The sequence below is a fragment of the Chenopodium album genome, chromosome 3 (genome assembly GCF_948465745.1).
Source record: "Chenopodium album chromosome 3, dcCheAlbu1.1, whole genome shotgun sequence".
Classification (NCBI taxonomy): Eukaryota; Viridiplantae; Streptophyta; class Magnoliopsida; order Caryophyllales; family Amaranthaceae; genus Chenopodium; species Chenopodium album.
The window spans coordinates 16578186-16650274 of record NC_137836.1 but is presented as its reverse complement, the minus strand read 5'-3'; the positions used below and the strand labels follow the sequence as shown (position 1 = coordinate 16650274).

The window sequence follows — 72089 nt, the reverse complement described above, 5'->3', positions numbered from 1 at the left end:
AATGGCTTTATTATGATGAATTGGACCCAAAAACTTAGAACTTGGAGATTTTTATGTAATTTCAAATGACAAAAACTTATAAATATGTGATTATGAGTTGTTTTGAGATGAAAGGAGTTTATAAGTTGAGAAATGAAGAAAATAGGCAAGTAAGTAGCCATTTCGGCTCGAATTGGCTTTATTTTGATGAAATGCGCCAAAAAAATTAGAACTTTGCTTCTTTTATGCAATTTCAACTCACAATCACTTAAAAATATGTAATTATGATATGTTTTGAGAATGTATAAGTTTATTAGTTGAGAAATGAAGAAAATAGGCAAGTGAGTAGCCATTTCGGCTCAAAATGGCTTTATTTTGATGAATTGGACCCAAAAACTTAGAACTTGGCGATTTTTATGTAATTTCAAATGACAAACACTTATAAATATGTGATTATGAGTTTTTTTTGAGATTCAAGGAGTTTATAAGTTGAGAAATGAAGAAAATAGGCAAGTAAGTAGCCATTTCGGCTCGAATTGGCTTTATTTTGATGAAATGCGCCAAAAAAATTAGAACTTTGCTTCTTTTATGCAATTTCAACTCACAATAACTTATACATATGTAATTATGATATGGTTTGAGAATGTATAAGTTTATTAGTTGAGAAATGAATAAAATAGGCAAGTGAGTAGCCATTTCGGCTCGAATGACCTTGATTTTGATGAAATAATGAAAATTGCTTAAATTTTTTTTTTTAAATATGCAACTTCCGCCGCACCGGGACACCCGAGGGAGCCGCCCCCGCTGCCGGAACAGCGAAGGCAGCTCGCGCCGAGGCCACAGCAGCCCCGACAGGTGGCTGCCAAGGATGTAGCAGCCACGACAGGTGGCTGCCAAGGATGTAGCAGCCACGACAGGTGGCTGCCAGACTGCTGCAGCCTTGGCAGCAGCCTGCCTGGGCTGCTGCTACCTCGACAGGTGGCTGTCATGGCTGTAGCAGAACAGGCAGGTGCTGCCGAGGCTGCAACAGCCATGGCAGCCGCCTGTCGAGGCTGCAGCAGCCCAGGCAGGCTGCTGCCGAGGCTGCAGCAGTCTGGCAGCCACCTGCCGTGGCTGCTACAGCCTTGGCAGCCACCTGTCGGGGCTGTTGTCGCCTCGGCGCGGGCTGCCTTCGCTGTTCCGGCAGCGGGGACGGCTCCTTCGGGTGTCCCGGGGCGGCGGAACTTGCATATTTTTTTTAAAAAAAAAAAAAAAAAAAATATATATTTGGCGGTTTTATTTTAAGAGTGTCTAACGGTTTAACACTGACAAAAATTGAGAACAAAATAATTTACCTCCTTATTAATCAACTTCACCCATGCACGTGGCCAATCAACGAAGCTACCTACAGCTTGCCAAAGCGTTGTTATCTCAACCTCCTCTATCGGTACGGGTAGTGGGATGTCTTCGAACCCCTCAACCACTGAATCGATCCCAACCGAGTAATGATGTGGCCCCGCCGTAGCACCCGTCGTCGGTTGGGCACTACCATACGCCACCAAACTCAACGCCGTACTATTTGCATGCCCCGGGGCTAGAAGTGCACACCGGGTGTCTTCCTACACAAGTATATATATAAAAAGAAGATAGTTAAATAGGACTTTTACAACAGCATAGATAATATAACAAAATTCATTAAGGTAGAGGGTTACAAATCACCTGTAACTCTAGAAATTCATGCGGTGTTGGATTTTCAAGCTCCCTCGAGTCCGCATGTGTAGGAGTAGGAACCTGCAACAGTACATCAATCATTGCACCTCAAATCTCAATTAACTCAGTATTTTAAAACTTTTAATAACCCAATTGATTTTACCTCAGGTGGCACATCTTCACCACGTATCTCATCTCCTCCATGTCTATCACCTTCTCCTTGTCCTTTTGGTTCAGAACATGAGTCGACCGGGGTACTCGTGAGGAACGGCAAAGTCGATAAGTTCATCAGCTTCGCCCAAGCATTCAATTCACCAACTAACTCGTTGCGTACTTGTTCCTTAATTGATGCCACCTTGGCATCCAACTCCCCCGGTGAGTTAAAACTGGCTCGAGATCTACCCGATTTTGTGTATTCAGGACCCATCACCTTATTCCATGTCTTCATACTCATCATCGTCAATGTCCTCTACCAAAGGAGGATCATGATCGTCCGCCATGAGATATAAGCACCTGTCAAAGAAATCATAAAACAATATTAGTGTATAGTAAAGTATATGCATGATAGTTATTATGGTTATGTAGAAGCTATTTAAGCCATTTTCACCTACTTATTATGGTCCTATAACCTTGTATATGCATGATAATGAGTAAAAAATGCCAATTTCAATCTACATATGGAAAATAGGTTGTTAGAATGAATAAATGTTAGTTCATACACAAAACAAAGGAGTTTGGTTAAGTAGAAGCTATTTATGCCAGTTTCACCTACTTATGGTCCTATAACCTTGTATATGCATGATAATGAGTACACTTAGGCAATTTCAAACTACAAACATGTTAAATATATTGAATGTAGGTTGTTAGAATGAATAAATGTTAGTTCATACACAAAACAAAAGAATTGGGTTAAGTAGAAGCTATTTAAGCCAATTTCACCTACTTATGGTCCTATAACCTTGTATATGCATGATAATGAGTACACTTAGGCAATTTCAAACTACAAATACATCATTTTCGCCTACTTATGATCCTATATACATGATAACTAAACTATATTTGCAATGAAACCATTACTAACTTTTAATCAAACTACCTCATTCTGAAATTCCTTCGTTGTGGTCTGATCGCATATAACCTGCTTCGTTGTCTATGTCATTTAGTACAACAGGTCTAGGAACAGTGAAAGGTGCTGAATCATCAAAAGCATCATATTCTTCCTCATCCTCAACATCTCCAATGCCTAGGATTCTTCTTTTGCCAGCTAGCACTATAGACCATTTTGAATCCATTGGGTCAGTTACGTAGAACACTTTCTTAGCTTGAGATGCAAGGATAAATGGTTCCGCACTATCATTCAAGTGGCCAAGATCTACAAGAGTAAAGTCCTCATGTTTGACGTTACGCCTGATATTATCAACCCACTTACACTTGAAAAGAGCAACCGTGAAGTCACAATAATCAAGCTCCCATATTTCTTGAATTCGACATAGTATGACAACTCTGCATCGACAGGTGATTTATCCTTAGAACTTGCAAACTCCCTTGACGATGCCACAAGAGTTACACCACTGTTTTGGGTGGAGGAAGATTTCAAATCACGAGCCTCGGTCCAAAAAGTGTACTCATTGATGTCATATCACTCAAATTAACGGACATCATCCCTAGGACCGTACGCAAGCCACCGTACTGTATCGGTCACATTAGTATCATTCAATCTACTCATTACTCGATCACGAAACCAATCAACAAATTTCTTATTATGCAACTGCATAAGTGCCCTTTCACCTTTGGATGGAAATTCGGCACGCAAAATAGCCATGTGCTCGTCTAAATATGGGTGCACATCTGAAACATGGTGCAACACATAAAGGTGTGCTTGTAAGAACTGATCTCGGTCTGGTGACATTCGTTTCGACCCAATTGTGCCATGACCATCAAGTCTACCTTCATGTCGAGAAGTAGGAAGACCAATAGGTTGAGCAAGGGCTATGTAGTCCGCCACAAACTTACCTATCTCCTCACCCACTGTCCCTTGCATTATACTTCCTTCAGGGTGAGCTCGGTTCCGTACTTTATCTTGTAATGTACCCATGTGTCTTTCAAAAGGGCAGAACCACCTCATGAACACTGGACCGCACAACTTAATCTCACGCACCAAATGAAGAACCAGATGAACCATTATGTCAAAAAATGAGGGTGGGAAATACATCTCAAATTTGCACAAAGTCACAACCACATCTGCTTGCAAAGCATCTAGTGTACAAGGATCAAGAACTTTGCTACAAATTGTATTGAAAAACGAACAAAGGCTTGTAATCGCTTCCCTCACGTGTTTCGGTAGAATACCACGGATTGCAATCGGTAGGAATACTTGCATCATAATGTGACAATCATGGGATTTCATACTTGTCAGCTTCAATTCTCCATTTAAGGTTACAAATCTTTTCATGTTAGATGAGTACCCTAATGGAACCTTAATGTCGTACAAACATGCACAAAACATACGTTTCTCTACCCTTGACAATGTATAGCAAGCCGGGGGTAAATAATTCTTTTCATCCTTCCCTTTACCCTTAACTTTCTTCTTTGACGCATCTTTGGACTTTCCCTTTCCCTTGCTCTTCTCCTTCCCTTTTTTCGAAACATTTTCATCTTCTATTCTCGGCTCCTTCCCCTTTCTAACCTTTTCTTGAGGCCACAATTCTGGACAAATCCCCATCTCTTTAAATATAACCGTGCACCCTTTCCGTCCTTTGTTTTGCCTGGGATATTCATAAGCGTCCCCAAAAGAGCATCACACACATTCTTCTCTATATGCATCACATCAAGACAATGCCTAACGTCATGTTCTCTCCAGTACGTCAGCTTTCAAAAGATTGATTCTTTCTTAAACAGAGCAGCTGAGACCACAGTTTTTTCTGATTTTCCAAACACCGTTCGTATCCCTTTCACCCGAGCACTAATCTCAGCACCAGTCAATGGTCTAGGCGCAGTATCCTCTTCCATGGTTCCATCGAAAGCCTTTTTCTGCCTACGATACGGGTGATCACGCCTAAGGAACCTTCGAGTCCGTAGGTAGACATCTTTGTGAGAATGAGTCAGGTATACGCTTGATGTGTCATCAATACATATGGGGCATGCTTTTTTCCCTTTGACCTTGTACCCACACAAGTTGACATATGCAGGGAAGTCATTCATGGTCCACATAAGGGCTGCACGCAATGTGAACATCTCGTTCTGATGAGCATTGAAAACGGAAACCCCTTCGTCCCACATCTTTCTCAAGTCGTCAATAAGCGGCGCAAGGTAAACATCTATGTCGTTTCCAGGTTGCTTAGGACCATTTATTAGCAATGAAAGAATTACATACTTACGTTTCATGCACAGCCAAGGAGGCAAATTATAAATCACTAAAAGTACCGGCCATGTGTTGTGTTGGGTACTAAGAGTGCCAAATGGATTCATCCCGTCCGTGCACAACCCAAGCCTTAAATTTCTGACTTCATTACCAAATTCCTCAAACTTCAAATCAATGTTCTTCCACTATGGAGAGTCAGCTGGATGCTTCAGCATTCTGTTTTTCTTTCTTCCCTCTGCATGCCACCTCAAGTTTTTAACGTCTTTTGGTATTGAGAACAGACGCTTAAACCTTGGAATAATGGGAAGATACCACAACACCTTAGTAGGAGGTCCCTCCGTGCCAGGATTGCAACTCATGCGCTTGTACCGCGACCGCTTGCATCGTGGATACTCCTGCAGTTGTTCATACTCATTTCGATACAAAATACAGTCATTAGGACATGCATGTATCTTCTTATACTCCAAACCAAAGGGACACATGAGCTTCTTTGCATAATAGTAAGACTTAGGAATTTCATTCCCATTAGGCAACATATCACTTAATGCGGTCAACAAAGAAGTAAAACTGATGTCCGTCCACCCATGCTTCGACTTAATGTTGAAAAGTGTTAGCACGGCCGATAGTTTGGAGTATTTTTTGCACCCGGGATACAAAGGCTTTTTGGAAGCCTCTGATAATAACTCAAACACTTCACCTTCAACACCATGTAACATCTCATCCTTTGTTCATCCTCGACCTCATCCGCCTGATCATCATCGGCTCCATCCTCACCATTATCAACAATATACTCATCATTCTCGTATTCCTCGTCCATATGAATCTCATTGCTTCTCACACGCACATCATTCCGATCAAGATCCCCACTGTACTCTCCACTTTCTCCGTGCCAAATCCACACATGGTATAATTGCCTAAACCCACGACATAATACATGATCTCTAATGATTTCAACACTATCGACCACATTCACATTATTACAATCAACACAAGGACAATAAAGGCCTTTGCCTCCCAGTTTGCGTTGATAAGCTAAAGCCCTCTCGCAAAACTCTTGAACCCCATTCCAAAATTCCAATGTATCGCATCTACCATACATCCAACCACGATCCTTCTCCATTTAGTAAATTGTCTCTAAACATATACAGCACCATATAATTATAATGTGTAAGTGCTACATATTTTATGTAAATCAAATTCAAGTACAAAACGTGAATATACCATTCATATAGTGAAAAAATGCATGTTTCCAAAGGGTCCTTATCACTCCAACCTAACCCATCCTTGAATGTCTACTCTCACTAGTGAATGTATGTCAACTTTCCAATTTTAAGGAAAATCCGGCAGCATTTCCCCCTAGTTCTCCAAGTACACGATGTAGATAATTAATTACCCACATATGTACCCAGAGAACATAGTGAGGAAATGGTAAGCCAAGATGTTCCTTAAAATCGAAAAGAAAACATACATTCACCACCTAAGTGAGCGTACACATTCAAGAACAGTCCCAACCGGGGACTATTCAAGACTTTCTCCTAATGAGAAAGCCTTGAACGGGTATCTAGGCATATGATGATGCAAGTATTCTATATATTGTTGTATTTATTTATAATTAAACAATACACAAGTTGCAATTTCATGAATAAACTTTTATTAAATGGATAAAATAGAAAGAAATATAGCTAAGTAAAGTTTATAAGTCATACCAATATAGCAACTACCCACTTGAGCTCAATATGTAGTCCTCAAGCTAATTAAACTCGTGCTTCAATTCACATATGAATCTATATATTAAAAAAACAAAAAACAAAAATTAGGTTAAATATTATGTATGTACTTCTCATAACATGTCAATTCACTAATTTATTTCTAAGCTAAAACACATCATTCATCGAACTAACAATTGCTAAACTATGTATTCACTACTTTAATTTGTTCAAAATTCATTTTTTTATTCAAAATTGCTAAACTAAAAAGGTTACTAATCTCTAATTTTTTTCATTTTAATTATTCAAAATTGCTAAACTAAAATGGTTACTAATCTCTAACCATTATACCAAACCAAAATTCAACTAATTAAGTAATAAGGCTAATATTCTCTACTTTATTCAAAATTACACATCAAAACAAATTAAATTAACCATTAAAACATACTAATATCCAACTAAATGAGTAACAAAGTTACTAATTTCTAATATTTTCACAATTTCCCAATAAAAAAAAAAACCAATTATTGAAACAAATTGAAGTAAAATTATATTCTAACCTAAATTTTAATTTGCCTAACAATTCTTCAACATGCAAAACAAATTAATATAAGTTCATAAATGGGAAATTATTGAGAATAAATAAAAAAAATTTATACCTAAAACACTCAAATTGAGATTTTAGTGGTCAGTGGTGCGGTGGTCAGTGGTGCGGCGGCAACCTTCAGCAGGGCGGTGGTGCGGCGGCAACCTTCAGCAGGGCGGTGGTGCGGCGTCGAAGAGATGAGGTCGGCGTGGAAGGGGTTGAGCTTAGGGGAGAAGAGAATGCCAGGGGAGAAAGAGAAGGCCAGGGGTGGCGGCGGTGATGGTGGCCGGCGACTGTTGCGGCAAGAGTGCAGGTGAGGTGAGGGGTTTCGTAGGTGAGGTGAGGGGTTTAGAGAATGGAACAGTGAAGAAGAGAACGAGAATGGAACAGCGAAAATGAAAGAAAGAGAAAGAGAAGGAAGAAGGAAAGACGCGGTTTTTTTATTTTTTGAATTAGGCACCGGTTCAAACCGGTGCCTTTTACAATTTTGGCACCGGTTCAGGCCAAACCGGTGCCTTTTCTCTTGTTATAAAATCCCGCCCAATTCTAGCTCGGTTTTGGTCACCGGTTTGGCCTGAACCGGTGCCATATGGGGGCTGCCTATTGCAATTTTTCTACTAGTGGACTTTTGAGTTACTCGAGACTCTTGATACCCATAAAAATAATTACATACATTGCAATATCATTTATTTAATTATTTTGAAAAGTATGATTATTTATGTAATTCTTAGCATCATTATATATTTTATTAGATTATTTTTTAAGAGAATAAAATTAAGATATTATGTAAATCTTGTATCATTTAAGTTTATATAAAATTGTTTTTGACGGGGAAGTAATTTTTTTTTTGGATAAAATTGTAAGATGATGCTGTTAATTTCAGTATCTGTATTCAACTTTTGTAATTTTTTTTTTCTGAATATGTATTTAAGTTTCTTTGTAACTCATAAAAAGAATTTACAGATCACAACATATTACGATGTAAAAGAATTTACAACTGTGTATTCGTGGAAATGTGACATTTATGACAAGAAAAAATTAAAACAATTATACTGATGCGTATTCCAATACAATGAACTTTTATATACGACCATGGTTAATTGAATTAGATACGTTACAAATTTACCCTTAAAAAAACAATTACAATTTAAATTTAATTATTATCCTTGTCTCTCTTTGTGGTTACTTTAAAACAAATAACCAAAAGAAATAACTTTTGATAAGTCATGAATCCAAGTGGTGAAGAAAAACCCTTTTACCCAGATCATAACAAATTCGGTGGTTGGGAAAGGATTTTGGAAGATGAAATATATCCTAAGATCACAGATATTTTTCATCTTCTAAATATTTTGCAACTTAATTCAAAATGGAACGACAGAGTCGGAGAGAGGATACACACTAACGAAGACATTGATTGGAGACAACTAGAGATTTATTGTTGTAGGAATATTTTTTACAATCCTTGCGGGAGCCATAAAAACCTATTAGTGATGCAAGAGTGCGATGATTGTAATTGGACTGTTCCATGGAGGTTCGACTGTCTCGATGCTGCTGCCGGATTCCTCATGCAAACATACGGTGGCATGAGGAAGACAAGGATTTATGATTCATGGGAAGCAAAACAATAGTTTGCAAAAAAATAATTCCCGTGTTCTCAATAATAGCTTGAACGTATTGTCAATGATTTAATCGTGTGTTCGGTTTTGTCAATGATTTAATGGTGTGTTCGGTTGTATCACAGGTTATAGTTATTGTTAGTTTTTTGTTTTGTTTTTTTTTTTTTTTTTTTTGTAGCCCGGATTAATTTATAAGTGTTTATTTTTAGATATGACGATATAGAAATTATAGCAAAAATGATATTTATAGATATTACGATAATGATCTTAATAAAGTAGCAGCTTATTCGCTCCGATAATAACCACCACATAGGGATTTAACAAAATTAAAGACACTAAAATTAAAAACGCGAATATATTAAACAACTAAGTAGATGCAAAGGTGTGCGGTGCGACCTCTACTCGTCAGAAAGATCCACAAAATCAATCTTTTTAATGTGCTTGTAGCATGTATCATCGTCCTCCAAATCGATTGGTTCAAGCTTCACAATCCGGTCATCGATATCAGCTAGAGTGATTAATCGTTCTCCTTTTCCATTTTTGGGTATATTAGAGAGGTTTCCTTTAGTTTTCATGTAGTTAAAGCGCTCTTCCTCATACATCTCTTCTATGATAGGAGCATTGCCAATAACACTAACCAATTTCTCCGCTTCCAAGGGACCAATGTGGTACATGATGGTGCGCATGAATAGTTGAAAGCAGTGAATATCTTTCATACGTTTTATTTCATACGCCTCTAGTGTTGACGAAACTGTGCATAGAAGAATAGAACAAAATTAGGTTTTAGGGAAAATAAAACATAACAATTGACTAATAATTTAAACCTTAAACTAAAAACGAACAATCAAAACAACAGCTTATACAATTAACTCATTACCGTTTCCTCTTTTGTGTTTAGCCATGTGTGTGTGTTTGTGTAACCTTTAATTTTTGCAACTTAAACTATATTCGAAACAGACGATTTTGGAGAAAGCTGTGGAAATATGTTAAGGGTACGTTTTCTTATATATGGTATATTTTCCCGCCACTATATCATATAATATGATGTTACATTTTGCATTTTGGCGGGAGATATTAGTGTTTCGGGTATTTTAGATATATTTGTTGCATCATATGGGAATATACAGGGGCATACTAATATTAATAAGCAACATATGGAACGTTACTAATTAGAAATAATAATTTAATGCGGTGTATAATATGGACAAGTAGTTTAGGGAGGACTCCAATATTTTTTTAGGTTTACTGTACTGTTAGTGTCAATTAATTTTTTAAATTTTTTTTTTATTTTAATTATCATACATATATTACAATAATAAGTATGAACTTATTAGCTTAAATAATATTCAAAAGACACAAAATAAAATTTATTAGCTTAAATCACAACATAATTTTGTGTACCATTAGACTTCACCTAACACATCCTCTTCTAAACAACAATTATGTTGCTCTAAAACACTAATTTTTTTTTAAAAAAATAGTAGATTACTTAGGTAAGTCTCGACGAAGCAGTACTTTCATCCATGGCCTCCCTTGTTCCTCGCTGTGTCAATTCATAACGCCGTGGTGGGTAATGTAGCATGCTTTAGCCTTGGTGAACATCGCGTTGCGCCATATCCCAAACCACTTACAATGCTCGCAGTCATTTAAATCTTTAATTCTGACATGAATAAAGGGGCATGATTCATCTGACTTACAGAACATCTTTTCGAATTGACTCCAGTCCGCATCTTTATTTTCGTTCACCCTCAAACCAGCCTTGACTAACATTTGTTTGCTGACCATTTGGATTTGAATCAAATCAGAAATATCACACATATATGGGTAAATATGCTCTTCAAATAATATCTCCCAAGCACCAAAATTCTCTACAGCGTGGGATCTTTTAGCAACCTTCAAATTTGTTTCCATTGTTTGATTTGACTAGGATGAAAAATATTTAGAATAAAGCTAACACAAATTTAAGTTATTGAAAGAATTTTAATTGACTTTTATATTTTAATTTAAAATTTAAATTTTCTGTTATTCCCCAAGTTAGCCATTAATACATTTTTATTAGAATGAAAAAATTAAAATACTACATTAAAATTCTACATAGACATGTATTAATGAAAAGATAAAGTTAACCAACTTTAGCATTATAACTAGAGGTGATCAACATTTGCCCGACCGGGTCACCAGACCCGTGTTGCCCGAAATATGTCATGGACAAACCCAAAAAACCCTTTTTGGACCGACAACCCCGCTACTAGTTTATGAGTTTGTATTAAGGCCCCCGCCCGGCTCCATTTTTTATCACCTCTTTTGGCAAAACTGAAACAATAAACTTAATTGAAATTAGCCTTATAACAATATCTTAACTTGATCTTATAACTTTTTTTTATTAGTCCAACCATATAAAGTTACGAAATAATTTCTACTAATTCTTTAAGGATGACCATTACAGAAATGTCATGAGATTGGATTTATAATGAAACATTAATACTTAGTTGAATTGGTGAACCGTTTGTAATAGTATTTTAAATAGCATCATTTTATAATTTTTCATAGCCCTTAAGGACTTTTATGTAACCCTCCAAACCCTCCTAACCATGAAAAATGTAAGATTGGTATATTTGGTGAAAGTTACCAAGTATTTTGCATAATGGCAAATAAATTGTTAGTATAGCATAATCGGGAAAAGGTTATTGGTTAGTAATTTGTGGTTTATCATACACAATAAATTTATTTTAAAAAAGGACCTGTATATTGCCCGGTGTATATGATTGACTAAAATACCATCAATAAAACTCTGTTTTTGGATGTAAATGAGACGAGACAACCAACTAGTAGTTCGACCTTGACGAGTTAAAGATTCACTCCCGGTCGAACTTTTAATTGATCAGCACGTAAAATAATCTCAACTAAGGGCAACTCAAAACCCCAAACTCGAATCATATGCACCCCTAGTTGGTTGACTAAAATGCCATCAACTCAAAACCCTACGGATATAAATTTACAAACATTAGGAAAACAATATAAATTGGACAAAAAAAATATAAAACGGCTTATAATAAGCAACTCGTCTGTGATAATGAAACGAGGACGAGTTGAGCAAGTTTTATCTGCTCGAAAAATTAGCGAGCACCAGTTGACCACTTGTAAAAAAAAAATTTATTTGCTCAGCTCATGATCGAGTCGATTGATAAGTACCCGTAGTTAATAGTATTCTTTGCTTTTGCCTTGTAATTAAATAATTTTTTTAAATTGAATGTTCTAAATTAAAACAAATAAATACCTTTTTTTATTTTTCATAAGTAGCACTTAACTTTTAGTACTTAACTTAACTTACCTGTTGTTAATAATTTTGAAACATAAGTTCTCAAAAATATGTAATTAAAATTATTTTTTATTTTTAAGGTAAATGTACGAAAATATGTGACAAAAAAAATATACACTAAATATACGAAAATATGTGACAAAAAATGGTATGAGTTTATTTTGTGAAAAGTACCTTATACACCGTATTTTAGGTTATTAAAAATTAAAAACCCGCTATATGACATAATATCCGTGTAAGATTTAATTTTGAAAAAGTTACAAAGTAGTTTTAGTGGACTTATTTCTTGAAGAATGCAATAAGTCTTTACGTTTCTTGAACTCATAGTGGAGTGAGAAATCGGAAATTCTTCCATTTTTTATTAAGGTTTTCCTTTAAGCTATTATTAACAACACACACAATTATTCACTACAATTCTTTACTGTAAGAGCCCAAAAAACGAGGAAGAGGAAGCGTTAAGCATTTTCGCATTCGTGGAACCTCCATGGACCAAACGTCAATTCTGTAAGTTAAAACCCTAGTTTTGAATTGATTTGATGAATTCCCCAAATTTTAATTGATTTATTTGAATCTCCGATGTGAATTCTCGGTGTAAATTCTTTAAAAAAATCAATTATGAAATCGGGAATGTTTATTGGTTTATGCAATATTGAGTATTTACATGTACTTAGGTATAATTAAATGTTGAACATGAATTAAATTATAGTATCACCCTAATACTGGTTGTATACGCGAATTGTACTTGGACTTTCTACTATTATTCGACTATAGGTTAGTTGTTAGATAATTTTTTGGGATGAAAATTTAGATTGGGTAACCGAAATTACTTTTACTTTAGTTATGTGACTATTTGTTGATAATGTTAATGTTTGAATAGAAATTCTGAAGAAGACCCTGGGATTTGTAATGATGGTGGAGCAAAAAACTTGGCAGGACAAACAGTTAAAGACCCGGTTGTTAACACTGATCATGAAGACACGGACATGGAAGAACAAAGAGAATCGTACATAGCTACTAAGGGAGAAGGGGTGAGTAAAGTATGATAATTGATTTAAGTTTGGGGATGTGAAATGTTCTTAACACTGTATTATATTTAAATTCAGTTTATTTGTTTTTATCATAATTGATTTGGGTTTGGGGATGTGAAAGTGATTAGTTAATTTGCCTCATTTTACATGCTAACATAATTTGAGATGTCACTCAATTGTTTATTGTTATCTTTTCGTTGAATACTCTCTCAATTTTTTGTTTATTGTTTGCTTAATCTGACTTGTGTCGTTAAATAAATTAGTTTTGAAAAATAAAATAAGATTATGATGCTGATTTGTCACTAAGATAGTTTGCCTTAGTAGTTTATCTAATTCTACAAATTTGTTACTAAAATAGATTGACTCGATTGTGATAATGAATTGTCACTCAATTAGTTTGCCTTAGTTAGTTAATTTATCCTCCAAATTTTAGTGGACCACTGATTTACCCTCACTAAATCGCGTACATCTTATCTGTATGATTTGTAGCCTTACCCATCCTTGGATGAAGGAGTAGGGGTCGCACTTGAGGAGCAGGTAGATGTGAAGTCAGGTACAAATGAGGAACTTCAACAAGGCTATGATACACTGATTGTCTCACAAAAAGAATTAGATGACAAGCAAACAGAGGATGCACAAGCAATATTGGTAGTAAGCTTGTTATAATGTATGTGAAATCTGATGCACAAAATATTTAACATCTCCCTAATTTTTAAAATTATACTGCCATATAGCCTTATGAATCTTCACCAGAACCAACTGGGAATGACATTGTTGAGGAGTTTGATGACAGCCACAATATGCAAACACATGAACATCTTAATGGGAATGACATTGAGATTGAGGTCAGTAGTACCAAGCAATCATTAATGGTTGCATAATAATTTTACTAGTTATTAAAGTATAATGACATTGGTACTGATATAAGTATAATAAAATTAGTACTGATATAAGTTTTCTGCAGCCCCAACAAAACGTGTCCAACTTGACAGTGAAGGAGACTATTGTCACGGAAATTTATTTCCCCCTTAGCACACAAGAAGAAACTATGATTTTAGAGGAACCAACTTCAATTGCCACTGAAATACAATCCTCAACTACGGACTTGCAAAGTAGTAAGACGTTAGATGGACATGAGGTTATTGGGACTGATTTAGGGTTGGCTCAAGAACAAGCACATGCAGCAACTTCAATACCTTCTGAAATGGAAAGAAGTGAGCTGGTAATAGGGCCTAAAGAAACAGAGGCGAGTGGTACAGGTTTAGTTAAAGAAACAGAGGCGAGTGGTACAGGTTTAGTTAAAGAAACAGAGGCGAGTGGTACAGGTTTAGTTGGTGAAGAGGTATATATGAATAAAATGAACATAATTCATTAATGTCTTGGGAACATATAAGTACTTGTTTACCATGTTTTCTTTTCATATCTAAACAACTTCTGTCTTTATAATCATTGCAGCCTCTTCGACAAAGTGCTCGTCATGAAGATGTGTCAATACCCGCTGAAGGACTACCGTGTTCTCCAGAAGTGACCCATGATAATGAAGGGAGTAGGAAAAGAAAAAGGAAGAGAGTAACAAGACCAGGTGTTAAGCTTGGAAGGCCAGCACTGCCACAGTGGAAAAAAGAAAAACATGTGAGTCTACATCCATTGAGTCAAATAAAGTTTAATTTTTAACTAAATGCATTATTCAACTTGTTAACTACGTATGTGGCACTAACAAATTTTTAAAAACCCATCATGCAGTACCCGTCTATGAGAATTTATCCCGACAGAATTGTGGATATAGTAGAAGAAATAGGTGACTCACATAAAGGTTGGATAGCACAAGCAGGATTTCAATCACTACTTGATATAAAGTTCACCCAGGTTGACAGGTATTTTATGTCATGGTTAATGGGTAGGTATGATCCAAAGACCCAAATTCTACGCGTTAGAGATGACTATGAGATCAAGATAACAGATGAAGTGGTTGGGTGGGTATATGGGTTACCATTTGGTAGTATGTGCTTTACTATTGATGAGCCCAATGCTCGAGACAAGGAGTTTAAGAAGTTAAAGACATCGTATAATAACCAAGGTGGGATAGGTTACGGTGTTGTGGAGACTGATATACAAGAACATATGAATGACAGGGATAGGTTCTTAAAATCCTTTATTCTATATGCTTTTGGAAATTTATTTTGCACGACGCTGAACAATTGGATTAGTCCATCACTGTGCTGGCTGTTGAAAGCATGATATCTCAAAGAAGCAAGGAAGTGGAACTTTGCACATTTTGTCTTAGATTGGATGGTCAACATACATGGAGAAGCAGAAGAAGAAAAAGGCGGTGTTAAGGGATCCGCGCATGTATTCATGGTTTGTGCAATAGGAGTGCAATAGGAAAGAAAATTACATATAATATAGTCATATAATATAATCATATGTGTTTTTGTTTTTCACATTTTAATTTAACAAGCTTAACTATTTTCTGTACACAGATTGCATACCTCGACAGGTTGGACATAAATGGTCAGGGCCATAGGTGGGATATAAACTACCCAAGGCTAAGGATGTGGCAGAAGATGGAACATATGGAGTGGCAGAGGTAATGAGGCTTATTTTCATTCACTAATACTCTAATTGTTATGCATGGTTATATAATTATGGTTATATAATTGTAGTTGAAATTGGCGTAGGTGGTTAGGGATGTGGTTTATGGCCAAGAGTACCCAATTGGTAGCGGAGAAGAAATTCCAATGTGGTTGCGATTTCCATTACCTCCACCACCACCAACTGAGGATGCTGATCAGGCTGAAGGAAAAACTACTTTGAAAAGGAAACATTGAAAGAGGTTTAGTTTTGTCAAATTAAAAGGTTACAAAGACATTCATCACCTTAGTTCTTCACTGAGAAGGTATTTGTACATTGAAAGAGGTTTAGTTTTGTCAAATTAAAATGTTTTAACATTCCAAATTATAACCTCTGGTTCTATTTTTAATTTATATTGGAAGGAAAAGAACAACAGAACTGGACAAGGAAGCCGAAGCCTTAAAAAAGGGGGCAAAGCTAAGGAAAAGGAAGATGTTATCTTAATCAACAGTGAAGGGGAAGGCATTCAGAAGGTACACAGCATACTTACATGATCTTTATCCCACAAATTTTTTATTTGACTAACCTCCCCCCCCCCCCCCCCCCCCACAACCACCTATATTTTTAGCAGGTGAGCCCTACAATTATGCCAGCAACAACAAGGGTTACAAGATCTACGTCCAAATTGATTGGTGCTGGTTTGATGACTACAGCCCTTGGTGTAGTGGCTACAAAGGTTAATTTTTTTTCTTGAACCACAGACCTTGGTGTAGTGGCTACATTTAAATTAGGATAATAATATTGGATTAATATCTTTAAATTTAACAGCATCATTTAGGATGAGTAAGATGATTTCTATTATAAATTTATTATTTCAAAATCATTAAATATTTTACAGCATCTACTTAGCATCGATTCTATCTTGTCAAAACAGAAAAGAAAAACCCCAAGAAAGACTACTCACAAAATTATTGCTGAAGAAGATACTGAGGAAGATGATTGTGAGGATGACCAGGAAGAAGATGGCCAAAAAAATGATTACCAGATTGATTATGGCCTAGATGATGATGAGAGGGATGATGATTGTGAGGGAGAAGAAGATGGCAAAGAATTCAATGACATGGAAGAGACTGAGGATAAAAACAAAGAAAAGGAAGATGGGGGATACAATGAAGACCAAGGTGTAAAAAAAAATGGTAATCATATAGGGATGGAGGACAAAGGCTCCCAGAATGAGGATGGTCACAATGAAGGTGGTGGTAACTATGTGTACGAGGACGAATATGTCCTCACTGATTGTGAAGATGATTCCCCCCCACCAAAGATTGAAGCATTTCAAGAGAAGATCATATCTTCAATTTTACACCATAAGTTTAAGAACAATAGGTTAATATGAAACTATTGCCAATTGTGTAATACTTTGTGATGAAGAATAAATTGAATTGATGTAAAAATTTGTACTTTATTTGCAGGTTAAAGGACCAGGTTTTATTCAAGTCAGGAGATCTCACCGTGGATCGTCAAACATTCCACAAGCCTTTTATGAGGAAGGAAAAAACACCAATATCGGTATTAACTACTCTTACTCATTGTGGAAAGATTTTGTAATATTCATATACTGTGTTCATAATTGGTTGTCAACGTTGGAACCAGATAATGGAGGTTGCAGCAACCCTGACCAACTATGATAGTTCTGGTTCATCTGACATAGGTGGTGTCTACGTATTTCGACCGTCATTTGTCGTAAGTTTTTTTTGGTTATTATGCAAATGGAATAAAACTTGAATATAACAACTGTGAAGAGGTTATCAAATATCTTATCAAAGATCATTTTTTAAAGTATATGCTTCTGGAGACAACCGCAAGAGGTGACTCTGTTGAAGAGTTAATAAAGGAGGAAGTCTATGTAATTGATAACTTTTTCTTCAGTGAGCCAAAAAAATTACGTAACAAGAGAAAGGTTTAATTTGCTTATTCACAATTTATACTTTTTTTTTTATTTTTTTATTTTAGACTACACATAATGTACATTGCATAATAACAAAAATAACCAAGTTTGTGTCATGGGTACAAAGCTTGCTTTCCCCGTGTTCAATGAGGGGACCTGGTATGTGTACGTTGTTAATATAGCACGCGAGAAAGTCTTCATTCTGGATTTTGAGGATATGCCTAAAGAAGATGAAGTGAAGGAAGACGACATACACTCAGATAGAATAGAAATATTAGTATGTTCTTTTATGTACACATTACTATTATGCCAATAGTAAATAGGTAATTGATATTGATAGTTACTTTATATGCTCATAACATACAGACGACATACACTATGCGTATACTTGGGCAGACTTTAGACGCGTTTTTGGAAATTCCAAAACTAGAGAACTATACAATAGTGCGGGCTATGGGTTTACCAAAAGAAAAATTTGCAGACACAGGAATACTTTGCATGTTGTTCCTATACAGTCTGAACCACGAGACATCATCTTGGCTAGAGGTTAGATTGTCTTAACAACTGCCAATTTCTCCTAAAGTTTTGTCGAATGTAGATAACAAAATTTAACTTGATTTTTCTTTATGTTGTCATGACACAGCTGTATGGGAAGAATGATGACTTGTTTAGGAAGTACATGATGTGGGCTTCTTTAATCAGTTTGTGCAACGAAAAACAAGAGGATATACATTCTCTCCAATAAGCTGAAGATTGAAACATTTGCTGGTTAATCTAAGGAATGAAACAATATTATATGGTTTTAAGAGAAATCTTAAGTATTTTGTTTTTTGTTTTTAAACGATTGTTATCATGCCAACTATTTGACAAATATATTATAAAAACGATTGTTATCATGCCAACTATTTGACAAATATATTATAATGTGGTCTGTTATAATTTTAATTGACAACTACACATATTATATGTGTAAAGTGCTCTTTATATGACTCAAATATATACTATGATTATTGTTTAAGGAACAACCACTCTTTTATTGTATCTAATAATTTAAACTATTTTATTACATCTAATAAACAGTTCCTACACATAGAATCTATAGGCAGACATTGCAATCAAAATAATACAAGATGTTGTCAAAAAAACACCTAAAAAACTTTTCACTTCCATGATTAGCAATCTTTAGCTTAAGATCCATGTTAGCATTCTCCACCTTTGACAGTTTGTGGTTAAGAATATCTGCATTTGTCTTCAAGTCACATATTTTTTCATTTAGATGCCTATTTTCAACTCTTAACTTTTCTGCCTCACAACTCAACATAATACACTCCACTTTAAGTTGTGCTGCTATCCCCCTTAAGTTATAAGATTCTAGTTGACCCACTTCATCTTCCCAGCAAAAGAATCCACAATCATCAGCCTGAAATAATGAGTCACCGAATGAAACGAGTACATGAACAAAATCTCAATTTTAATTAAAATAAACTTTTATATATTAACATCAGAAACTGAACAAATGGATCCATTTTATATAACTTTATTCCAAATATGTTACCTTCCAAGATGAGCAAGAGTAAAACTTTCGTCCGGCATTTGATGTTTTTTTTGCACACTTGAAGTTTGGCTGGTTCTTTGTGTTTGCATGAAACAAAACCTTGAAGATCAGCGTTAATATGGTAGCTAGAGGAAGAAAAAGATTCAGGCGACGCATATTTATCATCAAACAAAGTCATGGTGAATTGTCGTGAAATATGACCTTCGTTAGCCTATTTATAGATGAGAAAGTTTGCCGTTGTGGTTTGTTAATTTATAGTTACAAATTCTCAAAAAATAAAACAAAAAATAGACCGTTGGATTTATTCACCATAAATGAGGTTACCGTTGAATAATTGCCCAAAATTTCAAAGTGCGTAATATTTTTATTTACAAAATCATATTCAAATTTAAAACTAAAATGACAGCTTTTTAGTGTTATAATTACATTATTTTATAATATGATCACACTCGAATATTAATTAAAATCCTTTTACAACTCCTAACTATGACGTGACAAATTCTGTAGTTTTGTTTCACATAACAGGCTCTTTTGGGTATGGTTTTCCATACACAACACCTTCGACAACCTTGGCTTTCCCATACTGACCGTTGTAGTCTTGGTCGGGTTTAATTTCCAAATCTAGACTATCCTGTTTCCAGTTACAGATCCTGCACCTTTCTATATTCCATTCTACCTCACTTGCATGACTAATTTGGTCCAAGTATATAAGCTGCAAAAAAAAAATAGGTCACCATACTTGATAAGCCAGTCAAAATTACTTTAATAGAAATACAATAATGATATGCTAAATATTGATAAGATAAGGAAACATACCACTAACATTAGTATTGCGCAACCTTGACCCTCCCAATTGTCACCATACTTGATAAGCCAGTCAATCATGTACCTGCCCCAATTATACTCGTATGCCTTGTTTGCATAACGCAATACATACACATGGGCAGAACTAATCCAACTATTTTTCAAAGTTGGACAAAGCAACGCTCCTAATGTATATAGTAGAAAATGTCTCTTGAACATGGCCTTGTTGCGTTTCTCATCACATATTTTTCCAAAAGCTCTAGCCTCTTTAATGGCACCGCGAAGTGAGGAATCCTTGTACTCCAACTTCAACTCTTTGAAGTCTTCAACGTTAGTTTTTTGCGGTTGAAACAAATAGTCACCACTAGGAACACCTAAAACCCATCCCACTATTTCACTATCCACAACCACTGACAAGTTTTCCCTTATTTTTAGACAACAAGTTAAAGGGTCATACCTTGAATTGATCCAACTTATAAAGGTCGAATCAATCCTCGTAATGGATAAATAAAGCAAATTACCAAATCCCATTTCCACAACCCACGTTTTTTTTAGTCTGATTCAATTTTCCCACGAGTTCAACAAACCTACTAAGACTGTTTTTCACACAAGTTACCTGTACAAATAAGTGATGGCAGAATCATAATGCAATGTTATTATAATTAACAGCATCAAATAATAATAACTACAATCACATATCTTTTTATGGTGGAAGAAACATTTTTCATCAGTAATGTTACTATAACTGTAGACACCCATTTGTGTCTCCCCAAAACCAAACCCAGTGATGAGTACCTTTCGCGTCGAATCATAATCGAATGAAGTGAAAGTGTGGAAAGTTTAAAGTTGCGGATAGTTTTAATTTCTTTTCTCTTCTCTCTGTTTTTGAAAACTTATTTTAAGGAAACAGCCAATCCAGTTTGCTTGGTCCATGATATGGGTCCAATAGTAGTGTATTTAGATGGGGCTTGACAAGAGCTTTCCAACGACATATTATAAGCCCGGTTTGAGCCTTATATGCGACCCAATGATCTAGGGGAGGGCCTAATATAGATTTATCATTCCTAATACAATTAGGAATGGTTTTAGTCTTCTAGATTCTTCTAGAAGGTTCTTTTCATTCCTAATTTAATTAGCATTGATAAATTGACTTTTGTTGCCTTTTTAGAGTTTTAATTAAAATCAAAGAGCATTTTTGAGGAAAATACGATTTTATCCTCCTGTACGGCAATTTTTATCTGATTTTAATAAAACGCGTGATTTTCTTAATCAGCGCCAAACGCCAGCTGTAGCGCCTGGCGCCAACAGCCAGCGTTGGCGCTGGTTCTGTTTTTTGTGCGCCAGACTCTGTTTTGATAATTTTATCTTTTTGGCTGATTTTCTTTATAAATAACGTCGTAAAAACTCCGTTTTCATTCACCAGTTTCAACGAATTCATTCATCAATTCTCTCTCATTCTCTCCAATAATCATTCACCAACTCTCATCAAGATTTTCTTGATTACTCTCTCTCTTTTTTTTTTCTAAATTAGCTTTATTACAAACAAAATTTCGCATTCATTAGATCTAGAAACACCTAGCCATATTCGAAGTTGCCTTCGCCCTAGACGTGAAAGGTTTAATTTCTGAGGGTTTGGTCTCAAATCTTTCTTTCCATTATTTAATTTAATTGTTTTGTTTATTATTTTCCTTGAAGTTACTAACGTGTGTATTTTGTTATTAGAAAGAGGTACGAGGCATCAAAGTAAGTACTTTAATGGTTTTTATTGATGTTATGATATGGAGTTCGTGTTTAGATTGTTATTATGATTCCTAGTATCATGTCTAGGGTAAATTTAATATCAAGTATGATTAAAAGTATGATGCTTCCTATGTTCTTCCTAATATTTATGATTGTTAGTATCATGTTAGGGTTAAAGATTTGATTTTTATTGCTTAGTGACATGCTAGGGTTTGTTATTAATCTTGTTAATATCATGCCTAGGATCTTGCTATGCCTTAACATGATTATTATTATTGTTAATATGATTTTTATTATGATGATTATTGTTTTGATTATTATTATGATTATTCTTTATGATTTATGATTATAATTATTATAATTATGATTGTTATAATTATTTTGATTATTATGTTGCTTGGTACATTATTTATTTTTATTGCTTGATCACGCCTTTTATGCATGTTGAAAGAGAATTTGTACTTGTAATCACACTTAATAAGATATTTAATAATCTTGTTAAGGTTAATATGATTATAATTCAAGTGATCGCCAATAATAGATTTATTTGTGCATTAATATTCAACCAACATAGATAAACATGTTTAGGGTTAATCCTATTGATTGCATGTTAGTTAAAAAGCGCACATGAATACGATCAGAATAAAGTAGAGGCCTATTATTAGGGCAGGTTCAATCTCTTTTAGGTTGGATTTGTACCTTCATCCCCAAACCCTTATTTGGTTCAAGACCTTATGGAGTTGACGATCTCTTGGATCGTTAAGGGGTGTAACCTTCACCCCGTGAACGGTTTACAAGTTCCTAAAACTTGTTGGCGACTCTTTTGCTCTATTTTCTTCCCTTTTAGACGCCACCGTACTTTAGTGTATGATCACAGTGGGGTTCAAGCTAGGGGGTTAACGCTTGAATTATTCCCTACAATAACAAAAACAAAAAAAATTAAAAACTTATTATTACTGATACAATAGAAGCTTGCCCCCATGCCAGATTGTAAAAACTGATGTCCCCAAAGCAGCCATTTACAAATTCTAAAATACAAATCAGATTAACACAACAGTTTTTCAATTTGAGAAGGTATGGTTATTATTACTAATATGTCAAACAGAAGAAGTAGTACGATTATATACATTTATCCCCAAATCAAAAAAAAAAACTTGATAAGTATTTGCAAAAAAAAGTCCGACCTGATTACAATTGGCCAACAATTAAGAAGAATTACAACCCCCAAAATAAAAACCATAAACCATTGGCCAACAACTAAGAAAAATTAATTAAAGTTTTCTTTAGTAGGATTCGATCCTAGACAATTGTTCAACAAGAACATAAACCATTGCGCTACAGTTCTCAGCTATTAATCTTCTAAACAAATAACAATAGGACTTGAAAATATTTAGGACGTATTTAATATAAAAATGTTGTCCATTATCAGGATTCGAACACGGGACACATGAACAAAATAACCACATTACTATCCAATTAATTTGGGGGTATCAGCACAACAATTCTGCAATTGTTGTAATACAAATTGTTCTCAACTTTATAGTTATACAGATTGTTACTCTTATAATGTTTAATTAAGATTTTATGTCAATTTTTACATGGAGTCAGGTTTTACAAAGCGCTTTTTGGACGTACCATCGATGAAGCATCGTTTGCCGGACTCACAAATCGCTGAATCATCGTTGCCGGAGACTCACAAAACGGCCAACAATCGTTCCCCACAAATAAAATTCTGGTTAAAAGAATATTATGTTAAGTATTCAATTTGGGAAATTGAAAAGGCATTAATTAGGTATTTGAAAGGTTCAAATTTGTATTTGAATTTCAAATCTTAAATTTTCAGAAATTAGATTCAAATTTTGGATGATATTTTTAAGGACTCCACTTTAAATTAGATGCCTTTTTAGCCAATGGGAGAAGAGTGTACAGATTCTTTTTGTACACCTTTTGTACCCCTACCACCTCCCAGAAGAACCTATGGCGGATTACACACAGAACAGATTACATAGGAAAACACAATTTTGACTTCTTGGAAAGATATGATTTTCTCATTAACTCCATAGTCAAAGAACTAGTCTTTGTCTTTTTTTTTTTCTTTTTTTTTTTCCTTCTTGAAAACAAGTCTTTGTTCTTTATTTGCCCATTACCAATATATGAGTCAAACTTTCTTCAAAAAAACAATATATATCAGTCAAGCTTTAATACGGAGTAATATTGATTGAAAATTCCAGTTTATTCATAAGTGATGGTATAGTTATAATGTTATATGAATATTGTTAAATCTGTCTTATTGTATATTTTATTCGCAATAAGTTATTTATTAAATTTTTTTACGCCTATAGAAATAGAATTACTATGTATATATGTTCATTGTTCAAAATTGTATACTTGTATTAAACTTGTAAAGATAGGGCCAAAAATAATAATAATAATAATAATAATAATGGAAGTACTCGTACTCGTACCAAGTACTTGATATGTATTCTTGTCCAATAGAAAGATAACAGAGGAATATAATACAATATAATATGGTGATATACTGATATTGTATTGTTGTCATAACTTTTGGTAGGCCAAAAAGGGCGTGTGGCGTGTCCACTTCTTCGCCATACTTTCACATTTTCTCGTTCTTTCTTCTCTATCTTATAATATCAATATACACTAACAGACTAACTAGCAATATCATTAGAGTAAAATCAACTTCAATAACAACTAACAATAACCAAAAATGGCAGCAATGCTGAATACCGTTGCAACTTTACCATTAAAAAGTATTGCCAACACTTGTAAATCTCCTCACCCTTTATTCTTTCCTACTACTAGTGGTACTACCTTCACCAATAACCATTGCTCGTCGGATTCAATTTCGTCGAGATTGTCTACTTATACTAGAAGAAGAGATTGCATTGTTTGCTCTGGTGTTAAGAAAAGCAACGATGAAGAAATTACGAGTACTGATGATGTTGAAGTTTATGAATCCGAAGAATTGGATTTGAAGAATGAAACTATGCTTTATTCTATCAATCCTATGTCATTGATGCTATTGGCTGCCCTTCCCGGAGGTATTATGTTGATGATGGACTGATGGTGAAGTTTATTTTTTGTTTTTCAAGTCTTCATTTTCAATAGAATTGCTTATGATAAAAGGGTCATTTTACTTGGTAGGCTGTAGGAGTGAAAGTTCGGTTTGTAGTGTGGTTTGTAGCCCAAATCAAAACCAAAACAAATTAATTCGGTTTTGGAATTTTTCAAACCACACCGTACCGTATTACTGTTGAAACTGAATAAAACCACACCGTTTTTGGCTAAACGTAGGACAGAAATTAATATCGGACTAGGCTATAATTTGAATATGTGCCATAATTTGGTTTGGATTTCGGGTTTTGGTTTTTCAAATCTTATTAAAACCAAAACCAAGCCATATTAATTCAGTTTTGAGATTCCATGAACCGCACCGAATCATACTAGAAAAAAAAAATAATAAATAAATAAAAACCACACCACATATCTAATTCAGTTTGGTTTACGGTTTGATTAGGTTTTGGATCAGACCGCATTAGTTCACCCCTAGTAGGCTTATGTCTCGTCTTATGTCCCACCTCATATCTATCATATCTATATTGATATGTCACCAACTTAAATAAATTATTTAATATTAACTATTTTTAAGAATTTAATGATCAACTATGTTAATTGATTAAAGTATTAAGGGGTGTTTTCAACACTTAAATCAAATCCCGTCTCAAGGCTTAACCATTGTTTACCATGTCAATCTAGATTTATTGTCTATAAATTCCAATTAGCATCGCTTGATATTAAGACTTGGAATTAAATCACATCTACAACAAATTTCTTACCCTTTGTACCTCCCTGTGTATATGAACCGAAAAAAGAGAGTATGTAAACTCAACACATGGGTTGGAGGTCGTTTGCATTAATCTAGTGTCTGATGGTTTTGCAACTTATTGCATGAATCACAGCTGAAACAGTGAGGTCAGCATTTGCACCTTTTGTGGAGATAGTAAAGTCATTGAACCTTCCAGATTGGCTTGTTCATTGGGGTCATCCTGGTAACATGGTAACTAATACTCCCTCTGTTTGATTTTAAGTGCCCCACTTTTCAAAAGCGGCCGTTTTTATTTAAGTGTCTCATTCTCAAATTATATACGAAGTATTATTTATCTCTTTCTTTTGCATTATAATACCTTTATTTGTAACTTCATTGCACATCAATTAATTGTGTGGACTGATGTAATTGCAGGCAGTGGTGCTTTTCGCAATGGGTGGGTATGGTACTTACCTTGGTTTCCGCATACGCTTCTCAGATGATGTGGTATGTCAATCACTATTCATTATGCAAAAAAAAAAAATAAAAATAAATAAATAAATAAAAGAGATGTCATCAGATTCATATTAATTTTTATAATCCGAATGTTGTCTGATATATCATGCTATACTATGTATCAATAATTCAATATGTGATGAGATATAATGTTATAAGCACTACTGCAGGAGGAGAAGGCTAAAGCTAAAGACTTACACCCAAAGCTATTGGCAGGAATGTTTTTCTTCTTTGCTCTTGGGGCTACTGGAGGCGTAACGTCTTTGCTAACCTCAGATAGACCCATCTTTGAGAGGTACATCCATCTTCTTCCATCTTCATTGTCGTCGATCTTACCATTTGTATTTGCTGCAACGTAATCAAAGGTTTGCCAATTTGCCGTTTGTTTTCTCTTGTTGATTAATGATTACTTAATATTGTTCTATGTTTGGTTGCAGTCCTCATGCTGTCACTGGTGTTATAGGCCTAGCGCTTTTGACCTTACAAACTATCTTACCAACACTATTTGAGGTTAGTATGTAGTTTTATTCTGCCACTCAGATAAAAAAATATACATTGGTACTAGTTGCTCATCTTATGTAATATGCACTCGGGTGTACATTTTTCAATGGTATACACCTACTGTTGAACCACGTGATATGCTCCCCTGAAGATGTGAGCTTTATCATGTGAGATAGTACAATGCATCTTATTTACAAATGTATATAAGAAACTTCAGTATCTGATGCCAATCTTGTTGCAATTTCAAAGTTTTGTAAAATGATTTGTGTTTGCCTTAACACCTTCATTTGAATGTTTTGTTAGGGAAATCCTGGGCTGAGGAATGTTCATGGCATCTTAGGAAGTGGGATCATGACACTCTTTGTTGTCCATGCTGCCTTAGGACTCCAACTCGGCTTGAGCTACTAAACAAATATTCTCTATCTAGAGCTTATAGTCACATTATTAGTGTAATTCAAGGTTCAAACTCATGTCACAAAATTTTGAAATTCAAACATCAGAGAAAGTACAGTATATGAAGCATTCATCATGTATTTGTCTTATTTACTTGGGATAATTTTTTTTTAAACAAACTTGGGGCAATTTATGTTAAGAAATACTCTCTCCGTCCCTTTATTTTTACCTCTATTCGTTTTTAATTAATACATTTTTACTTTTAACACTAATCACAAACTCTACTTTAACTAACTTATGTAATAAAAAGAAATGTTAGATTTATGAGAGCCCTTCTTCCCAACCCCAATAATCAACTCACAGTTATTCTCAACTAAATAGGAAATTAGAATCTAATATAAGCCTACATTTACTCAAAATTGTTAAAATTTTAGTTCCTTTGCCTTTTCATTTATCTGTTTGAGTTTTAAAATAGGAAAAATGGAAAAGAAAAATCCAACCTTTCAACTTTTTCTTTACAAAAATCCAACATTTTGATTATTCCTCAAAAATCCAACCTTTATACCCCTCCTTCTCCAACAGATCAATTTTACCTATAACCTGATAAACAGGTTAAAAAAGTTTTTTTTTTATTTTTTATTTTTTTATTTTTTGCATTTTCCCTTTTCACTCCTATTCTTTCTCACTCCTCTCACCTCAACCACCAACCCCACCTCCGTCACTACCAACCCCACCTCTGTCACCACCACTCAACACCGCAGAAATCGCCGATTTCTACCAACCCTCGACGACAACGAAGACAGCGATGAACAGAGGATGGGGTGGACTTGGATAGTGCGATGAGGAGAGCAATTGAGGAAGATGAAAATCGCGAAATGCCCCGTTGTCGCGTCGGAGAATGCAGTGAGAGTGATGGAAGGTGGTGGCTGTGCGTTAGTAGTTGCGGGGCTGATTAGGGCAGATCGAGCGTGGGAGATGGGTTTTTGGTGGTTTTGCGTGGGAGGGATGGTTTTGGGGAAGGGGGTTCGCGCTGGTTGCCGAGGAAGAGGGAAGGGGATGGCGGTGGGGGAGAGGGGTCGGTGCAGCGCTAGGGGAGGGGGATCTGGGCGCGGCCGGCGCCGGGGGTTGGGAGGAAGGTTGCGCTGGTGGTGCTGGTGGCTGGTGGAGGAGATGAGTGAGTTTTTTTTAAAAAAATTTTGGAGTGGCTGGGCGTGTGTGTTGGTGGCTGTGCAGTTGGGTTCCGGTGGCGGTGGGTTGGGGTGGTCAGGGAAGGGAGAGGGTGGGGCTGGTTTTCTTATTTTTTTTTCTTTTTCTTTTAATTATTTTTCTTTTTTAATAATTAAAAAAATAATTAACCTATTAATAGCTGACACGTGGAATATGACTTACAAAAATGGGTCATCAACAGGTAATGGACCTGTTGGAGAAAGAGGGGTATAAAGGTTGGATTTTTGAAGAATAATCAAAATGTTGGATTTTTGTAAAGAAAAAGTTAAAAGGTTGGATTTTTCTTTTCCATTTTTCCTTTAAAATATTCACAATTCTTTGATTTATAGTAATTAGTGTTATGTAATTTAAACAATATTGCAAAAAAAAAAGAAAAAAAAAACACACACACGTCATGTGAGATGTCATTATAATCATCTCACAAAATAATACTACGTACTTTGTATTATAATATCCTTTTTAATGATTTGTACTATTGAGAATTAAAGATATTACATACAAGTATTTGATAAGTAAAATCACTACGCCAAACAAATACTGCAACGATTTCATATAAAAGCCTCCTCTCAGTTGAAAATATGCAAGTAGTTCAGTTTCTGCAATATAGTTGGCATTCTAATCACTGTATAATTAATTTACTTCTCATAATAGCACAATAATCAATCAGATGCTGCTTTCTGGGGTTTTCTGGCTGCCCAAAAAATTTATAATATTGAAAAACTATAAATAAAGGTACATTGTTTTCTATACTTGTAAAGTTGTAATAATGTAATTATAGCCTTTTCACCTTCTTAGCCTTTTCACCTTCTTAGCCCTATTCTTGTCATGAAAGAGGAATCAGCTTTTTCTCAACATTGATTCCGCTACCACGATCACTGTAGTTAGAAGAAGAGAAGCAGCTGATCCGACTGCCAAAATTTGATATTCGGACAGCAAACTAACAATGAAAGAATTCTGACCCCTGAGGAATTTGATGATTCGTGTCCTAACTCTAAATAGTTTCAGAAATTGTCCCTGCGGGAAACTTCTGCACAAGTGCCTTAGTTGCTAACTGCACTTTCCCTTGGTCCTAAACATAAATTAAAAGCATGTCAATAGCAGTCACAACCACTTCGCTTTTATGCTTCATCAGAAGTCTAAAAATCACAAAAGTTCTTATTCAAATTACCTTTCCTTCCAGCGTAATCACAAGAGGTCCACGTCTGGACTTCCGATAACACCCTTTTTACATAATATACAAAAAAATATGTTCAGATAGTGATAGAAAACAATGATTTCCCAATATAGTGTAACAGAATTTTTACCAATAAACAAATCAGGAAACTCAATACGCATTGCTGATAATGGCTGAGCAACTTCTACCTGCATATAATGTTTGGCAAATAGTCAGAATCAAATACTTTCTGAAGATAATAAGATCTAGTTAAGCTCTGAAGAGCTCTTTACTTAAGCTTCTGTCTTAAAAAGTTAACACTGGTGCTGATCATGCTAGTAAAAATTGTTTTGTGAAGTATTTTACTTTGAGAGCTTGGGATGCCAAGCTAATTTAAGAATATAATTATCTGTATTAGCATAAGGCCTCACATAGTCATATATGCACCTTTGCAAGTGTAAAACATAAAGAAATGATTACATTCGCAAACCTACGCAACAATCATTATATGCACCCAGGAGCATGATTCACATCATGCCCCCCCCCCCCAACCTACACTTGGAAGTAATAAAAGCATATAAAATTAGAAGAGAACGCATCTCAGCTTCATTCATATAAATCCATACAGTTTATATAATAAAGAGCATACAGTTCATACCAAAAGAACATACAGTAGTAATAAAAGGATATGCAAGTGTAATAAAAAGAACATAAATCTGGAGCATCTGTTACTCATTTCTCAAACAGTAGAAAAATCAGTCTATGTTTTTTGGGATTGCGCCAACATCCTTTTTTTTTTAAATGAGCACCTAGCAAAAATTATAACAGAGGGGATTGCTCCTTGTAACAGCAAAAAAGATTAAATATAAGCCCAATTCCACCGAATTTCACCCACTAATTTTGAAAAACCCCCGTTACATGAGCCCACAAAGAAGCTTAAGTTATCCCACTCTCTTATAGCGGTTCCAGTGCAGGGCCAATATCACGTGCATTTGCTTCTTATTAGTCAAACAGTGGAACATCAGTCTACACTTCCAATAATACATAAACAATCTCCATAACTTGCAGGACCAACAACATGCACATCAAACCCCCCTTCCCCAACACACACACACACACAGAGAAGCCCCATGCAGAGAGGCCCATAGGGGAGGGGGTAATATTAAGGTAAGCTATGATAATTTCTAGAATGGCAGATGCTGCCAAGCAAGAAGAAAATATGAAGTAGTGAAAGTGTGCGGACAGAAGACGTTAACTACAGAGAGCAAAGAGATTTCTAGCACAGGAAATTACTCCCAAAAAGTAAGAGGAAGTGAGAAATTCTTTACACATACATCTGAAAGAGTAGTTGACAGATACTTTGAAGAAAAAGGCTTTGTCAACATAAGGAGCCCACTAGAGGCTGAAAGCTCAATCAAGCAATCCCATTCTTTGTCCAGCTCTGCTAGATTTGTTGCCATGAGAATTATAACATTCTGACACTTCATCTGCAAATAAAATCCACCAGAAGTTTATTTCACAGTTCACACAATCACACCCCCTTAACCAACCTTTAGCTTGGCAAACAAGAAATACTTAGACAACATAGTTCAACAGGAAACACCAAAAAGGGTATTCACTGGACATAGTGACATATTGCCGACAGACATTACTAGACAGAATTCAGCTAAAAAAGTTGAATTCCATGGATCATTAACTTATCTCTGGTGATTTTAAACTTGCATGTCAATTGGAAAACAAAAGGTATCTTATTAGCAGTGGTTATTACTAATCTTTGGTTGAGTAATAAAAGAATCATATATGGGCAAGAAACTGACTAGCTTATATGCATTGGTTCATGTACTTTCTATTTATATACTGGATAGTATCAAATTTCAGTTCATTGTCAAATATTCCTTCTGTCCCCATGAATGTTTACTTGCAGAACCCAGGTTCGAACTGACAGGGCTCAAAGTGTAGCTTCCACCTTCACAAGGCAGTGCAACTAGATTCTCCGAGTTTTATGCACACTTCAGGTAATATTTAAAAAGCAAATGGCAGCCTTTTTTGAGGGGGCGAAGAGCAATTAGGTAACTAATATTTGTTGTAATTTTGTTGCAGCTGATTTGGGTCAGATGGAAAGCTTATTATGAAAATGCAATTAACATTCACCATCATTTTAGGGTCTGTTCTGATTTACTGAACTGAGCTGAGTTGAGTTGAGTTGAATTGTTTATGAGAGAAGGAAATTAGGAACTGAACTCATTTGAATTAAACTGAACTGAAATTAAGCTGAAGAGAACATCCTTAGTCAGGTTTGGTTCATATCAAGTCAATCTTAAATTGTGAAAAAATCAAGTTACCTATTTCAGACACTTCAGGTTAAATTCAAGTAAGATCTTATTGTCTGGTACATGTCATCCTTACCATCCCTAGACAATTACTAAGTTCAACTACAAACAAAAATGTAAACAGCTAGAAAATCAGTACAGAACTTCACAATATCCAAGTTTGTTTTTGTGGACATGCCAAGAAATTCTTTTCCCTAAACAGTCAAATTTGACAAGAAATGAAAATGGAAGAAAGTCTTTTTTTTTATTTAATATAATATCATTCATTGTTGCAGAATGCAAGATTGGGGATCTTTGTGGGACTGTGTGAGAAAATAAACACAGTGTTTTTAGTCATATACCAATGGCACAGGAAGCTTCTCATGATGCAACAGTTCGGTGATGCCCTCTGGTAGTTGTGCCATCTGAAGAAATAAAATTATGCATGTGAGATGATGCGAAAGCATACAGAACCAGAACATATTAATATGTACTTCCTCTGTTCTGTTAATATTGCAACAAGGAGGAAATTACGCATCCCAAAACGCATTTTATATGCTAAATATCTATAATTGTGTAAGAGTATAAATTATAAAAAGTTGATATTGTGAAAGTATTATATGAGACGAATCCAACAAGATCCCACTTGACTATATTTTGCTTAACATATAACTCATATTATATGGTCAAACAAGAGTGATGAATAGTGCAAAAAGTCCATTGTTGCAACATTAATATAACGGAGGAAGTATCTAATAAGGTAGCACTTACAGAACCGCTGAACACTCTTACATCCTAACTCTGCTATTCAAAAAATGGAAATAGAAACTAGATATACTCCCTCACACATCTCAGGAAATGAAAGCAAAAAGCTCTACATAGACAGCAGTAAAAGACAATTGTAAACAAAGACCTACAGATAATATCTTGTTGAGTAACCTATTTTCAGGCCAACAACAAGAAAGATACCTGACTTAAACTCTTCAACCACCCTCAGACCAGTTATTCTTATTTCTAGAATAGATCTACGCAATACACCTTATTCATTGGATCAACTAACTTCATTCCCAACTTATTTTTAAGATTTCTGCTAATTCATTCAGGCTCTCTCCCTCCAAAATAGCACCACCATTCTCAAGTGCTCTAAGATAAAACCAGAACAAGCTAAGTTGAAAATTAGGGTTTGCAAAAGTCAAAATTAGTCAAACATCGAAGTGCAAATAGCCACTAATAAAAACAGAGCTTTGCAAGAATTTTTACATTTCAAAACTGTTGTTCTCTCTGTAAACCTATATTAAATTGTTTTAACCAGTCGCTTCTTTAAAATTATACATAGTATATGTAAATTAAAGAAGCTACAAAGAATAATGGAGAAACTTGGATATTAGGTACCAACAATAGAGCATCTCATCTAAGCTATCTGATGACTAACATCTACTACCTCCGTTTTTTTTTTTTTTTTTTTTCCAGTTGACACGTTTTGACTTTAGCATTATTCACTCACTCCCCTTTGACCGTGCTTTGTGCTTTATACGTAATGAAAAATCTAGCCATGTGGGGTCTTATTTGGTTCATCACGATATATAATTTCAAAATATCAACTTTTCATAATTTTTGTTTGTCGGTAATTAAAGATATTAATGGTTGAAGTTGTGCATTGGCAAACATGACTAAAGAAACGTGTCAACTAAAAAAACGGAGGAAGTACTAAAGAACAATGATATTGTGCAATATAATAGAGTGCAATAAATTAGAATAACATTGACCCTCGCCCAAACCAGAGCAACCACATCTTGTCACTTCAGTGCCGCCAAAAGTGAAAGCTATCAGGCTTCCATCTTTCCACAGTATCTGACCTTTACCTAAACCATGCCTCTAAATAAGATTCAAATCCCAATATTAGATCTTACTCTTTTAGCTATAGTATAGAAAATAGATGATAACTTCTAAAAAGTATACACCCCTTAAAAGCGTTTGTACACAAACATATGCGTTTGTGTGCAAGAGTAGATAGAGAGAGAGAGGATGTTCATAATTATTAACCTCGTTTTTGTCACCAGTTGACTGATAACCCACTATGCTTGTCAGGTATTCTTCAAATTCTTCATCAGGTGCCTAAATTAAAGACAGATGAATGAGAGTTTGATAAATAGGCTACCAATTAAAAAAAGTAAAACTCAAGTGACACAACTCACCAAACGGACACCAAATGATTTTGCGATGCCGGAAAGAGTAGCATCTGAATGTAACGGACCAATTCCACCATAGATAAATACCTAGAAGAAATTTTCAGTTTCTTTTAGTACACAATATAAGGCTCTAAAAGTAGATGTTAATACCCACAAATAATTGTAGCAGTACTGATCAACACTAGAAAACTCCAAGAACAATAAAATTTACCATATCACTGGTAGATTTTTGTCGTTCAACAGTTTCAGCAACAGAATCTATCTGCGTGTCAATTCAAAAATAAGAATGATTAAAATTAATTACGTAAACATAAAACACAAAAAGAATTAAAGTAAAACCCAGACTAACATTTAAAATTAAGGATTAGCAACCATTGCTTTGTAGCTTATAAACAACATTAGAACTAGATGAAATCTATTAACTATTCAACTATTTTGTGAGGACTTGTAGTCCTCAACAGGAAAACATAACTATGAATGAACCCAATTCCTATCAATTTCCCCAGTCAAACAATTCTTGAATGTCCCGGCCGCTTTAGCCCACAATGGCGCTATTTCTATCCATCAAAAAAGCAAGTGATACGTTCAAATTAACCATATTCATACGTTTATGGTTTACCTTGTATGCCCAGATTAATATGCACCCTCCTTGCTATGTCACTTTTCAAACTTTTAACAATTGACAGCAAAATTTTCATCCAAAAGACCTTTTTTTGAAATGAAAAGTTGAAGTTGATAAGCTTTCATGGTTTTTCGTTCCAGATAACATATTTTAATATGCTTTATTTTTTTATCATCACCATTTCCCACCAAAAAAAAATGTCAACAACCTAGTTTCCTCCCCTTTCCTTTTTTGCAGTCATTTCTTCCACTCCTTCCCACCTTATTCTTCTTATGAAATCCGAAAAAACTGCATTCCATGTACAGAAAAAAAAAAAAAAAAAAAAAAAGGCAGCAGGATATTCATACAAAATGTCAAAGAAATTATCTTATATGACACTTTATGTTGTAAGATGATTTCCAGCATTGATTAGAACATCAACATACAACCTTTTTTTTTTTTTTTTTGGCCTTTTTACCCAAAATTTGCATTCATCATGAAATTCATTCCTTAATTATCTAAGATTCATTTTCACCCAAATGATCTTTCTTCCTTTTCCCCTTGAGTTAAAAAAAATAAATAAAATAAAAATAAAAATAAAAACCTTTCTTCTTTCCTTCTAATAAAACTTACCCTATTTTCTTATCAGCGATAGGTTTTCATAATTTTTTCATATGCTGCCAAAATGCTCCATCTTTATCTAACTTAACCATCAGGTTTTGATCAGGTGGACTTCAGCATGGAAAGACCTTCAATCACTAACTTTTACTGATGTAGGTTTTTTTCATGTTGGCCGGTTGGGTATACAGGGCCAGGGGTTGTTTAAGGGCTAGAGCTAAACACAGAAATTTCTGGAGATTGGGAGGAATTGTTTATTGGTTTTGCTTTAAACTTCATTCTTTGCAAACTATAATGAGGGAAATGCAAATTCAAATCCCAATATTAGAGGCTTGTTTATGAGGGAGAGGAACATTCATTCATATTTGAATAAGGAGTGAGAAAGGAAGGTGGCTTCAGAGAAAAGACAAATTGCTAGGGTGAGCAAATTGGAAATTACAGTTTAATTAAGTAAACATAGCGTTGGACTTCAGCCAAAGGTTTAATCATTTGTTCAAAGCACAAACTTTGTACAAAATAAGAATGGAAATGGAGGAATTGGGCTCACAGGAGAGAGATGAGGAGAAGTCAAATCAAAAGAGGGAAGTGGAAAGGAATATAAAGAAGGGGGAACTAGGCGCCAAAAAGGAAGGAAAATGTTGGGAACATGTTTTCTTAAAACTTATTTCAGTTGTCAATTGAACTTGGATGACCCTCATAAAGACTTATTTTGTTTTCCTTTATTTCAACATATTTTCTTAAATTTATCTAAGCTGAACTTAGAACCTTATTTACACTTATTTTCTCTTTGAACAAGTGGAAATAAGGTGAGCACACAGGGCCTTGATCTCTAAACCCAAAATCAAGAAATCTGTTCTTGCCAATCAAAATAGAAACTAGGGATTGGTTCCTTACATCACTTTGGAGGACATCGAATTGCGTCACTGTCCAACCAATGGAATGAAGTTTTTTGCACAATGATGGTCCCACAAGATCCTCAACCTTGCCAAGCCTGCACTATCAGATAATTGACATTGGAATCTCAAATATTAAAAATTTTGATGCCCGAACATAGAGGTTAATAAGAAATATATTACATAGAGTCACTATTTTATTGACAGCCAAGTCACTTAATAGCAACTTGCTTGAGTCATAAGTTAACTCTCTGCTGCTTACCTGCAATTGGTCAGACACTCATACTGTTTTAATATATTAAAATTAGGCTCATTAAGTAAAACTCAGTTTTAAAAAGTAAAAATATTAGTAACCGCTTACAACAAATTGTATCAGTATAAATCAAAAATTGATCTAACCAGAGAAAATTAGTTTCAATCGACAAATTCTGTTTCAATCAGGAAATATAGGTTTATCAATATAAAATCAGTTATATCAGTAAAAATCAGCTGAGGGGAATGGGGGGATAAGTTTGCTATGAAACATCCGTCACAAACACAAGAACATAGTAAAACTGTAAAACATCCAAAAGTTGAGCTACAGTTTTTTCACTTCGCCTTGACAACTTGCTTTTTTGATTGGGGATGCTTCAAATATACTGTCCTAGATAGGTACCATTACTCTTTGCAATCAATGTATAGCTCAATCAAACATGATAAAACTGATTATTTTAGCATTTCCTAACATGCATGATTTGTCAACAAGAAAAGTCTAGGTAAAATAAAGGAGTACTCAATTTTCGCCAAACAAACAAAATATGATCACATACATACAATTCTCTGGACCCAATAAACAACAAAACAATATGAAAGAACATGAGGAAAAAAAAAAGAAGAAGAAGAAGAAGAAGAAACCAATAATTTATGATAAAACACAGATAGGTCAATTACAAAACTAGATAGTTAAGGTTAACTTACCAATCAAGCCCATATTCCAACTACTTTGGGTTGGCTAAATAGTTTACTGGAGTAAAAGCATTCAGTACTTAAGTAAAATGAAATCCAGTCATTTTTATCTAGTTCAACACTAGATGAATACTTAAGAATGAAAGCTTACCCTGACAGAAGAAAAAAAAAAAAAAAAAAAGCAAGTTTAATATTCAACTTAAGGTGCTAATTCTCTGATCATATGAGATGGAAGGAGATTCCAATAAATATATGAGTGTGTTCATGAAGGAATTTCCAAAAGATATTCTCTGAGTTATTTAAACTTGCCTTGCTAACACAACTGTGAGTAAAACCCATATTGGGCTTATCTTGTTGCCAATTTCATCTGGAAAACTAAGGTTCCCCACTTCCCCTTCGGGAGGGAACTTTTGTGTGGGCGCTAAGCACAATTCATAATAAATAGGATTAAGATAATGTTCCATTGGGAGATACTAGTATTCACAAGGAGACATTAGGGAATCTAGTTCACACGTCCTTCCCTATCAGACATTCAGATGGCTCTTTGAGATTTCCTCCTAATTCTTCTGTATTGCTTGCAAATACGCAATATAGGATGGAGGAGAGGAGGCAAGGAAAACAGGTTTGCTTTGGTGCCACGGATTTATGGTGCTTGGCGTAGTTGGCTAGAACACACTTTGCATATCTGTTTGTGAGCCACCTTAATATGTGATATTTTGTTGGATCTGGTAGCTTGACTGACTTCCTTTAGGGCTAAGGGCCTGGAATATATAACAGTTTTACACAATTTGGGTAATAAGAAGAATTGGATTAATTTATAATAGATGTTTTGGTTGATAACTAGCTTGCCTTCAGGGGTCATATGAAAAAAAATTACATACTGAAAGTTGTGCGCCTCAAGTTAGTCAATTCAAATGCACCTCTCTAGCACTTCACCTCTTGCGCTAAGTGCATCATAGCCTAAGCACATCTTTTCATACATAGCTATTAACACATTCTAATTTGATTAACTTTGGTAATTTATAGTTTAAAAAAATATTAGTCATGCGAGATCTTGCTGGATGCATCTCAGCATATACTTTCAAAAATAGCAACTTTTTATATTATTTTTACGTAATGATATTTAAAGTATTAATGGTAGAAGTAATTTGTTGGCAAGTGGGATGATAGAAATGGTGCAACTAAAAAATTCTACACACACAGGAACTAAATGCTGAAAAATCGCCAGAAAATATTATTATGGAAGAACTTCGTAAAATAGTTCCATTTTAACAATGATATTCTCATCAAATGATTGTGTGTGCGAGCGAGTGTGTGAGAGTGCGTATTCTTTTCTATGTCTAAGCAACCCTATTACAGATAGTAGTTGACCGCAAAGATGGCAGAAAGTAAAAAAGGCACATACAAACACACCAGATATGCAAACAGAAAATAAAGCAAACAATCGACATTTCACAGAAGGAAGTAAACAAAAGGTTATAATAAGTTTTACAAATGTTAAGCTTTAAAACAAATACTAGTAGTAGATAAAATTAAATATGAAGGTGATCTCTCGGTAAGAAGCAATGTAAAATAAGACACTGCCAAAGCATTACCAAGTAAATCAGGATAATAACAAAATAGAAACAAGCAAAATAACAGTCCAGAATCAGCGCACCTACAATTAAATAACGTAAAACAAAGGACTCACAGAATCTCATCCCCGACACCAATAACTGAAGCTGTTGGAATACAAGTTTGCAGTGATTCCACATCGGTTGTTCCATTGCTAAGAGAAATACTACTGTCAGCTACTTTAGATTTCCTTGTCCTCCCAGCTCTTTCCGATCTTCCATCTGCAAGCATGTACGCTGGCCTATATTCCACTTTACCACTAGTGGGATTACTAACAGACAGAAGACTATTTGGAACTGTGTCATATACACTTCCAATGGAAGTATAGCTGCCAGAGGAAATTTATGAAACAGTAAATATGTGCATGTTAGAACCCATACTGAATAAGGCATACGCATAGCAAAAATACGCAGGATGATGCTTATCCTACATTCCCACTACAATAACAATCTAGATATAGATATTTGACAAACAGCATCAACAAAAATGCACAAGGCTCAGTATAAGATGGGAATATTACCCTTGATCATAAAGGCTGCAGTAAGGTACTTTGGATGTTAGTAGGAACGCCCATACATCTCTGTGAAAGGTTTATCAGAAACATTAGATTTAAAGAACTCCAATGAAACAAAAAGACATTGCAAACATGCCAAAGACATTCTTACAAATTGACAACAAGACAATAGCATGTGGAAATTAATTCCCATTAAATTCACAGAAAATCCAAGAAACGATCTTTCGATATAAAGACAACAATAGAGTATTTTCAGACCTATAAGACCAATCTAAGATGGGGTTCACTCTCATAAATGGTGGCCATCCAGGAGAACTAGGAGAGAACTGCTCTTGGCCTACCTGCAACATGATATCGCATAATAAAACATCAATTTATCATCTTAGTGTGACCACCTATTTAGTGGAAATTCTGTATTACATAGCTATGTCAAATGTAGAAGCAATCACTATTATGTCATACCGCGGTAGGATCACCTATACGGACACCGAGAAAAATGGCTCTTATAGGCTTAGTCCTCAACAAACCCTCCAGACCAGATTTAAAATCCTGACGAAGGATGTCCAATTGCAAATTATAGCTGCTCAAACATCAGTAAAACTAATAAGATTTCTCACCAAAACCAAAATATAAATAGAAAGATATAAAAACTGTTGAAACTTTTCTTACATAGAAGCTGTTTCATATGTGAATGAATTTATTTCAGGGAAAGCACAAGGGCTCTCAAAATATATTGTCCTAATTGGAAATTTGGATTGATTACATCCAAGATCTTCATCATGCTTTACTTGCTCCAATTTATGGAGATAATATCCAGCTCTTAGAAGATGCAACAAAACCTGCAATTTATAGCATTGTTAACATCAACAATGGAAAGGTGAGATAATTGTTTTTCTCTGGTTTATAAGACAGAACATACAATTGAATCTTTTCCTCCATTGAAGCTGAAAGCAACCTCTTCAATGCTGTAATGGAGGGAAGTTAAGAATTCATACAACAAGAAAATCATAACAAAATACCATATAAAATTTCATGAAATCAGAAATCAAAAGTCCTAAAATGAAATTAAAAAAAAAAGGACATACTTGTAAAGAGCAAGAGCTCTCTGAATAACATAGACAGCGTTGTTATACTTAGTTTTCAACCTTTGATCATTGCAATCTCCAATTGCTTTATCGATCTCCATTCAATCACTGCAGAAACAAAAACCCAGAAAGATTAGATCATAACAATTGAAATATCAAATGGGGTTTGACTAAAAATTTCAATTTCAATAAAAAAAGTTATTGGGATTGAAAAAGTTTTGGTAAAACTCACAGAACAGAAGAGTCTAATTTCACAGCAGAAGCAGATTCAAAGTCAGATTTTAAGCAGAGATAAACAAAGGGGTGGAAAAAGAATAAGAAAATGTAAGAGAGTATTTTAATAGTTAAGAGAATTTCCAAGAAAAGAGTGCAAAATTGGGTAGAAAAACAGACAAAATGGGTTTAGGGAATGGAAGTATCATTCAGAATCCACAGGTTTTTTATCTTTTGCAATGCATTTGGATTTGGATTTGCATTTTGGGATTCACCTTTGGCCGTTTTCTCTATTTTTTCCCTTTTCTTGCTACTACTAGTTGATGCTACTTTCTCTTTTCTTTTTTTTTTAAAAAATAAAAATTAAAAAATAAAAATAAAAATAAAAATTGCATAGAGAAAGGCAAAACAGGACGTTAATTAGTACTCCGTATTAGATTGGAAATTTCTACGGCATACATTGAGTTGGCTTGAACTTGAATCAAACTGATTGAGTTAATTGCTACCTTTAAGAGCACTCTCACTAATGCTCATGAGGAGAAATACTCTCTAATCGAGAATAGAAGTTAGTCCCTTACTTGTAAGGAGAAAGGATTTTATTAAGAGATAACTCAAATATAAATGTCCACTAGATATGCAAAATGTTTCTTATTGAGTAAAAGTGTTATTGAAATCTCGATGGATTATTTGACTTAGTACATAGGACTAGTTTAGGAAACTGAACAAATAGCTTGTTTACTGAAAATTGATAGCCTCTTGAATAATGTTGAGAGATAAGTCGAATATGAATGTCCAATAGCCCCTCTATCTTATAATGCAATTTTAATCACCTTCGTCATTTAATTCACTAATGACCTCTTATCTTCCCCTACTCTCTAATACAAATACAATATTCATTACATTTTTTTTCACATCACCGAAGTTCTAATAAAAAAAAATAGAGAAATATCTCTCAAAGTTCTATATGAAACTTTGAATATAATAAAGATGATGATTGAAAAGGAAAAAATTGAGGCTGCAAAGAAAAAAGACTTGAATTTGTGTAGAAAATAGAGTTTCACATAATAATATTATGGAAATTTCATGGTCTACATTGCTTGCATGTCATTAGGCTAACAATATTCAAAAGCGTACTTTAAGAGAAATAGATTTGGTTAAGAAGAGCATTATATTTGATGTAAAAATATAAAAATCTAACAAGGGTTTAATATTTTGGTTATAAAATTTTTTTAAGCCAACTTTGTTTAAAATGTCAAAAGACAATTAATGAAATAAAGTTATTCAAATAGTTTGTGAGTTTTAAGTAAAAAATGATAACTTATGCATAACCGTCCATGCATAGAACGGGCTCAAAAGCTAGTTTACTTTGAACTATTAATTTTATTGAAGTTTACTAACATTCTATTCATGATGTGTTTACCAGGTTTCGCAATCATAGTTAGTAGATATAATTAGTTCTATTATATTTATGTCATGCTAGCATCATGTTTAAGGATGATTTTGATTATTTGTATTATGTTAGTATTAATAATTATTTAGTATCATGTTTAGGATGTGTTGATTTGTTTCCTAATATAATCGAGTTACTTCCAATATTATTATATTATATTTGCTTCTTTAGTTGTTATCACCAATTACATGTTTAATCAAGACTTGCAATTAAAATCATGCCTAATAAGATAAATTGGACAATTGGTTTAGGTTTCTAGTAAACATGTTGCTTGATCAAAGTGATCACAATCATTAGATTATGTGTGCATTAAATTTAACCAACTTATATTAATTAGTTTTTGTGCCTCTTGACTTTATGCAAATCTTATTTTGTTGAATTACCCTTTAAAAAAGTTTTTGAACGATATATCATAAGCCCAATTCCGATTTAAAACGAATGAGATATGAGTTAAACACTAATTAAACTTGGCCCAAAATTGACACCCTTGCACTCAAACATCTATATCTAAAAATCACCATCAATCATCAATTAATCAATCAATAACTATATACTAAAAGACACACCAACAATGATATCTGTCATTTTCTGATGTGTCCTTAGTATTTTTTTTAAAAAAAAAATTAATGGAAATTTTTTAAAAAGAAGTTATTTGTAAAATATAATTACTATATAAATAGCGATGATATATATATATATATATATATATATATATATATATATATATATATATATATATAACTCGTTTATCGAATTGATATTGTTTAAATTACTAATATTGTAAAGTATGAACTATATGTATATTATTGTATCGTAATTTAAACTATTGTTTTCATTATTACTATTGTAATTATTATTGAGATATCAATAATATAATATATACATTATCATTTTAAACGTGTTTCATATCACCTTTCGTTACATCCCTTTCCTAGTCTAGTTTCGGGTCAACTAGACTTTGTTTATTTTCGCCTTAACACTTTCATGACTAAATAGATTGAGATAGGCTTGTTTATTAGTTTCCTTATCCCATTCTTAAGCCTCAACTAATTATTCAATCAAGCCCGTTAGTGTAGCTTAACTTAGGGTTTGTATGAGAGCTAATTTAGCCCATTTTCTCCTCACTCTTCACGGTAGCCACAAGGCTTTACTACTGTACATATTCCACCTAAGTAACCCGCCATATTCACCTTCATTAAGCCTAATAAAACCTATTAATTTTCTTCCCAAACCCTTTCACTTCCTCTTCTCATTTCACGTACAAAGAAGGCCAAAATACATCAGTTTTTCCCCACCTAAAGATGCAACAACTCACTCCTCTTCTCTCCATACTTTTCTTGGGATTCAAGGTGGAAATCAAAGCCTAACTTGTTGTTATAATCTTGATATGTTTAGTTTATATAGTGTTTTATCCCCGTCCCGTGGTCGTTATTAGTAGTGTTTTTGGCTCTTTCGGGCCACTTTTATTACTAATTTGTGTGTTCCAGTGTTTTCGTAGTTTTAGTTGTATTTTACAGGAAATTGCACTCTTGGAGCATTTTCCCGGGCCTTATTGGATCGACTACGGAAGCTAGAAGGACACGACCACTTTTGGAGCCCAAGATCGGTGAGAGCCGGTGATTAAGGGCTCGGTAATTGGGATCACGAGGCATTTGAACCATGTATTCGAGACCCGAGAGGAAATATGAATTGGGCCGAGAAATCTAGCCCAATCGAAGTCCAAGCCTCGAAGAAGAAGACCGGGCCCGATCGGGCAAGCATACGCCCGATCGGGCGGATGCGCGCAAGGGCACTCTCAAGGGAGAGGCGCGCCCGATCGGGTGAGCGTAGGCTCGATCGGGCGCGGCACATCAGTTTAGGCGTTGTGAAAAAGGCGGGCCCGATCGGGCGGCCCTTCGCCCGATCGGGCGCGTGTTTTCCTAGAGTCTGATTAGTTTAGTTTTAATTCGTGTTTTAGGAAAGGTTTAAATACGATTTGTACGGAATTATTAGTTACCTCTTTTCTTAGACTTTCTCTCTCTACTTAGTATTTTTCTCTCTCTTAAATTCTCTCTAAACTTTTGTTCTTAATTCCTTCATTAATTCCATATTTACTTTGGTATAATTTCTTCCCTTTTTAATTTCAGCTATTTTAATTGTTGTCTTGTTTATGCTTTTAATTATTTATTTGATTGATTTAGTTATGATGATTAGTGAGTAGTTTAATTCTAGGGTTTATGGGGATCCATAATTAATATGAAGGGATAGTTTGTTATTATTGATTGTTGATATTGTATGATTATTTCCTATTGAATTGTTTTAATTCTTTGCAATTAGATTATGAATCGAGCAGATGTAATTTGATTGTGAATGTTTAGCAATATTGAATTAATAAATCGAGCAGATGTTGATTTAATATTAAAGGCTATTTTTAATAGGAACTTAGGTCTAGTAAATTGCGAGAGCCTGTTAGATCTATGTTGATTAATAAATTACGAGAGCCTGCTAATCATGTTATCTATGCATTGTTAATTATTAATTACTTCGTTCTATCCCGGAATATTAATTATTGGTGAACCTGTGTCCCTAGGTTTCCTTATTATTGATTCTTTTCTCCCTAAACTTATTCTTCGTAGTATAGAATTCTTACCTCAAAATATTGGTTACTTAGATAATTTAGAGTATAATAATTAATTAGAATTAAAAAGACTTGTTTCCCTGTGGAGTTCGACCCTACTTCCCTATCTACTGTAGTTAGTGATTTAGGTAATTATTTTTTATTAGGGGATACGACTTTACCCTGTCAAAATTTGGCGCCGTTGCCGGGGAAACGGTTTTATTTTTATTTTCTGATTATATTTTTGTAGTCTAGATTATCCCCCCTTTTGCCTCAGAGAACATTAGTTCTTTGAGGCAAATCTCATATTTGTCTTTAGTTCTTTGTTTATGCCCAGGTGTTCTAGATCAGGTGACATCCCTTTTGATCCTGAGATCGAGCGTTCTTTTCATAGGCAAAGGAGACTCTATAGACAAATTCTGGCGGGTTCCGAGGAGGACAACGATCGAAGAGATCCTCCCCCTGATTCTAGTGATATAGATATTCCTTCAGAATCAGAGATGACGGCCCAGAAGAAACTAAGTGATTATTCGCAACCGAAGCTCACAGATTTCCTGCACCTTACTCCCACTCCGGCTCTAGATGGAGTTCAATTTGAGATCAAGCCCCAATTTATCACTATGATAGAAAGGAAGCAGTTCAGCGGAGCTAAGGGTGAAGATCCCAATCTTCACATCGCAGATTTCTGCCAATATTGTAACACCATTAGACAAGCCGGGGTCACGCAAGACCAAATCAGGGAGATTCTTTTTCCCTTTTCATTATGTGGCAAAGCAAAATTATGGTTTAATGGTTTGAATAGAATTGCACTTGGTATTACTGACTGGGAAACTCTTGCTTTGAATTTCTATAATAAATATTATCCTGCAGAGAGAACAGCGGTGCTAAGAAGTGCTATTCAGAACTTCGCTCAAGAGGCCGATGAAACATTATATGAGGCTTGGGAGAGGTTCAAGGATCTACAGAGAGAGTGCCCCCACCACAATCTAGCACAATGACAATTGATCCAAGCATTTTATAATGGACTTGGAAATTCTTCTAGATCAGTACTAGATTCGGCAGCTAGTGGGAGGTTTATGAATTTAAATGTGGATGATGCAGGACAGGTTATCGAAGACATGGAAATACACAATTCCCAATATGGGAATCCGAGGGGGTTTGCAAATAAGGGAAAACATAATGTCGATTCCGTATCCTTTTTGCAAGCTCAATTAACATCTATTTGTTAAAAATTAGATAATCTTACTGCTGCTCCTAACTCTGTAGCTAATGTTTCTGTTTTTGCTAACCATGAAGCTTTTTGTGAAAATTGTGGAATTGTAGGTCATTGGGAGCAAGATTGTAGGAGCTCTATGGAACAAGTTAATGCCTTTCAAACCTATAGGAAAAATAACCCCTATTCCAATTCCTACAATGCCGGTTATAAAAATCATCCTTATCTTTCATACCGGAATACCAATGTACAAAACCCTCCACCTCCACAACAACCAACAGCAAACACCACCACAGCAAAAATATTACCATCCTAATGCCGGCCAGAAAAGCCAAGCATCACCCTCATCATCTTCCGACCCTGCCATGACAGAAATTAGAGCAATGCTTGCCAATATGCAAAAGCATATGGAGAGTAGGGATGCGCAAATTGATTCTATTCTAGCCCATAATAAAATCATGGACAATCAAATTGCACAACTTTCATCTACCCTACAATCCCGTCAGTAGGGTGCTCTACCATCACAACCTATCCATCCTACAGATTATGCTAATGCAATCACTCTAAGGAGTGGTTCACATTATGATGGACCTCCTATGCCAAAGGAAGATGGACCAGTTCCTGATCTAGATTCCTCTATACCAAACAGTAATCCTGCTAGCCCTGCAGGGCTACAAATAGATACTAACCCTACTAATGTTTCTGTGCAGGGTAAATTGCAGGATAAGGGAGGAGATGTGCAGAGCCCAGTTATCAAGCTTCCATTCCCTAATAGACAACTGAAGAGTAAGCTTGATAAACAATTCGGTAAGTTTTTAGAGGTTGTGAAAAACCTGCAGGTAACAATCCCTTTCACTGATTTAATCACTCAAGTACCTACCTATGCTAAATTCATTAAAGACATTCTGACTAGGAAAAGGGCCTTTAATGAAGTAGAAACTGTAGCTTTCACAGAGGAGTGTAGCGCTTATTTGCAAAATAAATCCCCTCCTAAATTAAAGGATCCCGGTAGTTTTTCTATCCCTTGTCACATTGGGAATGTTTTTATTGATAAAGCTTTGTGTGATTTGGGTGCTAGTGTCAGTGTCATGCCATCATCTATCTGCGCTAAATTAAATATGGGAGAATTAAAAATTACTAATATAACTTTGCAAATGGCAGATCGTTCGGTAAATATCCCTTAGGTATTTTAGAGGACGTACCTGTCAGAGTTGGTAAATTTTTTATTCCGGTTGATTTTGTTGTTTTAGATATGGCAGAGGACACACAAATACCCATTATATTAGGTAGGCCTTTCCTCCACACTGCAGGAGCGATTATTGATGTGAAAAATGGTAAACTAACCCTTTCTGTAGGTGACGATAATGTTACCTTTAATTTAGGGAAGGTTTTGAAAGGGCCTATGTTAGAGGAAAATTGTTGCTTCATTGATACAATTGATATAATGGACGATATTTGTGTTGACAGCTTGCCACAGGTTCTTGCGAAGGATCCCTTAGAGGAAGTTCTCTACGGGAATTTATCTAGCGACAATGCAAGCATTTGGGGTAATGAGATACAGGATATTGAAAAGGCTCTTTCCTTAGAAGAGTTAAGCCCCAAGGAGACAATGAAGGTAGTGAATTTAGTTCAGGAATCAAAACCTGCAGAGGTCAAGAAACCTGAGCTAAAACCTCTCCCTTCTCATTTGAAATATGTTTTTCTTGATGAACAGGAACTACACCCCGTGATCATCAGTACTGCACTCACTGACCTATAATCTTCCCAACTTCTAGGGGTTCTCAAAACCCATAAGAAGGCTATAGGGTACAGTATTGATGATCTCAAGGGTATTAGCCCTGATTTTTGCATGCACAAGATTCATCTAGAGGAAAATTACAAGCCCTGCATTCAACCCCAACGAAGATTAAATCCCAACATGCAAGAAGTAGTCAAGAAGGAGGTGATGAAATTACTTGATGCAGGTATTATCTATCCTATCTTTGACTCCAAGTGGGTAAGTCCTGTGCAGGTAGTACCGAAGAAGGGTGGGATGACTGTGATAACAAATGAAAAGAATGAATTAATTCCCACTAGAACTGTAACAGGGTGGCGTATGTGCATAGACTATCGTAGATTAAATATCGCCACTAAAAAGGATCACTTCCCTCTTCCCTTTATTGATCAAATGCTTGAGAGGTTAGCCAATCACAAATTCTTTTGCTACTTGGACGGGTATTCGGGATTTTTCCAAATTTCGATTCACCCTGAAGATCAGGAAAAGACTACCTTTACATGCCCTTATGACACTTTTGCATATCGTAGAATGCCCTTTGGTTTATGTAATGCACCTGCTACCTTTCAACGTTGCATGATGAGCATTTTTTCTGATTTCATAGAGTTTATTATGGAGGTCTTTATGGATGATTTTAGCGTATACGGTTCTTCATTTGATTCATGTCTAATTAACCTCGCTAAAATTTTGAAAAGATGTGAAGAGTGCAACTTAGTACTTAATTGGGAGAAATGTCACTTTATGGTGACAGAGGGAGTAGTCCTTGGCCATATTATATCTGATAAGGGCATACAAGTAGACAAAGCTAAAATATCAGTGATTGAGCAATTACCTCCCCCAGTCAATGTTAAGGGAGTTAGAAGCTTCTTGGGTCATGCGGGGTTTTATCGCCGCTTTATCAAAGATTTTTCTAAAATTGCTAAACCACTAACACAGCTTTTGCTCAAGGATGCCCCATTTATTTTTACTGACGAGTGTCTTGAGGCTTTTAACAGGATTAAGCAGGCTTTGATATCGGCACCCATCATATGTGCTCCCGATTGGAACCTTCCTTTCGAAATCATGTGTGATGCAAGTGACTTTGCACTAGGAGCCGTGCTCGGACAAAGGAAGGACAAGGTTTTGCATGCTATTTATTATGCTAGCAAAACCTTGGATGAAGCCCAAGTCAACTATGCCACCACAGAAAAGGAGTTTCTTGCTGTTATTTATGCTTTAGAAAAATTTAGATCATATCTAGTTGGTTCTAAAGTTATTGTTTTTACTGATCATGCAGCATTGAAATACTTGATAGCCAAGGCGGAATCAAAGCCAAGGCTACTCCGGTGGGTTCTCTTGCTCCAAGATTTCAACATAGAAATAAAAGATAAAAAGGGAGCAGAGAACGTAGTGGCAGACCACTTGTCACGTATCAGGTATGATGAGGGTAAGGATTCCTTACCTATATATGACTCTTTCCCTGATGACAACCTGTATGCAGTTGTAGAGCATCACCCTTGGTATGCTGATTTTGCTAATTATATAGTGGGTGGTACTCTGCCTCCTGACGTGTCCTACCAACAGAAAAAGAAATTCCTTTATGATGTTAAACATTATTTTTGGGATGATCCTTTTTTGTTTCGTGAGTGTGCAGATGGATTATTTCGCAGGTGTGTTCCCGAATGGGAGGTTCACGGCGTCCTTACCAGTTGTCATACTTCACCCTATGGTGGACATCATGGCCCCACTAAAACGGTGGCTAAGATCAATGAGTCAGGCTTCTTTTGGCCTACTATGTTTAAAGATGCTAACACTTTTGTGCAGGCTTGTGACTCTTGCCAGAGGACTGGCAACATTTCGCGGAGGCATAAGATGCCCCAAACTGGGATTCTCGAAGTTGAAATATTTGATGTTTGGGGTATCGATTATATGGGGCCGTTCCCATCTTCCAATGGGAATTGTTACATACTTGTAGTCGTTGATTATGTGTCCAAGTGGGTAGAAGCCATAGCTTCACCAACAAACGATTCTAAGGTAGTCATCAAGCTCTTCAAGAAGATCATATTTCCCAGGTTTGGTGTTCCACGAGCTATTATTAGTGATGGGGGTACCCACTTCCATGAAAAACAATTGGATAACCTCCTTAAGAAGTATGGCGTATATCATCGAACAGGGCTTAGTTACCACCCTAAAACTAGTGGTCAAGTTGAGGTCTCTAATAGAGAAATCAAGGCGATCCTAGAAAAGGTAGTAGCCAAGTCAAGGAAAGATTGGAGCATGAAGCTTGATGACACACTTTGGGCATACCGAACAACATTTAAGACACCGATTGGTACTTCACCTTATAGATTGGTTTATGGTAAGGCATGTCATCTTCCCGTAGAATTGGAGTACAAAGCCTTTTGGGCGATCAAAGAGCTTAATATGGATTCTAAGGCCGCGGGTAAGAAGAGACTTCTTCAACTCAATGAGTTGGATGAGTTTAGATTGTCAGCATATGATAGTGCGCGGATCTACAAGGAGAAGACCAAGAAGTGGCATGACAAGAGGATCTTACCAAGAGAGTTCGCACCGGGTGATAAGGTTCTTCTCTTTAATTCTAGATTGAAGATTTTCCCAGGAAAGTTAAAGTCTAGGTGGTCCGGTCCCTTCACTGTCACAAAGGTGAACAAATTTGGTTCGGTGGAGTTGGTGAATGACAAAGGTGAAGAGTTCAAGGTAAATGGCCAAAGGTTGAAAGTGTATCATGAAGGTGCTACCATTAGAGATGTAGAGGAGACTCTCCTAACTCCACTTACAACATGAGCTTCAAGGTGGTAGGAAGGTCGTGCGGGACCTAGATAAACCAGCGCTTTGCGGGAGGCAACCCGTATTTCATGCTTTCTAGACTAGTTTTTCCTTTTTCCTTATTTTTGTTTTTTTTAGAGAGGCAAGGAGAGTGATATTTCACCAGTTTTATGTGTTGTTGTACAGGTATGAATTTGACAGGTATAAAGACTTAGAAAAAATTTGAAGAAGAAAAGAAATCGGAGAAAAAGGGCTGCTCGGGCCCGATCAAGCGAGGCTCGCCCGATCGGGCGCGCAAGCAACCCAGAAATCAGCAGCAAATTCGCCCAATCGGGCGCGCAAGCATGCTAACAATCGGAACCATTTTCGCCCAATCGGGCGAAACAGCCCGATCGGGCGCGCAAGCAAGGTTGAATTCAGAGACTATTTTCGCCCGATCGGGCGAAGCTTGCCCGATCGTGCGCTTTTTTTTGGAAAATCGAGTGAAAAGGAAAAGATATGTCGGGCGAAGCTCGCCCGATCGGGCGAGCAAATGGCGAAAATTTTGTTCGCGTTCGCGCCCGATCGGGCGGAGCTCGCCCAATCGGGCGCGCAACTTGAGTTCTGGAATTTCCCGCTTTCGCCCGATCGGGCGAGGCTCGCCCGATCGGGCGCGCCATCAGTCCGTCCCTCTTTTATTTTCTTTTCTCTTCTTTCTTTCCTCACTTTCTCCTTATTTCATCTTCTTCATTTCACTTTCTCCCTCTAAAACCTCCATTTTCAACCCTTCAACTTACACTTCAATCCAAGATCTCCTCCAATTCTTCCATCCAAACTCATAAATTCTTACATATTCCATCTCCCCTCATCCTCCTCTACAATCTACACTAATTTTCCCCCATTTTCTCTCAAATTTTCTCAAACCCTAAGAGAGAGAAACCTCAAATTTGCCACTATTTTACAAAGCAATGGCCTCAAAGCGTTCAAGGAACCAAAGGGGTGAGAGCTCAAGTGCACCACAACCAACAATCAACCCGGATCTTCAAATTCCGGGATGGGAGGAGGTTGTCATCACCTCGGAGGAGCAACGGGTTAGGATGGTCAACCTCATCGATCGTCAGGTAATCTCTACCCGTTTTATTCATCATCCCACATTAGCTAGGTTAGGCCTTGATAAATATGTGGAAAAATTGTTCAAGGGTATAGGCATGAGTGGTTTTTTTCAAATGTTCCATGATACATATGATTATTTAACATTGGAATTTATCTCAAGTTTTAATGTTATTAAAATGAACGCACTAATCACTCATGTACAATTCCGATTATTAAACAACGATGTGAGACTAACTCTAAAAGAATTTGGAAAGTTGTTTGATTTAAAATCGGATAAACCTATTGAGCCCTCTCAAGACCACACCGCCGTGGTCTATAAGAGGTTAACTGGGGAGGATTTAGTGAACCTCCAACATGCCAAAGGGACGTGGATTCAACATCCCGTCCCAAAGCTTTGGCAAAGATTTGTCGGCCTCACTATTTTTGGGAGGCATGAACCGGCAAATGTTCGGAGAGATGAATTGGAACTATTGGCATCCTATATAATTCCTAATGCTGAAAAATTAAACATACCCCATAGGATAGCCAATCACTTCCAAAGGGCGGCCAATGCGGCCGAGGCTAGTAGGTCTAGAGCACCTATTTACTTTGGGGGGTTATGTTGAGTCACTTAAGGTTTTGAGTGATGACAAACAACTGACTAGCTGGTTCTTGTTGGTTTTATATCATATCAACTGACATTTTGAACAGGAACATCTATCCCAAGTACTTGAGGCAATATGAAGTCCTTTTGAATCAAAGCATTCAAGAAATATGTATCAGAATGTTCTATCAAGGAAGGCCGTCAAGACTTGAAGATTATGAAGTCTCTCAGATTAGGATAGTTGATCTTTGTAGTCTTTATAATGTTAAGTGTGCATGGATGTTTGTACGTGAGCTATCTGTATCCCTTACTTAGAATATTTAGTGTTGTAGAGATCAGGAAAAGTTGACCTGATCTCTAGGACACTAACAGGTTAGGAAACAGCTGCTTCGTAGCTTGTTTCATGAACCTGGACATTAGTTCAGTAAATATTTTCTGGAATATATATTTCCTATCCTTAGAGAATACTTACTAAACTAATTGATTCAGTTTATGCAGAGTTGGAGATGAATTATTTCGCATATAACTTAGAATATATTATTCTACCCATTTATGGAAAGTAGAATAATATCTTAGAATATCTCTTATTTACAAAATAAAAGATATTCTATTTACCTAAGTTATGATCTGAAAAGATCACGAAAGAATTCATCTCCCAACCTTATAAAAGCATAAACTCGATCAAAATTTCGAGTGAGCTTTTCTGAAAAACTTCTCTATCTTTGAAAGCTCGAAATACACTCTAAGGGAAATAGTTAGTTCATCTCTTACAAACTATTTATGCACACAGTAAGAATTGTTTTGTAATTATCTCTTGTAAGCTTTGAGTGAAAGCATTTAGAGGGAAACAAAGGGTTTGTATTGAATCACTAAGAGGTTAGTGATTGGGTAGCATTTACGAGTGTGAGTGCAAGTGCTTGTGAGTTCAAGTGCGAAGTGACACCTAGAGTTAGGTGTGGGGATCACGAGTGTGATCATTTGTAATTGCTTTTGTTTTTCAGAGTTGATTAATAAAAGTAATTAGGGTAGTGGAGGACGTAGGCTCAGAGTTGAGCTGAACCTCGTTAAATCTTTGTGTTGATTATTTATTGAATTTTCTGTTTTCGCTGCAGGACCAGTTCATCACCTGGTCCCCCTACATAAATAGAGAAGAAAATCCAATAATTCTTAACACTGCCCTGTACTCAATTCAACCCCCCCCCCTTCTTGAGTACCAGCTGCACTTTCAATTGGTATCAGAGCCTCGGCTTCTTGTAAGGGTAACACCTAGAGAAGTAGATCATGAGTACTCAGGAAATGAATGCTATGGGATATGACAACAAGACACCAAAGTTCAATGGGAAGAACTATGCATGGTGGAAGAATAGAATCAAGAACATCATCATTGGCATTGATTATGAATGCTGGTTGGTTGTTAAGAATGGTCCCTTGACCATTGAGAAGTCTGATCTAGAAGGGAAGCTAGTCCCAAAGACTGAAGATGAATACATCTCCACTGATTACAAAAAGCTGGAGAAAAATGCTAAGGCTATGTCGATACTGCAACAGGCCATTGCTGAGAATGAGACAAACAGGATCTCAGCATGCACCACTGCCAAGGAGATCTGGGATACCCTTGAACTTGCCTTTGAGGGTACCAGTGAGGTAAAGAGGTCTAAAATTGATTTACTTATGTCAAAATATGAATCTTTTAATATGTTTAAGGATGAAGATATTAATACTTGTTTTGGTAGATTCATGACTATTGTAAATGATTTAAAATCTCTTGGTAAAAGCTTTACTGATGAAGATCTTGTTAGAAAGATTTTGAGAAGTTTGACAGGTGAATGGACTCCCAAGGTTACAGCCATTTATGAAGCAAAGGATCTTTCAATTCTTTCAGTTGAACAGTTGATAGGTTCCCTCATGACCCATGAAATGCTGGTTGGATCTAAGTCAGAGAAGGTACCAGCAAAAGGAATTGCTCTAAAGGGAACAGTCGAAGATGAGGATGATGAGATAGGAATGATGGCTAGAAGGTTTGAAAGAAGTTTCAGAAACCAGAAGGGAAAATTCATCAAGGGTAAGTTTAATAATGCATCAAATAAAAAATCTAACAACTTCTCTGCAACAGGAGGCTTTAAGTGTGGTGAGAAGGGACACCTTGTGAAGAATTGTCCTCAATGGAAGGACAACCAGTCCAAGGAAGCAGACAAGATGGCCTACAAAAAGGCCATGGTTGCTGCTGTCTGGGGAGATACAGACAGTGATGAAGAGGGAGATGATTCAAGTCAGTCAGATGTATGTATGACAGCAATACTGAATCAAAGTTCAGAAGAAGGTACCAGGAACAGCAGAGGAACCAGCTCAGATGTCCACTGCCTCATGGCAAAGAAGCACCCCTTGGATCAACATCAGGTAAACATTGATCAGATCAAAAAGGATATGCTCTTTTATGATAGAGAAAACTTGATGGAATGTGCTAGTAGTGCTTTAGATCAATGTTTAGAACTTGGAATTGCTTATCATGATTTTAAGAGAAAGTTTAAAGAAAAGTCTAAAGAATATGATATTGCTAATTCAAGTTGTGATTTGTTGGAAAGTGTCTGTGCTAACTTGAAGCAGGAAGTGGCTGAACTAGAGATTGCTTTAGATCAAAGCAAACTTGAAATTCAGAGAATAAAATCTGATATGGGTTTGTGTGATGACAGTGATGATGAATGTGAGAAACAGTTTACAAGTTGTGTCATTAACGTGCTTGATTATAGTGATGATGACTTGTACGACTTTGATAGTATAAAATCTAGGGCAAGTGCTCTAAATAGGTCTAAACTGTTAGAAGGATTCAACTTGTTAGTTTATGATGTAGAGAAACTATATAAAGCATATGTCCTAGTTAAGGACAGCAAAAGTACTGGTTCTGAAACTGTTTCTAGTAATATGCATGATGAATGTGAAGCTAAAATTTGTAGCTTGCAGGTTGAGTTAGCCCAGCTTAGAAAGACTAATTCATGTGATTCTGTAGTTTTGCATGATTCAAGTATTTCAAAATTGCAAGCTGAGCTTGAAAGAGCTAAGCTTGACTTTGAGATAGTTGTTGACCAGAATTTATCCCTGCATGAGAAAATGAACTTAAAGGACAGAGAGTTCATAGAATTTAAGAAGAGAATGGATAAAGTCCTCCAATCCCAGAACTCATTGAACCAGTTAACCTTAACTGCTGGAAACAGTGGTAGAAGGGGACTTGGTTATACTGGGAAGGGGAACAGGAGGAACTGGTCTCCCAGAGATACTACATGGTTACAGGAGTATAAGAAAGGTAAGTATGTCTTAGCAAAAGACATGCATGTGTGCTATCATTGTGGCAAGAATGGCCATAAGAAATATGAGTGTAAAGACAGGAAAAGTAGATTGGATAAAAATGAGAAAAATGTTAAACAGATTTGGGTTAGAAAAGACTTGCTTGAATCTGTTGTTGGAAAGGGACCCAAAAAGATTTGGGTTCCTAAAGCTAACGTTTGAATTTTTCCTGTGCAGGCTGAAGTGAGAGACAACACCTACTGGTATTTGGACAGTGGCTGCTCAAGACACATGTCAGGGGATAGGAAACAGTTTCTCTCACTTACAGCTCATGAAGGGGGAAAGGTGACTTTTGGTGATAACAGCAAAGGTACCATTCTTGGAATTGGTAAGGTTGGTAAGTCACTTTCCCATGCTATTAGTGATGTATATTATGTTGATGGTTTACAACATAATCTCTTGAGTATTTCACAATTATGTGATAAAGGTAATAAAGTTGAGTTCAAAGACAACCTTTGTCACATAGTGAATTTGCAAACAAATGAACTTGTCTGCCAGGGATTCAGACATGAAAACGTTTACATTACTTATTTAAACCAAATCCCTGAGAACAAGTCCATCTGTTTGAGTGCTGTTTCTGATAGGGACCAGTGGCTTTGGCATAAAAGGATGGGACATGTCAGCTTTAGACTTCTTAACAAACTCAGGTCTCAAGAATTGGTGATAGGCCTGCCTAACATCAAGTTTGAAGCAGATAGAGTTTGTGAAGAATGTGCTAAAGGGAAACAAGTCAAATCCTTTTTTAAGCCAAAGAAAACTATCAGTACCAGCAGACCTCTAGAACTTATCCATATTGATTTATGTGGACCCATGAGAGTCCAAAGTAGAAATGGTTCTAGATATGTGTGTGTCATTGTTGATGATTATTCCAGATACACATGGACTCTATTTCTGTCTTCTAAAGATGAAACTTTTGATGAGTTTATTGTATTAGTAAAGCAGGTTCAGAACAAGATCAATCATCAACTGGCTGCCATAAGATCTGATCATGGATCAGAGTTTGATAACTCTAGCTTCATAGAGTTCTGCAGGGAACATGGAGTTTCTCACAATTTCTCTGCCCCAAGAACTCCTCAACAAAATGGAGTAGTTGAGAGGAAGAACAGGACTTTGGAAGAAATGGCAAGAACAATGCTCATTGAGAGTTGTCTCCCCAAGTCTTTTTGGGCAGAAGCTGTAAATACAGCTTGTCACATGTTAAATAGGTTGATGTTAAGGCCTCAAATGAAGAAGACTCCATACGAACTTCTTAGAGGAAGGAAACCAAACATAGCATACTTCAGAACCTTTGGTTGTAAGTGTTATGTGCATAATAATGGTAAGAACAGCTTGGATAAATTTGATCCAAGAAGTGATGAAGCTGTTTTCCTTGGTTATTCTTCTCACAGTAAGGCATATAAAGTATTCAATAAGAAAACTTTGTGTGTTGAAGAAAGTGTTCATGTAGTCTTTGATGAATTTAATATGTGTTGTGAGAATGTGCAGGTTGATGACTTAGATGAGATAGGACTTTTATATTTTACAGGAGAATCAACTGATGTTTCCTTAGAAAAACCAGGTTCACATACTGGTTCACCAGATGCTGCTGGTGAAGGACTTGGTCACAATGAAGGAGATCCTCAACAAGTAGATACTCATGAGGATGGAGATGAAGGTCCCCAAGTAAATGGAGAAAGCAACACCTCAGGGGGAACAGAAAACTTTCAGGACAAGTTTTCCACCCAGGTAAGAGAGGTAGGGGGAACATCTCAGCATACTGGTCCATCTGTGCAAAACCAATTTGATGGCACAAATGAACCAGGGATGCATGATGGTTCTGATGGATTAAATGAGAATGCACCTAGATCTAGCATTTTTAAATATAAATCTTCTCATCCTACTGAACAAATTCTGAGTGATATCAGTAAAGGCATTCAGACTAGGAGAGCAGTTTATGAAAACTTTTGTGCATTTTTCTCATTTTTATCCAATATAGAACCAACTGACTACAAGATGGCTTTAAAAGATCCTGATTGGGTTTTGGCTATGCAAGATGAATTAAATCAATTTGAAAGAAATAAAGTGTGGCATCTTGAGCCAAGACCTGAGAACAGGTCAGTCATAGGTACCAGGTGGGTCTTCAGAAACAAATTGGATGATCTGGGTACTATAGTCAGAAACAAAGCTAGACTGGTCGTGCAAGGTTATAATCAGCAAGAAGGCATTGATTATGATGAAACCTTTGCACCAGTAGCTAGACTTGAGGCAATAAGGATCTTGATTGCCTTTGCTGCTCATAAGAACATTAAGCTCTTTCAAATGGATGTTAAGACAGCATTTCTTAATGGTTATTTGAAAGAAGAAGTATATGTTGAGCAGCCCCCTGGCTTTGCTGATAGTCAATTCCCAAATCATGTATATAAGCTGGACAAGGCACTCTATGGTCTTAAACAAGCTCCTAGAGCTTGGTATGAAAGGCTGTCCAACTTTCTGATGGAACATGACTATAGAAGGGGAACGGTTGATAAGACCCTCTTTATCAAAACCAGGAATTTTGATTTGATTGTAGTACAGATATATGTAGATGATATAATATTTGGTGCTACTAATCAAATTTTGTGTAGTGAGTTTGCAGATCTGATGCAAAGTGAATTTGAGATGAGCATGATGGGAGAACTAGGATTCTTCCTAGGATTGCAGATCAAGCAAACAGTTGATGGGATCATGATACATCAACAGAAGTATCTAAAGGAACTAATCAAGAAGTATGGATTGCAAGACAGTAAATCATATGCAACTCCAATACCTACAAATGCAAAGCTAGACAGTGATGATAAAGGAGAGAGTGTGGAAGCTACACTGTTTAGAGGTATGATTGGTTCTCTTCTCTACTTGACAGCTAGTAGGCCAGATATAGTGTTTTCTGTGGGATTGTGTGCACGTTTTCAAAGCAATCCCAAAGAATCTCACCTAAAGGCTGTCAAGAGAATACTTAGATACTTAGTAGGAACAGATGATCTGTACTTGTGGTACCCCAAAGGTGGTTCAATTGAACTATTAGGATACACAGATGCAGATTATGCTGGATTCCTAGTAGACAGAAAGAGCACATCTGGTATGGCACATTTCTTAGGTCCCTGCTTGATTTCATGGGGATCAAAGAAACAAAATTCTGTTGCTTTATCCACAGCAGAATCTGAATACATAGCTGCTGCAGCTTGCTGCTCCCAGTTGTTGTGGATAAGAAACCAGTTGAAAGATTTTGGTATTTTCTATGAAAATGTACCTATTTTATGTGATAATACAAGTGCTATTAACATTTCTAAGAATCCTGTGCAGCATTCCAGGACAAAGCATATTGAGATAAGACATCATTTCCTAAGAGATAATGTTGAGAAAGGTCTTGTAGAGCTGAGTTTTTGCAACAGTGAAGAACAAATTGCAGATATCTTCACTAAGCCATTGGGTAAAGAGTCTTTCTACAAGTTTAGAGTCATGTTAGGTCTGACTAGGTCAAACTAAGAGACCTCTCTCAGCTGTTTTCCCCAATGATTGGCTAATTAAGTATTCTTTAAATGTGTGCGTGCATCATACATTTGCAATCTGTCTATTATCTCAATGTTAATTGCTTATCTCTATGTGAGCAATATTGCAGCTAATCACTTTCAGGATTGAAGGCCATATTGAACAGATAAGCAACTGTTTCAGTAACCCTACCAGCAGAGGAAACAGCAGCAAATACAAACGGATTAATTTTGAAATTAATTTCAAATTAAACCGTGAGAAAATATTTTTTTTATATTCTTATTTGATTTTAAAATCTTTTAAATATGGCAGTTATTTTCCTCCAACGGCAATTTGTTCTGACAGTTGCAATTATGGGCAGTTGTTCATTTATGAAAGTTATTTCCAAATTAAAATAACTTCCAAATATCTTCTGATCCTCTGATTTTATTTCTGATTGTCTCTATAATTCCTCTTGCTATATATTTGCTTCCCTTTCCTTGCTCCGTGATTATTCATCATTCATAAAAAATTCTCAACTTCTCTCTCTACAAGATCAATTCTTCGAAGCTTAGACAAGCAACAATGGTGAGAAAGGCTGGAACTGGAAGGAAAGGAGGTTCCAAAGCAAGTTTGGCTAGTTCCCCCTCGTTAAAATCTCAAGAAACAATCAAGGATGTTCTTATGAACGTCTCTGAGCAGCCTCCTTCACAAGCAACACCAGAAATCAACCCCTCTGAAACTGAACCCATCAAGGTCGTTCCCATCAAAGACTAAAACTTTAAACGAGAATGTCTTGAAGGAAAAACCTGCTTCACCATCAAAGACTAAAACTTTAACCCCTTCTCCACAAAAATCCAAATCCAAAAAGGCCCCAAAAGAGAAATCCATCAAAACCCTCACTCAAATAACTGAAACCGTTTCTTCAAACCCCAAATCACCTTCTGAGGGGGAACCTGTTAAAAAGATAGCCAAGAAACTTGAAAAACAGTTAGAGGAACTGGCTGATGAAGGATTGGATGAGGAGAAGGAGGACAAGAAGATGGAGGAGGATCTAGATGTAGTGGTGACCAAGGTGGTTGCTGGTACCACTACTGGTTCTGTAAGGAAAAGGCAGACTAGGGCTGCTTCAAAGGTCATTAAGGGCTCAGAAGAGAAGGAGACTACACCATCTGAGCCTAAGAGAGGAGAGAAAAGGAAAGCAACATCATCTGTTTCCCGTATCTCCAAGGCTGCTAAAGGTAAACAACCTGTTAACCCCAGTACTGGTGCAACTTCTTTAAGTTCTAGGACTGTGTTATCTGGTTGTGGTGTTGAGAATGAATATTTTGATATTCCTGCTTTGAGTCAAGTTAAGGAACTTCTTGAGTTCCAAGGATGGATGTCTCTGTTTAATGATTTAAATGATGCTTTTGTTGGTCCTGTTCGTCAGTTCTTTGTTAATCTGAAGCAAAACATTGATATGTCTGTGGCATCAACTGTTTCTGGTAGTATTGTCCATGTTTCTGAGTCTGTTTTATCTGAGTTGCTGGGTATACCTAGAGATGGTTTTGGTAGATATAGCAGTGATGGGTGGCCCCTAATGGGAGGAGTAACACCTGAGGAGGTTACTCAGTTTTTGTTTGGAAAGAAGGAAGAAGCTGGTTCCCCTAGTGACTTTAGGGAGGCAATTATGTTGGTTCTGCACTCCATGTGTTTGAAGGTCTTTCTGCCCAAGGGTCTAGGCAGAGGTACTGTTAGGATCATGGACATGGTCCTGATCTATCTGATCCTGAAAAAGGTTAAGGTTAATCTGCCAGCTCTAATGATGGAGCACATGTTGTACTGCCATGCTTCATCCCACAACTCCCTGCCTTATGGTTCCTTTATCTGCAAAATCATCAAGGAGCAGAATCCCAAGTTTTCTTTTTCTGGTGAGGTGGTGAGTCTTCAGTTGTTCTCCAAGAAAATACTCACTCAAAAGAAGATTGACTACTCTGGAAAGAGGCTGACTTTTGTAGGTCAAGAAAGTAGCCCAAGGGATGCAGGGAACCAGGAGGAAATCACTCCTGAGGATGTGGCAATGCTTCTTGCCAAGTTGGAAAGGCAGGATGAGAGGATCATAAAGTTGGCTACCAGTCTAGTGCAGGCTGAAGAAGAAAGGAAGCTTGATAAGCTTATGAACAACAGGAAATTCCTCACTATTTGCAGGGTGATTGATCACCTGTTGCCCCCAGAGTCTGGGATGAAGTTTGACTCTACACACTGTAGGATCATTGAGACGGATGATGAGGAATCCTCCAGTGAGAGGGGTCCTGATGCTGAAAAAGGAGAGGGTTCTGAAGAAGAGGAAAATGAATCTGATGAGGAAGAAGAAGAAGAGACAGAGGAAAAGGAGAAGAAGGAAGAAGAAAAGACAGCTGAGGAAGGTTCTGACTTCGAGGAGGAGATCAACCCAGAGGATGAAGAAGAGGATGAAGATGATGATGAATGATCACTTCAGTCTCCCCCTCCCCTTCCATTAACTGCCATAATATTTGCTGTTCCCCCACACTGCTAGACTGTTTTTCATGCAGTGTGGTTTCTATTATGTTTCTAACCTTCTGGTGTGTAATCCTGAATAGTTTTAAGCTTTTTCTGTTTTATGTGATTGAATAACCTGTTTGTGCTAACCTGCAGCATTGAGATTGATCAGTGGTTGAAACTACTGATTTTTGGCTTCCTTGCGATATTTTAGTGTGCAATTCTATTTTTTGAATGCTTTTTAATGATGCCAAAAGGGGGAAAAGCAGGTTGAAGTTTCTGAAAAGGCCTTGTTAGACAATTAGATTGAGTCTTTTATTTCCTTGAGTCAGTTAATCACAAAAACAAGTTAAAATAGAGGGAACAGTTAGATTAACTAACTGTTTCAGTGTCTTTTTCCAAAAATCCAAAAACAAGTTGTTTCTTTTAAATAAAGATGGCTATCCTGGTCAGTCATCAGTGTCATAAGTCTTTTACACAAGATATCCCTTGTGTAGAAAGTCTAGTAGAAAGTCTTGTCTTCTTAAGTGTAGATTAGAACTTTCTTTACTTTGCTGTTTCTCACTAACGTGCAGGTGCAGGAAACTTCAAAGTGTTTGTCATCATCAAAAAGGGGGAATTTGTTGAGTCACTTAAGGTTTTGAGTGATGACAAACAGCTGACTAGCTGGTTCTTGTTGGTTTTATATCATATCAACTGACATTTTGAACAGGAACAGCTATCCCAAGTACTTGAGGCAATATGAAGTCCTTTTGAATCAAAGCATTCAAGAAATATGTATCAGAATGTTCTATCAAGGAAGGCCGTCAAGACTTGAAGATTATGAAGTCTCTCAGATTAGGATAGTTGATCTTTGTAGTCTTTATAATGTTAAGTGTGCATGGATGTTTGTACGTGAGCTATCTGTATCCCTTACTTAGAATATTTAGTGTTGTAGAGATCAGGAAAAGTTGACCTGATCTCTAGGACACTAACAGGTTAGGAAACAGCTGCTTCGTAGCTTGTTTCATGAACCTGGACATTAGTTCAGTAAATATTTTCTGGAATATATATTTCCTATCCTTAGAGAATACTTACTAAACTAATTGATTCAGTTTATGCAGAGTTGGAGATGAATTATTTCGCATATAACTTAGAATATATTATTCTACCCATTTATGGAAAGTAGAATAATATCTTAGAATATCTCTTATTTACAAAATAAAAGATATTCTATTTACCTAAGTTATGATCTGAAAAGATCACGAAAGAATTCATCTCCCAACCTTATAAAAGCATAAACTCGATCAAAATTTCGAGTGAGCTTTTCTGAAAAACTTCTCTATCTTTGAAAGCTCGAAATACACTCTAAGGGAAATAGTTAGTTCATCTCTTACAAACTATTTATGCACACAGTAAGAATTGTTTTGTAATTATCTCTTGTAAGCTTTGAGTGAAAGCATTTAGAGGGAAACAAAGGGTTTGTATTGAATCACTAAGAGGTTAGTGATTGGGTAGCATTTACGAGTGTGAGTGCAAGTGCTTGTGAGTTCAAGTGCGAAGTGACACCTAGAGTTAGGTGTGGGGATCACGAGTGTGATCATTTGTAATTGCTTTTGTTTTTCAGAGTTGATTAATAAAAGTAATTAGGGTAGTGGAGGACGTAGGCTCAGAGTTGAGCTGAACCTCGTTAAATCTTTGTGTTGATTATTTATTGAATTTTCTGTTTTCGCTGCAGGACCAGTTCATCACCTGGTCCCCCTACATAAATAGAGAAGAAAATCCAATAATTCTTAACACTGCCCTGTACTCAATTCAACCCCCCCCCCCTTCTTGAGTACCAGCTGCACTTTCAGGTTAGTGACCCATATTGCTAGGAAACACCTAGGTTGGAACCCCGATGGACATAGGAAAGTTGTGGGATCGAACCTCATGGACCTACCCTATTTAGGGAGCTTGAACTGGGTGCAACCGGTGGGGAGTGATACTTGGTGGATTGTCCATCGACAATCGGGTAGGAGAGACCAAGCCTTTACCTTACCCAACCCCGCCTTGACCAAATTTGAGAGGGGGAAGCCCTCTTATACTTTCGAGATAAATGGTCAAGGTGAGGTTCAACCACCTCACCCCTCACCACAACCCCACCAATCCCCCATTCACCACTCACCCCACTACCAACCACCCTCACCTTTCACCTATGGCATGCCCACTTCCTCGGTCGATTACAATGTCGACCCCAATGCCCCATATGACTTTTCGGCTTTTAGGAGCCAATTAGACCGCATTGAGACGGGGCCAGGGCGAGTTGAGGGCATGATGCAAAACCTAGACTCTAGGTTAAGCACCTTAGATGGGCGGGTTGGTCTTATAGAGAGGAACCTAGGGAGGGGCCTTTACCCCATGTATGATGATTACGCTCGTCGGGGGGCTATTCCTCCCGATTCACTTACTCCCGATTGGTTCCAATACCCCCAAGGAGGGTATTCTCACCCCGGTGCGTATGGTACTTACGTGGACTACTCTTCGGTCCACGGATATGGGGGTGATGCTCCTTATGGGGGTATGGGTGGGAATGTAGACCCTAACTACTATGCAGGTGGTTCGGGGTATGGTGGTGGTGGCTCTAGCCATGGAGGAGCCGGTTCTAGCCACGACGGGGGCTATTCTAGGATGGATGAGGATGAGGAGTAGGCTACTCTCCCAAGTCAATGAGGGCATTTCTTGATTTGGCTTGGGGGGGTGTTCTTTCACTTGGTAATTCTCTTCCTTTTCTCTCTTTATTTGCTTTCTAGTATAGTTTTTATTTGCTTTCCTAGTGTAGTTTTTATTGCTTTCTTATATATGAAAAATACAAAAAAAAAATTGAAAAATAAAAAATTCAAAAATACGTTCCAATGAATTGTAAATCATACTTCCCTGTGCCCCATACTTGAGAAAATTTGTTTTGATTCTTGGTATTTGATGATGAATATTGTGGATTTGTTGGTCATGATTTGAAGTCTAATTGTTTGGATTCCTAAACATGCGTCAATTTTGCCCAACTACTTGTGAATATAGTGCTTGACTAGTTGATTTGGTTAGGAAATGTGTGATAGTTCCATAATTTCTGATATGTCAATAAATTTGAGTATTGATTTGCAACTATGAGTAGTGTTTCATGACTTATTATTATGCACATGAGGAGGACGAAGGCGTTCATTCTTTTAGGTAGCCTTCAAAGTATTAGATACATTTGTTCCCTTCTTGTTACCCATGTTGTTGCTTGTGCCCTTTTATTGTTTATTTAGCCACATTATAAGCCTACATGAGCCCCATTAGCTACTAGTCCCAAGCTTGGCTTGGGGGAGCTATTAGTGAGTGAGGTGAGGGAGTTTGTAGTGTGCACATTATTTGCACAATTTGGGTGGGTTTTGAGAAGTAATTCATTCTTGATCATATTTTTGTTTTGTTGAGTTTAAAAGTTGTATATTTTTGAGAAAATAAAAGTGTGATGAAAAAAAAAGAAGTTCAAAAAAAAAAAAGTGAGAAATTTGAAAAAAAAAGGTGAACTTCTAAGAAAGAAAAAAATGTTTGATGTTCAAATGTTCTATTTGAAGGTTATTCTAAGAAAAAAAAAAGAATGAGTTCAAAGTTTGTTTTTTTTCACTCAAAGTTCTACATTATCATATTTTTATGAGTGATTGTTGTAAGTGTTGGGATTGTTTATTTTGTTTGGAGTATATTTGGTGGATTGTTATTTGGAGTTGGTTATGTTGGAGATGTGTATGATCATTATTTTTGATCATGGGTTTATTAGGATTTGGCTCCCTTAATGCATAGCTTTACTCTCACATAATCCCAAATTTATCCTACCTTTACCCTAGCCTTACATTACAAGCTTAAAAGACCTTCCGACCTTGTGCATAGAAGTTATGTAAATGTGAAAATGTTGTTTTTCAATGCAAGTTATGACTTGGCATATTTCGAGTCGACTAGTAGGATGAGCGTTCAATGTTTTTATACACACGAGAGTGTGAGTTGGGAGGGCATTTGTTCACATTAAAGGGGTTGGGTGGAGAGCGATCGAGTACATTCTTTACTCGCCACATAAATGAGAGTTGAGTGTGTGAGCACTAGTCTTGAATTCTATATGCTCTTGTGGTTTGCTTTATTTGACAATTGTTGGGGAGGAAGGGTGATTAGATGAATAAGATTGATTGATGTTGAAGCATGTTCATTAATTTTACCTTGAATCGTTGGTTTTTGATTTGATTATTGGGGTGAAGTATGTTTTATATGTTCATTGATGAGCTCTTTGCTTAGGGACAAGCAAAGGTTTGGCTTGGGGGAGTTTGATATGTTTAGTTTATATAGTGTTTTATCCCCGTCCCGTGGTCGTTATTAGTAGTGTTTTTGGCTCTTTCGGGCCACTTTTATTACTAATTTGTGTGTTCTAGTGTTTTCGTAGTTTTAGTTGTATTTTACAGGAAATTGCACTCTTGGAGCATTTTCCCGGGCCTTATTGGATCGACTACGGAAGCTAGAAGGACACGACCACTTTTGGAGCCCAAGATCGGTGAGAGCCGGTGATTAAGGGCTCGGTAATTGGGATCACGAGGCATTTGAACCATGTATTCGAGACCCGAGAGGAAATATGAATTGGGCCGAGAAATCTAGCCCAATCGAAGTCCAAGCCTCGAAGAAGAAGACCGGGCCCGATCGGGCAAGCATACGCCCGATCGGGCGGATGCGCGCAAGGGCACTCTCAAGGGAGAGGCGCGCCCGATCGGGTGAGCGTAGGCTCGATCGGGCGCGGCACATCAGTATAGGCGTTGTGAAAAAGGCGGGCCCGATCGGGCGGCCCTTCGCCTGATCGGGCGCGTGTTTTCCTAGAGTCTGATTAGTTTAGTTTTAATTCGTGTTTTAGGAAAGGTTTAAATACGATTTGTACGGAATTATTAGTTACCTCTTTTCTTAGACTTTCTCTCTCTACTTAGTATTTTTCTCTCTCTTAAATTCTCTCTAAACTTTTGTTCTTAATTCCTTCATTAATTCCAGATTTACTTTGGTACAATTTCTTCCCTTTTTAATTTCAGCTATTTTAATTGTTTTCTTGTTTATGCTTTTAATTATTTATTTGATTGATTTAGTTATGATGATTAGTGAGTAGTTTAATTCTAGGGTTTATGGGGATCCATAATTAATATGAAGGGATAGTTTGTTATTATTGATTGTTGATATTGTATGATAATTTCCTATTGAATTGTTTTAATTCTTTGCAATTAGATTATGAATCGAGCAGATGTAATTTGATTGTGAATGTTTAGCAATATTGAATTGATGAATCGAGCAGATGTTGATTTAATATTAAAGGCTATTTTTAATAGGAACTTAGGTCTAGTAAATTGCGAGAGCCTGTTAGATCTATGTTGATTAATAAATTGCGAGAGCCTGCTAATCATGTTATCTATGCATTGTTAATTATTAATTACTTCGTTCTATCCCGGAATATTAATTATTGGTGAACCTGTGTCCCTAGGTTTCCTTATTATTGATTCTTTTCTCCCTAAACTTATTCTTCGTAGTATAGAATTCTTACCTCAAAATATTGGTTACTTAGATAATTTAGAGTATAATAATTAATTAGAATTAAAAAGACTTGTTTCCCTGTGGAGTTCGACCCTACTTCCCTATCTACTGTAGTTAGTGATTTAGGTAATTATTTTTTATTAGGGGATACGACTTTACCCTGTCAAATCTCGTAAAAAATTGTGCTCCATCTCTCCTCTAAACCGATTCACAAATGAAGCACGAACAAGACTATTTCGGTGGGTTTTTATGCGTGTGGTTGCTGCTGTTTGTGTGTGGGGTTGTTGTCCTTTTCTTTGGGTTTTGGTGGCTGTAGACACCCAAATGTGTCTCCCCAAAACCAAACCCAGTGATGAATACCTTTCACTTCATTTGATTATCGAACGAAGTGAAAGTATAAAAAGTCTAGTCATGCAGTTGTTTTTATTAAAATATCTCTCTTTCTGTTTTTTGAAAATATTTCTATTATGCTCTATTTATGAAAATAGCCAGTCCAATTTAGTTTAGTCCATGAGAAGGGTGCAATAATAGTGTAGTTGAATTGAGCTCGAAAAGATCTTTCGAAAGATATATTATAAGCCCAATTCCGATGAATAATGAGGAAGTTATGGCCAAAATACTAAATTGGGCCCGAAATGAATTTTATATGCGGCCCAATGATCTTGAGGAAGGCCTATTAGTTATTATTCCTAAAGTTGTTAGGATTGACTTTAATCTTTTAGAATAACTAGAAGGTTCTTTTAAATTCTAATAATATTAGGATTGATAATTATTTTTTAAAGAGTTTTATTTGGAATAAAATACATGTTTTATGATAAACCCGGTTTTAACTGATAAACGTGGAATTTATTGCTTAATCGTATTAAGAAGAGGATTCCGCGTACAAAGCGCGTTTTATTTCTGACTCGGCGCAAGGCAACAACGACAAGCCTGTCGCCTGGCGCTGGTGCCTGTCGTCTGGCGCTGGCTCCTGTCGTTCGCGACATGAGGTTTTTTATTCCGAATGGAACTCGATTTTTCTACAAATAGGGTCCTAGACCCCCCGTTTTTATTCATTCATCAATCATCATCCAATCTCTATTCTCTCTCTCTAAAAGCCAGAAGCTTATTCTCTCTATATTTTTTTTTCTAAACCTTTCCCTTTTACAAAATTCCGCATACATTAGTTCTAGACACACCTAGCCAAGTTCGAAGTTGCCTTCGCCTTAGACGTGAAAAGTTGATAATTTTTGAGGGTTTGGTCTCAAATCTCTATTTCAATTATTTAATTTAATTGTTTGATTTAATATTTTTCCTTGAAGTTACTAACGTGTGTATTATGTTACTAGAAAGAGATACGAGGTATCCAAGTAAGTAATTTAATTACTTTGTTATTATTTTAATATAGATATCATGCTTTGATTATTTTGATTCCTAGTATCATGTTAGGATGTTTTATTGCTTCCTAGTATCATGTTTAGGGTAATAACTAAGATTTCTAATATCATGTATGTTTCTATGGGATGCTTCATATTCTTTCTAATATCATGTTAGGGATAAAGATTTGATCTTTATTATTTAGTGACATGCTAGGATTTGTTATTAATCTTGTTAGTATCATGCCTAGGATCTTGCTAATATTATTATGGAAAAATTGAAAAGAATAATCCCACCTTTGTTCAACCTACTCAAAACAAGCCAACCTTTGCATATTCTGGGAACGGGCCAACCTTTACCCCCTATTTTCTCAAAACATGCCTTTGACATGTTTTATAATTTGGTAACCGGTTTTTGAAGGTGACTTGCCACGTGTCAGCTTCTAATTGGTTAGTAGCTTAAAAAAAACAAATAATTTTTTTTTTAAAAAAAAAACACCTCCTTCCTCTTGACCCAGCCCCCACCACCACCATAGCTACCCCTTTTCCCGCCGACCCATCACCAGCAACCAACAAAACCGCACAACCACTGAGTCTTGACTAACTGACCACAACTAGCACCTTACATCGACCACCGCTTCCAACAGTCGCCCATCACCACGCAACCTCCTTCCTCTCACAACAACAAGCCACCAACCCACCACCAGCAATTAACAAACCCATTCGATTTGATAGATAATCCCACCGGACTGAAACTAGCCCTTATTCACTCCTAACGACCACCGTCATCTTCCCCAAATCAACCCCTTCCCCTGCTTACCCCCTTCTCTGCCGAAGTAACTCATCCACCTTACCCCACGAACCGAAACCACCCTCGCCCCTTTGTCACCGTACAAAACCCACCTCGAAGCAAGCAATTTTGTTTTCGATTACTTTGGAAATCAAATTGAGTATTTATTTAAACTCTTAGGCACCTTCAACTTCAATTACTATTTTACAGTCTAATTTTGGGGTTGGGTTCGGTGGGGTGGAGATCTGGTACACGTGGTGGATTTCAGGGCAGAATGGGCTTCAATTAAGGGGGTTGTGGATTGTGATGGTGGTCACTGGTCAGTGGTGGGGTTGTGGTGGGAATGGGAGTCAGTTTGGTTCAGCAATGGAGGTGTTAGGTGGTGATGTGGTAGTAATAGTGAAAGGTGCTGGTGATTATGCTGGTGAAGATGATCAAAGAAAAAAAATTAAATAAATAAATAAATAACCTTCTCATCAAGTAACCTGTAAAAGGGACCGTTTAAAGAAAATAAGGGGTAAAGGTGAGCTTGTTCCCAGATTTTGCAAAGGTCGGCTCGTTTTGAGCAGATTGAGCAAAGGTGGGATTATTATTTTCAATTTTTCCTATTATTATTATGCTTTGATAAGATTGAGATTATTAAGATGATGATTTTTGTTATTATGTTTCTTGATATATATTATTATTGTTATTGCTTGATCACGCCTTTGTACTTGTATGTTAAAGGGAATTTGTACTTGTAATCACACTTAATAAGATAGTTAATAATCTTATTTAGGCTAATATGATTATAATTCAAGTGATCGCTAATAATAGATTTGTTTGTGCATTAATATTCAACCAACATAGATTAAACAGGTTTAGGCTTAATCTAATGATTGTATGTTAGTCAGAAAGCGCACATGAATACGAGAAGAATAAAGTTGACAAGGCTAAAGTCGTATCACCTAATCAAAAGTAATTCCTAAATCCTCTAACTAATGTAGATAGGGAAGTAGGGTCGAATCCACAGAGAAACGAGTCTTTCTATTCCTAATTAATTAATATAATCTAGATTATAAAGTAACCAAAATATTATTATCGAAGAAAACTAAACTACGAAGATTAAGAATAAGGAGAAAACAATATATAAAAGGTCTAGGGTATAGGTTCACCAATAAATAATAATCCAGGGTAAAACATAATAATCAATTATCAATGCATAAATTAATCAGATTATAAAGGGCTTTCGCTACGTATTACAATCACACAATTAATTTACAGGTATTAAATCTCATCTCATGAATCTCGACTTAACCATTTATAAATTAACCTGCCTATTGAAACTAAACCTAAACATCAATTCTCATCTTTCGAATCTCGAATCAATATTGTCAAACTCATGCATAAAAGATCTGCGCAAATCTAGTCACAGAGCAATAAATCAATCAATAGGAAATTAATCTAGTATTGACAATTAACAACAATAAATTACCCCTTCATATTATTTATGGATCCCCACAAACCCTAGAAATATAACTACTCACACATAATAAAAACTAAACTAATCAAAGCAATAAAACAAGACATAATCAAAGGAATAAAATAAATAACTAAGATTAAGAGAAGAGAAATCGTTACCAAAGAAATCTGGAATTAAGAATAGAGTTAAGAACAAAGTATATGAGAGAGAAACTAATCTAAAAGCTAAGTAGAGAGAGAAAATCTAAGAAAGAATTTAGAAAGAGTAAAAAGAAGATCCTAAACTCGTTTTACGGAAAAGTATTTATACAAAATAAGAATCCTAAACTAAAACAAACTTAAACGTGCTAATCGTCTCCTAACAATAACACGTGCCCGATCGGGCGTGCCTTTTTTCCTCTCAAGTATGAATCTCACGCCCGGCCGGGCACGAGTTCGGGCGCCAGCCTTTGCTTCCCTCGCCCGGCTGGGCGCGCCTCCGGGCGCCAGCCTCTTTGGCCGAGCGGCTCTCTTGGGCCACTATTTGGACTTCAATTCTTCGGGCCAATTTGGATTTCCTCTTCGGGTCTTGAATACTTGGTCCAAATGCCCCGGTATCACATATACCGAGCCCTTAATCACCAGTTCGATGGCTCTAACCGGCCCTGGGCTATAGAAACTAGTCGTGCTTTTCCAATGCTCGTAATTGCTCCATAATATCTCGGGAAAATGCTCCAAAAGTGAAAATCCCTGCAAAAGTCAACCAAATCTACGAAAACACTAGAAAACACCAATTAGTAATAAAAGAGGCTCTAAAGAGCCAAAAACACTACTAATTATGACCAAGGGACGGGGGTAAAATACTATATAAAATAGACACATCAAACTCCCGCAAGCCAAACCTTTGCTTATCCCTAAGCAAAGATCTCATCAATGAATAAATAAATATGCTTCACCCCAAAAAGTAAAAATCAAGCACAAACAATTCAGGGTAAATCAAATAAACATGCTTCAAAATCAACCAATCAAATCCATCTAATTGCCCTTCTTCCCTAACAATTGTCAAATAGAGCAAACCACAAGAGCATATAGAATTCAAGACTAGTGCTCACACACTCAACTCTCATTTATGTGGCGAGTAAAAGATGTACTCGATCGCTCTCCAACTAACCCCTTTATGTGAACAATGCCCTCCCAACTCACACTCTCGTGTGTATAAAAAGATGTACGCTCAACCTACTAGTCGACTCGAAATATGTCAAATCATAACTTGCATTGATAAACAACACTTTCACATTCATACAACTCTTATGCACAAAGGTCGGAAGGTCTTTAAAGCTTGTAATGTAAGGCTAGGGTAAAGGGTAGGAATCATTTGGGAACAAGTGAGAGAAAAGCTATGCTTAAGGGAGCCATATCCTAATAAAACCCATGATCAAAATAAATAATGATCAACATCTCCTACATAACTCAACTCTAACAAAAACCCACCACATACAACTCCAAACAACATAAACAGTCCCAACTCTTACAATTTCACTCATAAGATATAATAATAAAGAACTGGAGTGAATAAACAAACTTTATTTTCCAAATTTAAATTTTTTTTTCACAGAAGCTCAAAATTTTTCTTCCTTTTAATCAACGTCCAACTAGAACA

At 36.2% G+C, this 72089-nt stretch overlaps 3 protein-coding genes and 1 non-coding gene across 9 annotated transcripts; 2 read left to right on the top strand and 2 right to left on the bottom strand.

The window, feature by feature from the left end:
• The first annotated feature begins 12558 nt into the window (after positions 1-12558).
• Positions 12559-18705, top strand: LOC145612147 (uncharacterized). 6 transcript variants are annotated; one of them, XR_014106544.1, is made up of 11 exons: positions 12559-12760; positions 13134-13284; positions 13774-13932; positions 14019-14129; positions 14249-14626; positions 14740-14916; positions 15028-15642; positions 15765-15871; positions 15963-16180; positions 16278-16388; positions 16487-16591. XR_014106544.1 is itself a non-coding variant. In XM_081667543.1 (11 exons), the coding sequence occupies exons 5-11, from the start codon at positions 16502-16504 to the stop codon at positions 18546-18548; spliced, it is 1161 nt and encodes a 386-aa protein (XP_081523669.1). In that variant the 5' UTR covers positions 15611-15642; positions 15765-15871; positions 15963-16180; positions 16278-16388; positions 16487-16501; the 3' UTR covers positions 18549-18705. The 6 variants fall into 6 exon arrangements, 4 of the variants coding, with proteins under 4 accessions (XP_081523654.1, XP_081523669.1, XP_081523662.1 ...); XR_014106543.1 differs by having other exon boundaries at positions 16484-16591; XM_081667543.1 differs by lacking the exons at positions 12559-12760; positions 13134-13284; positions 13774-13932; ... (1 more) ...; positions 14249-14626; positions 14740-14916 and adding exons at positions 16790-17241; positions 17328-17424; positions 17509-17598; ... (1 more) ...; positions 18170-18349; positions 18447-18705 and having other exon boundaries at positions 15611-15642.
• Positions 18706-24496: 5791 nt separating this feature from the next.
• Positions 24497-27330, top strand: LOC145612136 (uncharacterized). The gene is made up of 6 exons (XM_081667512.1): positions 24497-24964; positions 25883-25980; positions 26164-26235; positions 26415-26539; positions 26682-26754; positions 27049-27330. The coding sequence occupies exons 1-6, from the start codon at positions 24631-24633 to the stop codon at positions 27151-27153; spliced, it is 807 nt and encodes a 268-aa protein (XP_081523638.1). The 5' UTR covers positions 24497-24630; the 3' UTR covers positions 27154-27330.
• Positions 27331-28883: 1553 nt separating this feature from the next.
• On the bottom strand, positions 28884-40843 carry LOC145623866 (bifunctional cytosolic FAD synthase/FAD diphosphatase-like). Its single transcript, XM_081676751.1, has 17 exons — positions 40519-40843; positions 40287-40394; positions 40121-40166; positions 39871-40040; positions 39664-39781; positions 39460-39542; positions 39208-39267; positions 38764-39015; positions 36130-36226; positions 34228-34278; positions 34023-34103; positions 33871-33942; positions 32190-32252; positions 30853-31005; positions 29670-29727; positions 29534-29586; positions 28884-29434 (listed from the first exon to the last, which is right to left on the bottom strand). Exons 2-17 carry the CDS (start codon positions 40385-40387, stop codon positions 29357-29359), a joined length of 1536 nt encoding a protein of 511 aa, XP_081532877.1. The 5' UTR covers positions 40388-40394; positions 40519-40843; the 3' UTR covers positions 28884-29356.
• Positions 40844-45426: 4583 nt separating this feature from the next.
• On the bottom strand, positions 45427-45533 carry LOC145626061 (small nucleolar RNA R71). Its single transcript, XR_014110932.1, has one exon. It is a non-coding gene; the product is annotated as a small nucleolar RNA R71 (small nucleolar RNA).
• Between the last annotated feature and the right edge of the window lie 26556 nt (positions 45534-72089).

Excerpts from the sequence above, each read along its gene's own strand:
- LOC145612147 (XM_081667528.1), top strand. The coding sequence starts at position 12,741 with ATGGACCAAACGTCAATTCT. Across the intron at positions 12,761-13,133 it reads ATGGACCAAACGTCAATTCT|AAATTCTGAAGAAGACCCTG; the intron begins GTAAGTTAAAAC and ends ATGTTTGAATAG. Across the intron at positions 14,627-14,739 it reads CAGGTTTAGTTGGTGAAGAG|CCTCTTCGACAAAGTGCTCG; the intron begins GTATATATGAAT and ends TAATCATTGCAG.
- LOC145612136 (XM_081667512.1), top strand. The coding sequence starts at position 24,631 with ATGGCAGCAATGCTGAATACCGTTGCAACTTTACCATTAAAAAGTATT. Across the intron at positions 25,981-26,163 it reads GGGGTCATCCTGGTAACATG|GCAGTGGTGCTTTTCGCAAT; the intron begins GTAACTAATACT and ends ATGTAATTGCAG. Across the intron at positions 26,236-26,414 it reads TACGCTTCTCAGATGATGTG|GAGGAGAAGGCTAAAGCTAA; the intron begins GTATGTCAATCA and ends GCACTACTGCAG.
- LOC145623866 (XM_081676751.1), bottom strand. The coding sequence starts at position 40,387 with ATGGAGATCGATAAAGCAATTGGAGATTGCAATGATCAAAGGTTGAAA. Across the intron at positions 39,268-39,459 it reads ATCTTAGATTGGTCTTATAG|AGATGTATGGGCGTTCCTAC; the intron begins GTCTGAAAATAC and ends AACCTTTCACAG. Across the intron at positions 34,104-34,227 it reads AAAAATCTACCAGTGATATG|GTATTTATCTATGGTGGAAT; the intron begins GTAAATTTTATT and ends AATTTCTTCTAG.